We start from the raw sequence: 72089 nt of genomic DNA on the forward strand, positions 1-72089 counted from the left end.
TTTTGCATTTAAAATTGGATTTAATCACATTTCCCTAAATGCAAATTCAACTTCTTCATCCACCTTTTATTGCCCATTCCATAACTTCCAGTTTCCAACATGGAATAACTGCTCAGCATTTTACTGACGATCATTCAGTGGATTTCTAGGTGACCTGAGTGTGTTATTGCATGACATTTCATCACCTTCATTCTGCCTCTTTTCTTGACATGTATTTTTTGTAAACTGCAGATTGGTGTTTCCCATATCTTTTTGAATACTTTTTTCTTCCTACCAATGTTCTTTGCCCTCCCAGTTACTGGCTCTTCAAAGTTCTTATGGTAAGAGCTTAAACCCTTAGGACAAAAGTACTCATATTTATAATATTGGTGCAATTGCATTGGTATTCCCTCCTCTGAGGATAGCACAATACTCTGGGGCTACTTTGTCATTGTTTGGGTTTTGTTTTGTTTTGTTTTGTTTTTATGCCTTGGATTATGTTATAGATTTCACTGTATTTTCGAAGTATCACTTCGCTTTTACTTGTTAAGTTGCCTTACATCTGTATCCCCGACTACAGTCTTCACAAAGCACTAAAGTCACAAAATTTGGTCAGATTATGAAGTGCATCAGAAATAAATTCCAAGTGTGTCTTTTTGCTCTTTCCATTTCCCCTTAAATATCACTTCTTTAATATGATGTGCCCACAAAATGAGTATCAAACTTTTGTGTACTTAGGTGTAATCTGTCTTTTCCGTGTCAGTCATAGATAGAACTGGATATCAAATATCCAGATCTTTGAATTCAGAAACTCAGATGCACTGATGTATCCGAGTTTCTATAACTGATTACACTTAACACTGTCATACAGACTACAGTTTCCACTGTATTTCATTGACATGCAGCAGTATCAGTAATAATTCAACCTTTCTGCTGTTTCTCGTGCATTCTGAATACCCACTTGTACATAATCATTCTTTTCATAATCTTGTAGATCTTAGTGTTCTATTTTCGTTATTACTTTTACTGTTCCTGTTCAGGATCCTCAAAATTGAGTCCCCAGCCTTCTTCAGCTTCCACTCCAGCACTCTTCATTTTCCACTGCATTTCCTCCTATTACTTCCCCTACTTTTCATGAGATTTCCTTGTAGACGACAGTATAAAAGAATTTGAGGAGTTGCTGCATATCTGCATATTTTTCTCTCTCTCTCTTTTTTTTTTTTTCTTTTTTTTTCCCCTCCTTAAATTTCTCTGTATTCTCTTTCTGAGAAAAGTCACACAACTCTGAAGGAAGGAAAGGCAAAGCTCCCAAATTTCCAGGTGAGAAAGGTCAGCCCAGTCCAGGAGTTGTCTAAAAACTCACTGAATTCCTGCTATGTATTATATTGTATTTTAAAATTTCGAAACGCAAATATAACTGCCACCAAAAGAAATAACAAAAGCATAAGGCTCATTCATATAAAACTGATGTACAGAGTGGAAGTCAGAATCATAATTTTCAAATGCTTTGAGAAAGGAACATCAAATATTTGACAGAAATTGCTGAATTGCAGTCTTCAAATTGCGTAGCTATTTCTAATACTCACAACAATCTTTTGTGTAGTTCCTGCAATGGGAAACACTATTCTTCCCATGGAGTTCATTAATTTTAATTAAGAAATCAATTTGAGAAAGAAAACACCACTTCTTTGCCACTACGTTTTGAAATTCACATTCTTACTTCTTGTTTGGAGTGGGAAAAGAGACAAATTCAGTATCACAAACCTTAATTTGCCTAGTTGTAAAGATAGGGATATCGAATCATTCCAAATCAATATGGAGATGTTAGTTTATTATGTCCACGTATGCTTGCTCACACACAGCACCATCTGATGCTTATGTGTTGAACAGAAATACTGGCATTCAGCTAAAGTTGTCACATAATGCAACAAGGGTTGAAAATAAATATGGTTGAGCCAACTTGGATTTGATCCCAACCCTTAAGTTTGTCACTTACACAATATTCGTGAAAACGAAACTTTAAAAAAATAAAGTACATGCATTTAAAACTTTGGGTGGTTGCAGATAACACTATTTAATAACTTACTTAAAATGGTGAGGAGTGGAGAATTATGGGTAAATGCTTCAAAAGGAAGTCACCGTCCCTGGATGTGTTTAAAAACCATTTGGATGTGGTGCTCAGGGACATGATTTAGTGGAGGGCTGTTAGTTAGGGTAGTATGGTTAGGTTGTGGTTGGACTCCATGATCTTTTAAGGTCTTTTCCAACTTGAGCAATTTTATGTTTCTATGATTCTACAATTTATGTTTATTTTACCTGATGACTGTCAAACTAAATTTTGCAGTCTCGTAAATTTTCTGCTTTTTCCTATCTTTCTTGTGGCAGCCAGTGAAACTGGTTCCAGCCCTGCTCTCTGCCAGGGCACTGAAGTCATGTCTCATCTAAAGTATGTGAGTGCTTCTTGCAGGGTGGGAGTTGGTGCTATTAAGCACAAAAGAGGCTGACATGATCTTCTATTGTATTAGGATACCTTTATATACTTACACACTACCAGGACAATCTCGAGTGAATAACAGACTCATCTCGAGTGAGGTGTCTGTTCTCCTCAGACCCCAGACTTGTTCTGTCAACCTGTGTTCACGCAAAGGCCCCAGCATATGGCTCCCTAGCTTTCTCATGCTCCTTGTACACTTAAATTAAGTTGTATTCATTTATGAAACAGTTCTTTCATATTTCACACTGATGAGGCACTTTTAACAGCTGAATCTTACTGAAATCAGAAAGACAGTTCCTAAGCCACATTTTGGAGGTGGAAGGATGTGCAATGCAAGAGATCTGTAATGGTTCATCTCAAAATGAGCATCACATCGCAGACATCTGTTGTCATCGTGCCTCTGGATGCACTGCCTACAGCCAAGATTCAGCAGCAGAGCACAACCAGCAGCACTGGTGCCAGCAGTTGGCTGTCATCCCCCTGTCACACCAGAAAAATATTAAACTGTGGGGATTATACATACTGTTTCTGTAAGTGGTAAAGTAAAAGGGAAGATCTCAGTGTACTGAAAATTGAAAAGGAACTTGATTTTCATTTGTTTGTTTGTTTGTTTTTAAAAAAGCAATATCAACCACAAATGGTTGAAGCAGATGGGAAATGAAAGAATTACTGCAGAAAGTTATGGGCTATTTATTATCAGGGCTTGCTCTGTACCTAGTCTGCATTCCTAACATATTCATCAACTCAAATCAATAAGAGTTTGGGATATGTAAAGAATCTGGGGCTGGGTTTAATTTTCATGCTAGTCAGAGTGATTTTTCTTCAATCTATCATGTACTGTATTTGACATATGGCTTTTCTCTCAATCGATAATTGACTGGTACACGCTTTGTGCTCCAGTGAAGGTGGATTTAACCCACGAGACATCAGTGTGAGCTACTTTTGTCTTCTGAATGACATATTTATTTTTGTAATCTTTATTATACTACTGTTTCTGCTAATTTTGCATTCTTAATCAGCTCTTTGTTCTATGAATCCATAACTAATGTTTTCTTTCAAATGAACAAGTACCATCATACCTCTCAATAAGCCATGACAGCCTCCTTCACTGTCCACATTTCTCAGTGTGGAGGCAGACAGTGAAGGAAAAACACAAGACTGTGGTAAACATACAAGAAAATGGTTAATCACTGTTTTTTTTCCCAGCAATGTTACCAGTGGATTTTCATTGCTCAGATAAAGTGGAGTAGCAGTTTGAGCAATGTACCTAATCATCCAGTGGAGTGATCCACATATTGAAAGAAAGTGTCACCTCCTATGAGAATTTTCTTCTCACCTAAGCTCAATATTCTAGTCTCAAAGTTGTTTGGAAACTTGGTTTTGTTTATATTGTTACTTTATGAAAATGAAGGACCTTGATGAACGAAACTCCTAAACATAAGCCCTAATTAGCATACATGATTTTCTCAGTCTTCCAGAAACATATCCAATTTGATTCTCTTTAGAATCTATTTTGAGTTTTTAAGATTGCTCATTGCAAGCCTTTCCTGGCTGTATTTCTGACTACAAGTTTCCATTTACTTTTATTTTTACAGCTTCTTGTATGACAGAGAAGCCAGATGAAAATCTTTTGCTGGCAGTCCTAATCTGAACAACATAGCACCACTTCTTGGCTAAAAACAAGTGGTGAGTGTACACTGTGGAGGAGGGAGTGGGAGGAAAGGGAGCTGCTAGGCCTCAAGCTTATTTTTTTTTTCCAAATGTTAAGCTTGCATGAAGTTGATCTGATAGAAGTGAAGATTACAAGAATAGGAAGAGGCTAAAACAGTTACTGAGGTTACTCAAAGTATCAAGAATAAATAAAAAAAGACATAAATAAGAATATAAAGTATAAATAAATAATGACAACGGAAAACTGTTTCTTTATTTAAGAGCAAGATCTGAACAGTTTACATGAAAGCGGTAGGGGAACTTGTGAGCATCCATAGTAGAGATGCTGTGTGGCTAAGGCCTTCTAGTTGGCCTTTGAGCTAAACAAAATATTCTATGTGTGCAGATGTAGCTCAGATCTTGACTTCTTGATGTGTTCTGTAAATTCCCACGTATCCCATTTTTAAATGCAGAGTTCTGCAGTTAATTTTGAGAGCTGCTAAGAAAGTGATGCCTCCTGTTTTATGATGTTGGCCCGTGACATCGTAGATGGAATTTGAGTGGTATGGCAGTAAAGGTTGAACCTTCCCACCAATACTCCATTAAATTTTGTTGCTGTGCAACAGATAGCAGCAGAAGGGCAGTCTGACACAATGGCATCTGACACAGAAGTGCATATGAATCAGGGAATCATAGAACTGTTTGAGTTGGAAGTCATCTAGTCCAACTCCTCTGCTATGAACACGGACACCTACAACTAGATTAGGTTGCTCAGAGCCCTGACCAGCCTGACCTTGAATATCTTCAGGGGCAGAACAACCACCAGCTCCCTGGGAAACCTGTGCCGGTCCCTCACTAACCTTATTGTAAAAAAATTCTTCTTTATATTCAATCTAAATCTCCCTCTCTTTAGTTTGAAGCAGTTCTCCCTTATCCTGTCATAAAAGATGCTACTGAAGAGTCTCTCCCCTTCTTTCTCACAGCCCCCTTCTAGATACTGTAATCTATCACTGTCTTCCCATAGACTTCTCTTCTCTGGGCTGAACAGCCCCATCTCTTTCTGCCTGTCCTTGCAGGAGAAGTAACAAAGTTGTGTCGTTGAGTTCCTCCATGTGGAAGAAATGGCACCCACTGACATTCACTGATGCTTGCTGAACGTTGATGGAGACTAAACAGTGAATGTAAGCACAGTGAAGCAGTGAGTGGTGCATTTCAGCCGTGGTGACAGCAATTGTGCAGAATTTATGAGTGGCATACAGGCTCTTGTCCAATCCTGGCAAAAAAGCATAGCTAATGGTGGCATCTATGTTGAAAAATAGTGCTTTGTAGCTGAGAATTTTCTCTATCAAATAGTGTTATTGTGCTCTTTATCTCTGTTGTAATTTTCATGGGAACAAATATGAAGCATTACTTCCAGAATGACCTAACATTCTCTGTAACACTGCAGTTAGAGACAATATCTTAAGACAGCAGAATAAAATGAACCAGCTTGCTCTCTCTAAATACCTTGCCATTTTGAGAAGAGTATGAAAAAATAAAAAAGTTAAAATCCTAAAAGCATGTCACGTTAGAAATGCAATGAAGAAACAGCAACATCAATCCAGCCAGTGAAAAATGCATTTCTGTTGATGCTTGAAGGCATATGAGATGTGTTAAAATATATGAATGAGGAAATGCACTCAGTCAGGAGTACAAATGACAACGATTAGGGGAAAGATTCAAAACATTGTGAAAGAAATTCCAATGGGCATCAACAGGCAGAACAAATGCACTTTCTCAGAGATGATGTCTGGGAGGTTTCACAGTAACTCATTTGACCAGATGAGGTGATGATATATCAAGAGATAAACATTTTTACAATCCCAGCCTCTGCAGAAACAAAAAGGATATTAAAATTTGAAGTGACTTTGCCCATCTGCTTACATTTGAGTAAATCATAAGCACTGAATTTTCTGTGTGTTACTACCTTACTCATCCATTTTCCCTTGGTAAATCTACTATTTGTTGCGAAGAGTTACTTCTCTTTTGTGTTTGGCATGTCATGCCACAATCTTCAAACAACATTTTGTTTTCCTGTATGAAAATAATGTTCTCCACTCCTACAAAGATATTGTTTCTGTATTTTTAAAGTTTCCCTCTGTTTTTGTTTGTTTGTTTTCTCACCAACTCTGTGCTCTTTGTGGCACAGCCAGTACTAAACCACTACCAAGAAACTAAAGGCTTTCTTCTGTTGCATAGTGCCAGGTTAACTGGGGTGACAGAATATGAAGTAGCTCTTGCATGGTAATGTACTTCCCATTTTTGGCAAAATTTAGCTTTAGAATCTAACTTAAAACCAAACATGCTGGCAGCAGTGATCTCAGCCCATGCATAATTCAGACCCTAACCCCATTCAGGGAAAGAAAACTGAACTGCTGCCTCAGTACTACTGCCATTATCACAGGGTCTAGTCCTAAGACACTGTGCAATGGAAGAAGCCCCACAGACATCAGCATCTTATTTCACAGATGATTTTCTTAGTGGTAGCAAGGCTAGAACCTACTCGGGTGCCCTTCACCACATTGCTCTTCCTCTGCAAATTATTGAGAGTAGAGGTAAAAGGTGGCTCAGTTCTTGAGACATGGACTAGCCAATGCACTGTAAGGCAGGGCTAGGGTTCAGGAAGGACCTGGGCAGTATGGAGTCTAGGGTCTGATTAGAACCTCATAAAAGTCAAGAATGCAAATGAAGATAACCCCATGCACAAGGACAAGCTGGGGGCTGGACCATCTCTGTGCAAAACCATCTCAGTGGTGAAGGACCTTGAAGTTCTGGTAGACAGCAAGCTAATCGTGAGCCAGCAGTGTGCCCTTGCTGCCATGAAAGTTAGTGGTATCTTGGGGAACATTAAAAAGAGTATGGTAAGGGGAGGTGATTCTCCTCCTCTTCTCTGCCCTGATGATGACACATCTGAAGAGCTGTGTCCAGTTCTGGGCTCCTCAGTTCAAGAAAGAGAGGGAACTGCTGGAGAGAGTCCAGAGAAAGGCCACCTTTAGGGGTCTGAAGCACCTGCCATTTGAGGAAAGACCAAGACCTGGGACTGTTCAGGCTGGAGAAGAGCGAGCGGGGAATCTTATCAGTGTGTGCAAATACGTTAAAGGAGTGTGTCAAGAGGACACAGCCAGGCTCTTCTCAGTAGTTCCCAGAAAAGGGATAAAAAGTAATGTGCACAAACTGAAACACAGGTAGTTCTCTCTGAATTTGAGAAAAAACTTTACTGTGAAGTGACAGAGTACTAGAACGGGTTGCCCAGAGAGGTTTTAGAGTCTCCTTCTATGGAGATATTCAAAACCTGCCTGGATGCTTTCCTATGGAACCTGCTCTGGGTATCCTTTCCTGAGGAGAGATAAATTAGGTGATCTCTAGAGATCCCTTCCTACCTCAGCCATTCTGTATGACTCTGTGTGACTGGTGAGGCTGTATCTGGAATGATCTGCCCAGAATTTTGTCTCTCCAGTACGAGAAAGATATTGACATACTGGTGTTAGTCCTGCACAGGTCAGTGCACTTGGTGCACAAGAAGAACCTGAGAGCTGGGCTTGTTCAGCTCAGAGAAAAGAGGGTTTTGGAGAACTTATTGCTTCCTGACACAAAATGGTGGTCCCAGACTCTTCACTGTGAAGAAGAGAAGCATGGTGATAGGACAAAAATCAAAAGCAAAAGGATTTAACATGGGAAATTATGATTAGATACTTGTAAAAGCTTTTTACTAGTAGGGTGTTGAAACATCACTGCACTATGTCTTGGGGAGGTTGTGGCATCTCCATCCTTGGAGATGCTTATACCTCAACAGGACTTGGCCCTAGGCAGATTGATCTGATCACACCTGTACTGAGGTTGGGCTGGATGACCTCTGAAGGTCTGGTTCCAGCCTACATTATTGAGTCTGCAAGAGATTAAAAAAAAAAAAAAAAAAAAAAAAAAAAAAAAAAGCACCCAAAGAAAAATAGGAAGTAGGAAAGAAAATAAGAGAAAATAGTCAAAGGACAAACTGGAGGGGGGAAAACAAAAACAAAAACAAGAGAGAAAAACAAGATATAATCTAAAACTAAGCTGCTACAGTGTTTACTTTTATGACATTTTAAAGTATCTTAAAGAAATAGTACGTTGGAAATGCTATTAATTGGAATTATTCTATTTTCAATTACAAATAAAAAATTACAAATATAACAGCATACTGTATCAAAAATACATATGTTCCAAAGTATATCTTTTAGAAATGACAAAGTTTAGCTGGCTTTAATTCATCTGTTTCTAGATAGGTACTGCATAAAGGTTAATGTTGACATACTAAATTAGTATATAGCATGCACTGTGTTTATAGAGGATCCTTGCCTCTCCAAAGCAGTAAAGCAGTTAGTCAATACCTATTAGAAACTTTGTGAGTTTTTTATTGCATTTAGCTCCGTACTAACTTTTTTTTTTGCTGATAAAGCACTATTAATTCTGCTACTATGGTCTTTGTAAGAAGAGCACACAAGTTCTCCTCATAAACTATAATAAACATCTCCAAAAGATTTTGAGATGGATTTATATGAGGAATTCCATGTACAGAACAATTGAGTATTATCTGAATGGTTCACTGGTGGTAAGAGAAACTTGGATGCTATGAAATTCATATCTGGTAATAGTCAATAAGTTCATTATATTGTACATGTTTAAAACATGCTTGTAACCTATTTCATTTATCGGTAGGAGCTTCAGGTCTCAATCCAGGTACATCATTCTGATGCTTCAGAAATGGGTAATTTCTGCAGTGCACGCTGTGTGAAATTACACTGACCCAGAACTTAGCCTTCAGCAAAGGTTAGGCCATCATAGTGATACACAAGAGACCTTTGTCACTTGAAATAATAGTTTCAGTGGTTGCTTCTTCTGTAGGCCAACCACCCAGGGAGGCAGGGCAGAGATTTTCTAGTTGATTTCATACACATTAACCAAAGGAAAAAAGATAGTCACAGTACTCGGAAATTCAAAGACAAATTTCTGAGGCAATGGTGCTTGTTATTTTGTTACTAACTGTGCTATTTCAGTTTCTCCATGCTGCCTTTTCCTATTTTGCCTCTTTTCTCTTAATCTTTGCCCACAGTCTCAGGCTACCTCTGCCTCCTTCTTTCCAGCCTTCTGTGAAGCCCTGGCTGCCCTCTCACCAACGGGGCCTCGATAACAGATTGTGCCTTAAGACCAAGCAGTCCAACCATTTGGGCTGTATCTCCTATGCTCCTCAAGCAGAACATCTACAAGGTGAGGACATCTCCCTGCTCTTTCTCATATTCCAAGTGGGCTCTCCTGGGTCTTTCCAGGACAAACAGGTGGCCAGAATCATAGAATACAATCAAAGAATCATTAAGATTGGGAAAGACCTCTAAGACCACCTAGCCCAACCAGCAGTCCATCCCCACCATTCCCACTGCCCATGTTCCTCAGTGCCACATCCACACGGCTCTTGAACATCTCCAGGGATGATGACCACCAGTGGCAACCTGTGCCACTGCCTCACTGCTCTTCTGAGAAGAAATTGTTCCTAATATCCAACCTGAACCTCTCCTGGCACAGTTTGAAGCCTTTTACTCTCATCTTTTTGCTGCTACCTGGAAGAAGCAGCAAAACCCCACCTTACCACATCCTCCTTTCAGGTGGTTGTAGGGAGCAATAAGGTCTCCCCGAGCCTCCTCTTGTCCAGACTGAACAATCCCGGCTCCTTCAGCTGCTCTCCATAAGACTTGTGCTCCAGACCCTTCACAACTTTGAAGGCCCAGGCTGGAGCACGCCACAGCATTCAATTGCTGATACATGCATGGTTCATTCAGACACAGCCGCTTTCATCAGAGGCAGCCTGCTCACTACAGATTAAATCTTTGGAAGATTTTCTGCAAACATGTCTCTCTGGAGTGTGGCAAACTGCAGTGTACATGGCATGTGGGTTGTGGTTAGTGTTGTGTTTCAGGGTGGTATGTTAGCTTTCTTCTTCTCAGTCAGACATTTATTGAAGTCTTTTATTTTAATAATTATTATTATTTATTCTTCTTCATACATAGTGAGTACATATATTTGTCAGCCTCCCTATGCCTGAAGTTCATCTAGAACTTGAAAACAAAATCAACCTGAGGCAGATATCTTGCAGAGGCAACTCCAGCCCTAGCAGCAAGGGTTTAATTAAGTAAAAACAAATTGAGTCTTGTACAGAAAGTGCTGGGAACATTAACTATAGATACCAGTGCTATTTCTGTTTCCATATTTCAGCTGTTGGTATTTTCTTTTTTTTTTTTTTTTTTCTTTTTTTTTTTTTTTAAATGAAGCACCAGGACTGAACCATGATTCTACATTTCAGATGGCTTTGAGATGGTGTGCTTAGTTTGGCACAACTCTCCTTTTTATCATTTTTAAACCCTTTATTTTAATTATATTTGCTAAGTTCTCCAAATACTTAACATTCTGTAATTGAGAGGTAATAGAAACATGACTTAAACTAACTGGCTAACATGTTACTGTCTGCTATGTATTTACTCAACCTATTTCAGAAAATAAAAACACCGTTTTCATTTCCTTTCAAATCTTAGCAGTAGCAGGTCAGGGAAAAGCATTTCTCCTTCAGGATTAGTGATGGAATAGCTGCTTCACAAATACTTATGGCGTAGAGCCTCAGACACACACCAAACTGCTGCTTGTCCATGCACCCCAGTGCACCTACTCTGGAATCAAGGCACTGAGATTTGGCGGCTGTTTTTAATAGAGGAGTTATCTAAACAAAAAGGAGAAATTATTGCATAGTCTGCGTTACCGGCGTCCCCCGACTCTTCAGTCCTCACTCGGTCCTCTCGCCCACAGCCGGCAGAGAGGGCAAAAAGTTCTCCACCCCGAGGCCTGACCCGTAGCGGGCCGGGCATGGTGCCATCCCACCGTAGGGGGCGGGCAAGGGGCGGAGCGAGGCAGGAGGGCTCGGCCCGGTGGAATCGAGCCGGGCCGGGCAGCGTGGAGCTGGGGCCGCCTAGGGGGAGCTGCTGCACCTGATACACCGGGGCGGGAACTCAGCGAAGAGGGAGGGAGTGGCGCCGGCTACCGCCTGCCAAAGCCGCTCCCCGCCGTTAGTCAGCGCTCCTCCCGCTTCTCTTGCCGGCTGCCGGGGCTGTGGCTCTTGTTCCCCTCGGGGCCGGCGGCAGCGCGTCCTCCCGCTCCTCCTCCCTCCTTCCCCCCTGGCCCCATGGCTTCGTCCGGTAGCGGTATGGAAGAGGTGCGCGTCTCGGTGCTGACCCCGCTGAAGCTGGTGGGACTGGTGTGCATCTTCTTGGCGCTGTGCCTGGACCTGGGCGCCGTGCTGAGCCCAGCTTGGGTGACAGCGGACCATCAGTATTACCTGTCCCTGTGGGAGTCCTGCCGCAAGCCCGGCAACTTGGAGAGCTGGCTCTGCGAGTCCACGCTGCACAGCGGTAAGTGTGAGAGAGACTCGCGGATGTCCCCGGCCGCCTCCCGGTGCTCCGGCCCCACCCCGGCCGTGGGGACCTCGTCCGAGCCCGGGTGCCCCGCTTGTGTCCCCCGCGGCACCCCCTGGCGCTCCGTTCTCGGCCGCTCGCCTTTGTTGCCTCTCTTCTCCGGCCGCCGCCTTTTGTCCCTCTGTCCTCCTCTCCGGTCCCTACCGCCCTCCCCCGCCCGGCTCCAGCCCGTTTCTCTGTCCTGCGAGTGAAGGTGAGGGCAGTGGAAACGGGCTTTGGATGTAATATACGCTGGTGAGGGCTCCGAGAGTCCATGCTCTGCTGTTTCTCTTCCCTGCGTGATGGTCTGGGGGTCAGCGGAGGTGTGAGGTTCACTCTGTGAGTGGCAGAGGTGACCGATTCTCTGTTTGCTCTCGGTGGCTTGCACAAAAGGTCCCGAGTTTGAGCCAGTTTGGGTTATTTTTCTGTGTGCCCGTTGTTCTGAGAAGCTCCGGGGGATCAGGGGTCCTTACCATTCTCTCCCCATCTCCCAGAGTCACTGGTCTTGGCTAGCTGGGGCTTTCCCAAATCTAAAACAAAAAATCGCTGTTATTTTGTCCCGAGTGAAGACATCTGGGTTCTGGCTCTCCCTCCTGCCCTCTTGATGTGCTCAAGTCCTTTACTAACATATATTACTTGATGTTGTTCCCATCATCTTCTGTACTCCTTTTTCCTCTAACCACATTCTCTTACTTCTTGATGTTGGGCTTTTTTTTGTGTCTGGTCATATATATATATATATATATATATATATATGTATGTATGTATGTATATATATGCCATTTTACTGTTACATGAGGTACTTGGAAAAAAGAAACACAAGAAGAAATTAGTGTGTGATATAAACAAGCTGCCTGTTGAATATCTTTCAGTGAATTCTTTTGTAGTTTGATAATTGTTTCCATTTTCATGCCTTTTTTAATCTACTTTATGCCGATGGCAACTTCTGGAGTCCCAATAGAAGCACCCACAAAGGCAGTCAGCCTCTCCCCACCCCATCCTCCCTACACACACACTCACATCTCTAAATCATCCCTTTGCGTCACTGAGCTCTGCAACTTCTGGTACGTTGCCCAGGGACGAGATGCTTACTTTGAGAAGGGGCAGCAGGCTGCTTTTACCCTGACTTCTCTGAAATCCTGTTGTGGAATTGCAGTTCTCTACCATGGTAGGAATAGTATGGGTTCATTCGCTCCTGCTCTTATTTTTTTTCTGCCATTGTGTAGAGTAATGATTGTTGATTGGGTTTTTTGTTTTATATCACGTAATACCAAAACGAATTGTAAAGAAACGTCTGTTTCAATCAGTTACCCGGGCTTCTTCACAAACTTTGGAGAGCTTTCTTTTCTTCTCCAACATAAATGGAAATTTATGTAGGAATGTCGGCTTCTGCACGTCTCCTTAGCAACGTGAATCCTTTACCCCTTCTTTCTGTCTCCTGAAATAGTATCCCCTTGATTGCAGAAGGACTTTTCAGATGGTGTGAATGAGAACCTGCTTCCACTCTGACCCCCCTGCACACATTCCCTTTGTCGGGCCCCCCCCGCCCAGTCCATCCCCCACCGCTCGTGCGTACACACAGACACAAAGTGGGACATGAAGAAAAGCAGGGCAGCTTATGGCACAGCGTATACGGCAGTTGATCTCTCTGGTTGCTTTGTTAGTTGCCTGTGTGCTTAGGGAAAGGTGGAAGATGAATCGGTGCAGACAGATGGAAATAAAAGGTAGTTTTGTAGGACGCAGTGTGGTGAACATTTGCTGCCTCCTAGTACTTTCTTCTACCCTGTGCAAAAATTCCTGCCTTATTGAGTTGTGCTTATTTTGCTTAGATACTTTCCAGTGTAGTGGAGACAGCTTTCACAAGCTGCCGGGGAAGAAGTGAGGGATTGTTTTATTTGAGGTGCCTGGAATAATGCCTTCTTTTTTTTTTTTTTTTTTTTTTTTTTTCACATTTGGCACACAGTTCTATGCTCTAAGGAGACCTGAAATATGAGAAACCACACTGTATGCCTTTGCTTTCTGCTGGTGTGTTGTAATTCCCATTAGAGTCAATGAAAAGGCTCCCAGTAAGTTCACTGAGTTGGCTTGGGCTCGCGTTTGAGACCATTTTGTGTCCTCACTTAATATTTTAAGTGCACTTTCCTCCTACATCAAAAATATAGCGAGTGGTATATTTTGGAGAGAGTGGAGAGCTCCCGCTGGGAAAGCTCTTTTAGCTTGATACTAACGCAAGCAGCTTTGTAGCTCGCTAGCTGTGAAAAGCAGTAGCGTACACAGGCAAAAGGCATCTTTTCCCCATGGTTCTCAGAGATTTACTTCATCATCCCTTGAAGGAGAGCACCTCAAGTGGCACCATCAAGGGCGAGCTCATGCTAGAAGCTGTTAAAGCACATTCAAGGTTTAATTAAAAATCTTTGTAATTAGATGTAGGACCCCTGACTGCTATCAAAAGGGCAGCCTGGTAGCACTGAGCAGAAGGGAAGGCACAATGTGATTACATTGGCTGTTATAGCTAGCAGGAAGTGTTAATTCTCAGTTTTCCTTGAGCAGTGCTGGTGCTTGGAGTATTTTCTTGCATTCACTCATTCACCGTTTTCAGGCCTTTTTTTTCTGTAGCTTACAAGCAATCCTTTGCTCTCATACAGCTTATAAAGCTGTGTGGGTGCTGTTCAGGGTTGCTGGTTCAAGTGTGTGACATGGTGAGTCAGATTAATTTTTAAGATCTTAAAATTATAAAAGAGCTCATCCTCATTTGCCTTCTTCAAGTCTATGTGAAATACCAAACACTTATTGTTTCTTTCTTTCTTTCTTTCTTGTAATTACAATGACTGGAAAGGTGTTCATGCATATGCCTCTCTCCATTATGAAATTCTAAAATACTCCTTAATAGCAGTTTCAGGAGCTGAAGGTTTGACAGAGTTGCTGGTGTGGAGGGCTTTGTGATAAAATCTAGAGATCCAGTGTTGCTGCTTTGCAGTTTTGCCAGCTGTCTCTGGGCATAAAATTATTTTCTCTGATTAACGCTTAAATTGGCTCATGCAGAAGTTGCCTTTAATCCTGCTGTGTTTTAAACCCACATGCTAAACTGGAAAACTTACAGTGTCATTAAACGAAATTTGCTTTAGACCTAATTTGAAGTGTATTAAGCCTGATTTGCAATGGTTCATTTACAGATTTATCAGGAGCTAAGAGTTATGTAGGAAAGTTCATGTCTATATTGGCATTTGTTTAAAATTAAATACATCATTGCTTAACTGCTTGGCAAATCTATGCCTGTGCAGTTGCCCTATACTTGCAAAATAATGGGTACAGTGAATCAAATCTATTATAATTTTCTAAATCTAAGATTTATCAGCATGATGTAGATTCCATAGAGTCTGATCTGTCAGGTAAATGTTGTGTATTTTGGCTGAATTACATTGATATTCATAAAAAAGAACGGCTCCTTATGAAGCATTTCAGTTTATTGTGGAAAGAGCACATATAAAATATGTTTGACTGAATGCCAGTAGCCAGTATGAAACCCCTCGTGATTTATGGGGGACCTATGACTTTGTTAGTTAAGAATCTATGTTTTGGTTTATGTAGCACTTAGTTTTCTTTAAGAGTATTACATTATTTAAAAAACTACCCATCCATGGCTATTTGAAAATCAAAACACTCTCAAGGAAATAAGTGTAGTCAGGTCCCTGTGCATATTTGACCTTCCCGGTGTAATGCATGGGCTGTACATGTAAGCTTAACTTACAGCGTAGAGCTGTAAGACAAGTCAAGCTTTGTGCTTGTAATTCTGTTCTAATTTGTTCTTAAACATATACAAAAGTCAGAGGCTGCTCCTTTGGTAGCACTTGAAGAGGTTTAATCTTAATTATACCTTAGATGCAGATATTGGAATTAACATGGCTCAATGGTCCTAGATGGTATCTTCTTGTTTTGAATCTAAGCAGTTGTTCCAAGGGGAAACTGCTAGCTTAAAAGCAGATTCCTCGTTAGAAGATACGGATCATTGCTTAGAGTTCATGTTGACACATATTTGTAAAAATCTTAGCAAGTCTGATAGTTTGCTATAAAATAACATAAGAAGAACAGATGTAATTTTACTAAGTCTGAAGAGAGCAGCTCATACAATATAAAGAGGAATTAATAAAATATTCATTTTAGTTTTGAAAACTGTGATCAGTCATTTTTCTATGTTACTCTTATTAATCATCCCCAACACTTTATCTGATGGTAGGTATAAAATCAAAACCCATAATACCTCCAGCTCTTCACTTAAGACCCTGAGCAAGCTGATCTGGCTTTGAAGTTGAGTCTGGCATGGAGTTTGGCTATGCTTTCCATGGGGAGATGGATTAGGCGACCTACAGAGGTCCTTTCTAACCTAATTCATTCTGTGACTCTGCGATGACTGATAACTTTGTTTATGCCTCGTGTTTATCTGACTGTTTAAATGTGTTCAGAACACCTTGAGTTTGTTAGTTACTTCTTGATTAGCCCAAATAGAGTACTTTAAAGTATGCTTCCTCTTCCATAAATGGACTGCTTATTTTAGACTACCCAAAACTTGGGTAATCTCAAACCACCCAAGGCCACGCTGTGTGCGAGTAAGAGATCTAAGACTTCCTTACAGTAGTCCAGACCTTTCAGTATGTGTTTGGGATCTACTGAGTCATGGCCTGAACCACTGATTGATCACCTGAGGCAAGGACTGGGTCAATGGTGGCAGCACAGATGAAGGCAATTCCAGCCAGGCTCCACCTCTTAGACCCCATTTAAGGGCTGACTACCACTGGGGAAGGGTCTCTTTTTGGAGATCCCTCCAAACCTTTTTTGGAGTTTTACACCGTGAGCCTAGATTGTCAGATACTCGTAAGCATATCTTCCTTAATTGTTTCTTTTCCACCATGATAATCTTTCCTAACACCTGTAAATCACCATTCCTAACCGTGCTTCTCTTCCAACTGTACATCTTCCAACTGTGTAAGTATGCCAGCATCTGCCACTTCAGGTGCCCTGCTCCAGCCAGTGAGGAAACGTGATAATAACATCTTCATGTTCACTGACTGAAGTCTGTGCAAGTTTATCTGATTGCATAGAGAGTACCACACTCCTGATGACTCCTTAGAAAAAATTAAGGAAGACTTCTCATCTTAGTGTGTTATTGTCACTGATGTTGCTCATCACAATTTCAAAATTGCTAATGAATTCTGTAGCTGTAAGTTGTCTTTATTAAAAACTCTTGCACCAGTACGTTAAGAGATGTTTCTTATATTAGGGAGATTACAATTGGTGTAAATATTTGAGGAGACTTTATATTTAGAGTCGAGTGTAGAGCAACCTTCTGTTACTGATTTCTGGACAGAAATGACTGCATAAGATTCGAGGTAGCAAGCTGTAATGGGTAAAGTCTCTCCAGCTGCCTTGCTTTGTGTGTTTTGACTTGTTCCAGTTCTACAGTGCAGAGACTGTCATTTTGATGGGATGTACTCTGAACTGTTTTAAATGCTAATTGTTTTTGGTTTTCATAAGGAACAGTGGAATGAGTTTTGAAAATTGCAACAGATTGCTAGTTGGTTTGAGGAACATTGGTGACTGTGGGAGATAGTTATGGTTCTGTTCCAACACAGAGTGTAATTCTTCTTTCCTCAGATTACTAAAATGTAGTAGTGTATATGGATAAGGTCAGAAAAGGTGAGCTTTACTTCAAAAGCTTGTATAACGCGTCTCCCACACATCTCTCCTAATGACACCGTTCTAAGACTTCCAAGGTTTTGTGTTGTTCTTGGAGTTGTGGGTGTGTGTGTGTTTTGTGTTATTTTTTCCCTCCTTGAATGGATGAATATCCAGTAATTCAAATGACATAGTAGCAAGCTGATTTCAGTGAAATGCTATGTATCCAAGGGAAGGAATACCCAAGTACATGTTGTGTTATTCAGTGTATGAATTATAGAGTATGGTTTTCTGTAATGCTGCACTAGTCCGGAGTCATCTGCTGGCAAAAGTGATGCACAATATGTGTTGCCTTTAAATAATAAAATTAAGATCTATATAATGGCAACACTTAACTCTATTTGAAGACATACTTCATTTAAAGAGTTTTACTTGGTGATTTTAGAATTGCAGGCAGGCTGTGACTCAGAAAGAGAGGAGCTATTCCTAAAACCTCCCGAAGTGTGTATTTTGTATAAATAAGCAAAGTAATCCTTAATCTTCAGGAGATATGTCTGTCAGTGAGCAGAAGAGCAAGCACCTGCTATGTTTTAAGTCTCTCATACATCTGTAACCCCTCAGGCTTTAGGCCATCTTGTATTGAAAATCTGTCTCCTTTGCACAGCAGCAGAGATGGTTACCATATTTTTATTGCTTTTGTTGTTCGGTTTGCTCTCATGCAGGGCCTAAGGATAAAGCTTGCAGTGGTGTCAAAGCTTGCAAAGTTTGAGTCCAGTAGTCTCAGGACCACACACAGACTGTGTAACACAGCAGCTGAACAGAACCATCAGATGAATGCTATGTATATCTCATACAAGTCTTCTGTAGAGACCATCCTGAGAAACTGCAGCTATATCTGCTTTGTGTGCTGCTGACTTCCCTGGGAACCCAAATGTCCCCTGCCCACTCAGCAGCATCCTGAGGTAGAAGACATGGAGTTCTGCTGGGCATGGGAATGTAGATGGAGAGTTACCTGGTCTGCCACCATCATTCCCCAACATATCTACGTGGGAAGTAGTGTAGTTTAAAATGCTTCCGTAGCATGTTATGTATCTGCACAATGGATCAGGTTCATGACCCTGATCTAGCAAGTGCTTCACAGGCTGAGGAAGCTAGATACTGAAGCACCGTTCCTCCCTCTTGGAAGGGTCATTCCAACAGGAATGCTTCCTAACCTGGACCAGAGCCAGCCTCTCCCTCTGATCAGTTACCTTGCTCTGGCAAAGAGTAGAATGAGAAACAGCATTATGTCCATCTCACTCAAGTGATTGGTGATTGTTGAGGATTTTCCTCTCAAAGCAGGGAGAATCTGGGCTTCCTTGCGGTAAGGTCAGGACAGAGCAGTTAATGTAAGATTGACTTCAAAGCAAGGCATAAATTCACCTTCCCTCGCATCTGTTTGCTTACACATCTTGTAGATCTGGTTTACAGTTTTCTAGCTTGGTTCTAGAAGATGGAAGAAGAGAGTGGTTTCAGCCAAATGTAGTAATTAAAGAATTCTGAGAAGCGGGAACAGAAATTCAAGTCTGGAGATGAGGGGAAGGTTTGTTGTTTCTGAGAATTCCTCTAGCTCCTAGCGTGTGGTTGATGCCACATCCCTGAAGACTTTAAAGGTGAGGATGGATCAGGCCCTGGGCAGCCTGATCCATCTGTAATGTCCTTATTCATTGCAGGGGAGTTGGTCTTGGATGATATTCAGAGTTCCCTTCCAACTCTAAGGATTGCAATTAAGGAGACACTTGCTGTTCTTTCATTAGTATCCCATGTGTCAGGAAGATATGGGTATGCATGGATACCTCAACTTCTGATTTACAGGACACATACTTTTAACTTGGGTGCTGTAATACAGTTTATGGGAATGTGTATTAACCAAGAGTCAATAAGTGTTAAGAGTCAGTAAAGCTTCCCTAAGTGGGGACTTTGCAATGAGTCAGAAAACTGACTTTAGAGTGTGTTTTATGGTTTTATGTTGTTTGTTTTGTTTTCTCACAAAGGTTTAGTTTAGTGTTATAAGAAGGTCTTCCATTACTTCCAATATGTAACAAATGTGTATACTTTCTTTCTTCAGCCCCTGGGAAGAGAGGACTGTGGAGAACCTCTCTTGAAAGAATGGTGTACTTAATTGCTTTTTAAGAGATGCATTCCTATAACTTGTATTTCCTGGAAGAACCATAAGTACAAAATACATCTCATGTTCCAGCAACGTTTTTACTTCTACAACCTCTTACCATGGGATACCATATACAGGGAATATTTAACTTCTTGAGAATTCACCAATAAGCATGATAACTGTGACTATTTGCCCTGCTCTTTCTCATGTTAACAAATGGTCTATTTTTTATTTTTTCTTTATTTTTTTATTTTAATAAACAATCTAGAATTCAGAGGGTTTTTTTTCTATCCTTTTATAACTTTTTCTGATTTTAATGTGGTACCAAATTAATATTTTGCCCAAAAAATAGAACGTATAGAACTGCTTCTAATTAAAAGTGAATATACCATCAGAGATTTAGGTCATTTCATTTGGAGGGACAAAGAGAGGAAAGGTCCCGTCCTTCAGTGTGAAGATTAGTGTGGTTTCCATATTACTGAAGAACAGGAAGAGTTTCCAAAGAGAAGTGTAAGCAGTCTGTCTTTATAAAATGGTGCTTAGTTATGTTTGAACAATTAACTGAAATGTAATGATATATAAGAATATTTTTTACTCAAGGTAGTAGTTTTTATGAATTTTATACTGTATGTGTTTAGATGTATGAAGTACCTGGGTTCAAATTTACATATGTGTGTGAATACAGAGATTCATATCCTTAAACTAACAGGCAGTCTATTATAATAACAATTATGCAGATGTTATCATCACCATCAGAACTGAAGTATATATTTCCTATGGTATTGTGGTATTCACATTGTAATGCTTTGTGCAGTGCAAAGCAATTGTTACATATCAAGGTGATTCTGCTCCTCTACTCTGCTCTTGTGAGAACCCACTTTGAAGTACTGCATCCAGTTCTGGGTCCCCCAGTACAAGAAAGACATGGAAGAGTTGGAGCAGGTCCAGAAAAGGGCCACAAATATGATCAGAGGGCTGGAGCACCTCCTTTGTGAGGACAACTTGAGGGAGCTGGGGCTCTTCAGCCTGGAGAAGAGAAGGCTGTGGGGGGGACCTTGTAGTGGCCTTCCAGTACCTGAGCCTATGGAAAAGCTGGGGAATGACTTTTTACAAGGGTATGTAGCAACAGAAAAAGGGGAAAAGGTTTTAAATTGACAGAGGATGGATTTAGACTAGATTTTTTTTTTTATTTATTTTATTTTTTTCTTTTACTGTGAGGGTGGTCAGACAGTAGAACAGGTTGCCCAGTGAGGTGGATAACCCCCTCTCTGGAAGCATTCAAGGCCAGGTGGATGGGACTTACTTTGAGCAACCTGGTTTGTGGGAGGTGTCCCTTCCAACCTAAAACATTCTATGAGTCTTTAAATTAAATAAGGCCTTTCTTAAGAAATTTATCTTGAATCCTTTTACATCTTAAAAGATGTTAAAAAAAAAAAAAACAAAACAGAAAACCAACAACATTCTGGCTGTTCAGATTACTTAAATCCTGCAGATCATAATAATTCAATTTAGACCTATTCTATTGTCTTTGCAGGTGTAAAATAACAAGGCAATTTAATTTTGGAATGTCTGCATCTTTTAACATCTAAAAGTTTTTTGTAAACACTTGTAGCAGTGAAATTTTACTGGTTACTGTAACACACACAGTGGAAAATGTTTATAGTTCTTGAAGTGTTAAAATATTGTGTGCTTTGAATACAGAAGACTGATAATGGTCATCTCTAAAGTCCCATTTTGCTCACTGTCACGCATCTTTAATTTCTGCATGAAATGAACTGCTGAGTCTTCAGGAGTACAGTAAGTTTGCAAGGTTTTTTCTTGCTCGGAAATGGTGCAAGCATATTTTGGATGCCTCTAAAGTAGGCTGATGATGGTTGTGTTACATGTACTGGTAACACCATGTAAAGAAGAAATCTGCTGTTCTCATTTTTGATGGTGGGCAGACTAAGGAAACTACTGATATTTATTGTAGGAAAGTGTGATTGCTGTTTTTGTTTTGTTATAGATATCTTAGAGTGTTTTTCCTTCAGAGGTACTGATTCAGTTATCTTTGAATGTTTTTCTTTTTTTAATGCAAGAGAAAAGAAAAATAAATGCTGTTAAGTAGGAAGTCCTTGCAGAAAGAAGGTGTTACTTAATACAACATGAGTTTTTTTTTTTCACCAGCTCTGATGGCTTTCAGAATTGAAAGTTAATGTGTTTCTGAGACAACAAGGAGATTGAAACATACAGTTTCATGGTAGGCAATATAGGAAAACTCAGTCCAGTATTATTTATGCAGTAAGGTTTGACTAGAATAACTTCCATGGTGTTCTTTAAACAGAATCCCTCTGTTACAGCTGTACATGAAGGCTGGCAGCACTGTATGCTCCCATGAATGGAAGTTGGAACTACAGGGAAAAAAAGAAGTAGCCAATTCCAGACGTTTTGGCCCAGAACACAATGTTAAATACCTAATTCTCAGTAGAGTGGAACATAACCTCATATTGGTCCTCCTGCCAACATCGATGATGAGGTTCTCTTATTCTAGAAACTAATTTTGTTTGACTAAGTCATTTCTCTTTTAGTTGAGCACGTGGGTGTTTTTGACACTAGTTTGTGCTTTTACCTCCCACATCAGAACTATAGTAAGGTAGCTTATTTTTTAACCTTTCTGAAATCCATTAATAGGTCTGTTTTGGGAACTAAATTATATTCTAATCTCTTGCTTCCACCATCTTTGTTTTAGTTATTTTTACTTGTTAGGCGGTTTTGCTTTGGGAAGCAGTAGCAAGCTCAAAGGTTTTCCCATTTATTTACTGCTCTCATCTTGCACACATTTTATTTGCATTAGACTTGGCATGTGGTCAATGTGAGGATAACATTTAACATGTTATTATTTGTTGTGGCTTTCAAAAATATTGGACTTCTAGTTTTCCTGTCTGGCACTTTGACTTATCACTTTTCAATGGCTTTTAACTTTGGGACGAGATGGATTTGTCTAGTCTTTATATCTGTGCAGTTCTTGAGTGCAAGGATTTATTTCATGGTGTTCCAAAATGGTCTGTTCTGTTTATTTCTGTATTTTCTGTCCATAATACGCTTGGATATTGGAGGAATACAGTCTAAATCATCGCTGAACTGCTTAGTGTTTTTGAAGTATCACATCAATGTTAGAAACCACTTTGCATAGCATTCCAATCTGTAACTAAAATTATATTTCCATCCACCAAGAATAAAGCAGCAGGACATGTTTTTAAAGTAAAAGAGGAGAGATTTAGATTAGATGCAAAGAAGAAATTCCTAACCCAGAGGGTGGTGAGACCCTGGCACAGGCTACCCCGAGAAGCTGTGGCTACTTCCACCTTGGAGGTGCACAAAGTCAGGTTGGATTGGGCCCTAAACAGTCTGAGTTGGTGGGTTGGGACTAGAAGGGCTTTAAGGTCCTTCCCAGGCCTGAATACTTAGTAATAATAGTATTAATCAACAACATGTCTAGAAAAAATAGATAAGGAAAAAGAAAGTAAGTGTGTACTTAAATGCATTTAAAATACTGTCTCTTTTAGAAATGCTTTTCTATCTCTTTAATTCAGTTTCTTCATTTTTCTCTTTTATCCTTTTTCATATAGCGTGCAGTGGCTTTTTGTGATTATAGCTGCAAATCTTCCATTCCCAAAGCCCACAGCTGCACTGTAGGTATCTTCAGCAGATTAGATCCCTGTTGAAACCAGCTGTATTCTTTATTGATTGTGGGGGTTTTTTAGTTGTTTTTATTTTTAAACACAGAATTTTGATCTTCTCAAAAAAAAAAAAAAAAAAAGAACGTGGATTTTTATTGCTGCTGTTCTTGGTAACCTTAAAATCTCTTCATTTATTCTGGGAATAATTAATCTTGTTACTTTCTTTGAACTGTGTAACGTGTTTAGCTGTTTCATTTTGAACACTGTATGCATGCTAGTACATTCAAAGTAATGAGATGTATTGAATCCATAGGTTCTTTTCTCATAAGCTGATTATGAATCTTCTTCCTTAATGTTAAAAGTTGTAATGGTAAATAGAAATTGGATTCCTTTTCTCAAAGCCTACGATTTCAGGGAAACAGGGTCTTGAGAGAGCTGCAAAGGGAGGCAGCACAAAGCGTGTGCTTCTTTAAGGCCTTACAGAAGCTTTTTATCTTGATGTTCTGTAGATCCTTGGTGGCCATCTGCTTACAAATTGATTTTGTTTTCATATTATCTGAGACTTCAAGGACGTTGTTTATAACTGCATCCATAATGCATGAAAATAGCTAGCAAATACACGTGGTCAGATCAAGAAGCTGCTTTTGGGGGAAGAAAAGTAAAGCTGACACTTAAGGATATCTAACGCTTCAGAATGGATTTCAGATTTGACTTGGTGCGTCTAATGAACATTACTGCCTTTATATGGCTTAACATCCATTTTTATGAGTATTGAAAATGATTTATTTTCCCTTCCTTTTAGCATCTTGTTCCTTTAGTTTTGTTACTCCTGTTGCTCAACCTTACTACCTCTGTGGTGTCATGTGTCCATGATTCACCTCTGTACGTCCCTTCCTTTGCCACCCCAATATGCTCAAGCAGGGGTTTGACTTTATTCTCTGAGAAAGTTACAGCACTTAGCTGGGGTCAGCTAACACATGCTAACTGATCCTGGCCCAGCTTCAATTTCTCATTCTAAATTGGGCAAAACCAAGCTACCAAATTATTCAGTCTTCCTTGAGCTAAAATCCCAGTGAGGCCAACTAAGCCTTGAAAATGTAGGGGGGTTGTGGCACTTTGCTCTTGAATCACATCTGTTGTATGAAGGTGTTTTGCTAATTAGGAAGAAAGAAACCTAAAGTGTAGCTATGTATTTCCCCAAGTATTGGTGCAGGCTCTGTGTTCTTTGTATTCTGATGTTTATCTCAAGCCCGTGGGCTTGTTTTGCTGCAACTGATCTATGTTTTTCTTTCTCTCTTTTCCACACAGACTGGCAGATAGCTACTCTCGCTCTGCTGTTGGGTGGTGCTGCCATCATTCTCATAGCTTTCCTGGTTGGCCTGATCTCTATCTGTGTGGGGTCTCGGAGACGATTCTACAGACCAGTTGCAGTCATGCTCTTTGCTGCAGGTAAGCAGTTTACCAGCTCTATGATGAAAATTTCATGATGGCCGTTTACTTTTGCAAAAGATGATGCTTCTGGTTCTGCATACTGATTCAGAGGCACCTAGTTTACTTATTAAAATCCTGTGGGGTTTTTGAGGATACCAGTTCTGCAAGGTATTAATCAGTTGTGTAACTGGACTATCACATAGTTCAGAAACATTTATTGGCTTTATATTTTATGTATGGTGAAGTACAAGCAGTGGGGGAAACTACAGAGAATAAACCCATTTAAATACCATTTTTAATCTATGACTTTGTGCAGCTGGATGGCCCCAGTCTTATTCTTCATGCAAAGCCTTTTCTGGTATTTTAGCATTCTTCCTTTTACAATTTTAAAGTGGAAAAACGTATGCTTGGGTGTGAACCCTTGAATCCCTATATGTGAAAATAAATATGTTGCAAGGTGTTTATAAATGCCCCTGTACCACTAGAGGAATTTTTTTCATTGTGCCATTTTGTTTCCTTAGTTGTTAACTTTACAAACTGTCACCCTATGTTCCCTGTTTGGCTTTTAAGAACCTCAGGATGGAACAGTTTATCTAGACCGTTGCAAAATCTCCAGGGAGACTTAAACATCGGAATTGTCTGTGGCACTGATCCAGTGAGGTATAATTACAATATCAAATCATCTCTGTTCATAGATTCTGGTCTTCTAGGGCTTAGGCAGCATGGATGTTTCTATTTCTCCCGAGATTCACCAGGAAAGGTGTCTTCATCCTGTTGCTCCTGTTGCTCATATCCGCATTGGAGCTAGCAGCTTAAGCTCCTTTTGATAGTTCATAATGAAGGGATTGACGAAACCTAGTTTTCAGGACCTATTTGAAAAGGCCACTTACAAAGATATGAAAAAATAAAAACTTGGCATATGAAGGGCATTCAGGAATGAAAGGAAGCTCTAGGGAAGGCCCCTGCTGCCCCCTGCTGTTTTTCTTACTTTGATGGAACCACAGCATTTTAAGATGCACTTCTGTTTGCTCAAGGAGTGTAAGTAGGTTATATTTTATTCACTTGGAGAAAAAGATCACAAACTAGGATCAGATTCTCTAAACAGAAATTGTGGTGTTTTTTTTTTTTTGTTCTGTTTGTTGCATTGCTGAGCTGATTGAATAAATAAAGGCACTAGTGCTGTTGCTATAAAAAAAAAAACACATTAATTTTGACATTATAAAAGCATGTTGGTTGTTTAACATTCAAGGAAATTGGATTGTTGAATTTATGTAGGTGTTGGTTTTTTTTTAAATTTATCTTAGCATTGTATAGTAATTTAGTAGTGGTTCAGGTATACACTGATCTTGCCATATGGCTCAGTTAGTGAGTACTTGGTACTGGGGAGGGAGGTGCTGAGGGGTAAGAGCAAAGAAAAAAATCTTACTATTTGGCTTATAGCTTAATTTTTCGTCCTGTGCATAAAATATTTCTGGTCTATTAAAGTTATGGAAGAGGCAGAGATTTAGAGTCCTAGAATATTCCATGTTAGAAGGAACCCACTAGGACCATTAAGTGCAACTCCTGGTACTGTAAAGGACCACCCAAAATCCAAACCCTGTGTTTAGAGTGTTGTTTGGATGGTCCTTGAACTCCAACATTTGGGGCTGTGATCACTGCCCTGGTAGCCTGTTGCAGGGCCTGATGATCTGGTAAAGAACCTTTTCCTAATCTCCAATCTGACCCTCCCCGATACAGCTCCAACCTCTGGTCATCAGGGTAATCAGATTTAGTGCTTGCTTGCATTAGAAAAGAAAATGTATAATGCTGTAGCTCACGAGTTGTGTTCACTTCTTTCTTTGCCTTTTGTATATGTACATGTGTGCATGCATTTTAAACTGCTATGTCCCAAAGTCTGTTAGAGGAGGAGAGATGATGAGGTTAATATAGCCTGTCTCATTCTTCTTCATTATTTGGCAAATCTAAGGAGAATTAATTGGCAGTTTGGTGCTGGAATTGTTGCTGTTCATTTTCTATGGATTTTTGTCTTTGTTTTCAGATACTTGTAGAGATGAATGTGGACTGGCGTGGAATCAGGAGGATAGTCCACTGCTAAAGTTAAGGGGAAAGTCAAGGTTGCAGCACAGTAGTTGTCTTATGCACAACTACTGTAGGTTCAAACCCGTACCAAGTTTTTTACAGAACATCTGAGAAGCTAGGAAACTATGTTCTGTGAACTTAACGACAACACAAAATATTTTGGTATGCCTGATTAGGAAATCATCTCCTTGCATACTTCAGCTGGTGCCTGCTAGGAGGACACTGTCTGGAGGTATTAATGGCATTTGTGGGAAAGAACAAAAGTGGCCTCCAGTCCCTTAAGAACCCAAGCAGTTCACTCTAGACGTTTTTCTTGTTTTAGTGTATCTTTTTAAAGTTTTGTTTCTATCTTGATTTCAGGTTTTAGTTAGTGACTTTGTAGGGGAGGAAGATGAATGAGTTACCAGGACTGGAAGAGGTGATAAAGCCAAGATACTGGGTAAAAGTCAGCAAATAATCAACAGAAGTGTGTGATAAAACTATCAGCTCTCTATAACTGGGAGAGGAACAGAAGTACCTCAAGTAATGGAAAAATATGGAGCACACAGAGGCAGAGTTGCAGGACACTTACGCATGGAGCTACCTTGGGTCCAGTGGGCTTTGTAGACATTATCTCAGTGCTAGCTGTTATTATCACGTTGACTGATGTCAGTGTGTTGTGTGAAGAACAAAAATCAGTCTTAATTGAGCTTGGTAGGCTGCATGTCCTCATATAGCTCTTCTCTCTACATTTTTGTTTAGCTGGGGCCAATAGATTACATACTTGCTAGGTTACCAAAGTGCTCCTGATTCAAACTGTCCCTGAAAACTACATTCTCCGAGCACTTGTGTCCAATTTCTTAAACATGTCAGTGTAGGGAGTCTCATGATATGGTCACCAAATTAATGCTAACAGAGTCAAAGTCTAGGAATAGAAAGAAAACATGATTGTTATGAGTCCTTAAGAGCAACTAAAAAAGGAAATTTAAAAGGTGTTTGTGTTCATGGGCTATATTTTAATGGTGCTTCTTGAGAAGCTTCAGAGCTTGTGTTCTCTGTCTTAAGAATTTCCTTCCTTCTCAGCCCAGTATGACCCAACTTTGACTGACTGTGAGGTAATGAAATTTCATACGGGTGATTTGTGTCAAAACAATTTCATTACCTTTTATGATTAGGTCTTAGAAGAAGAACCTTTGGGGTCAGTAAGCTTTTAACACATTTCACAGGGTGTTCTTACATGTAAGCTGGAGAAATGGTGGATAGGTGAAAGTGTGGATGAGGGAGTAAAAGAATGACAAGCAGATAATATTTGGATGCTTAAAGAATGCAGCTTTTCATTCTGACAGGAAATGAGAGCACAATTCTGCTCGATTAACTCTTGAGTTCTGTGCTGTTATTTATATTACTATGAAACACTGAATAAAAGTATACCTGCCAAGCTTACTCTGAAGCTACAAAAACTGCAGATATGTAGGAGGGCAGAGTTTGGTTGTGAAGAAACAGAGTGCTCCGAACAGTTAAGATGAAGGAAGTAGTGTAAGTTGCTACAAGAAGGCAGAAAGAATGACAATGTACTTGATGACAACATCAAGTAAATTAGTTGGCAGGATACTCTAGGTCATCTGGCCCAACCTCACTATTGAAGCAGAACAATTGCTAACGTTTGATCTGTTAACTTTGCTTTATCTTGACCAGTTCTGAAAAACTCAAAGAATAACATTGTGTAACCCATTAAAGTAGGCTGTCCTAAAGTCACGCTTGTCTCCATTTTGGTTTTTATTTTATTTTTTCTGATATCCATCCTGAATGTCTGAAACTGAGTTCTGTGTCCTTTGCCAATATCTTGGGTTTCCTGGCACTACAAAACCCTTTTGTTCCTACATCTTTGCAGATGCATTTCAAGGTGTAGGTGTAGGTTGCTGTGAAATTGTTCAGTTGCCTCCTCTTTGTGTATCTAAATAAAGCTAGCACCCTCATCCCCCTCTTAAGGATGATTTGCTGTAGGCTTCAATCATTTTGGCAGGTTTCTGAACCTTTGTCCTTTGCTGGTGAATTTGTGCTGACTACAGATTGCCTCTTTGTTCTGCTGGTGCTTGGAGGTACACTCCATGTTTCCAAGGACTGAGGTGAGCCTGACCAGCCTCTAATTTGGTGGTTTTTTGGTTTGGTTTTTTGTTTTTTCCTTTTAACTTTTAATCATTTTGAAATGCAGGCACAACTGTAGCCTTTTTTTTTTTTTTTTCCCCAGTCATTGGGAATATCTCCCAATTGATGTTGAATTTTTTTATAGATGAGAGAAGCTTCACAATTGCATTGACCACCTCTTTCATCACATTTGCATTTGTCCCATCCATTCCCATAGACATAGAGAGGGAACTACTGAGTGTCTTAATTCTTCCCAAGTCTTCCAAGACCTTTGGATATCTTGGATAAGGTTTCATGTTTTTACTTTCTGCCATTAGAGTGGCTTTTCTTCTCATTATTGGACCAATGTGTTCTATACTTCATTTTGAAATTAATGCACCTGTGGAAATTGTCTTTTTTTTGCCACTTCCCAGCTTTATGTTGAGCTCCAGCTGGGCTTCAACCTTCCTGGTTTTGTATCTTTGCATCAAAATAGTGCTTTTATATTTCCCACTCATTGTCAATCTTTGTTTCCTGCTCTTGTATGCTGCTTTCTTATATGTTCATTGAAAAGCTCCCTGCTTGGTCAGCTGGGACTCCTGCTGAAATTCCTCATCTTCCTGTGTAGTAGGGTGGCCTGTTCTAAGCTATCACTATTTTAAAGATCAGCATGAATCACCCCCCACCCTTTCTCTTCATGCTCCTTCCCAATTAATTGCACAGGATTGTATTAAGTACAAAAACTTCCTATACAGCAGTTTCATGTCTGTAGCACCCATTGGGTTTTTCAATAAAGCATATGTGAATGAAAGAATGATTGAGAGTAGTGGAGAAATGCCAAAGTTTCTTACCAATACCACAATTTTTGTAAAAAGAAACTAATTGAAAAGCCACATTATAAGCAAATCTGTTGGAGTTTTAAAAAAGGAAAAGAAAAAGATGACCAAAATCATACTTTCCTCGTTTTAAATGATTTGTTGTGATTTTTTGAACATGTTTAATATAATGTGTGTGTATACTTCATGTAAACAGAGTAAAACTATTATTCTTGTTCCTGTGCAATTCTCTAGTGAGTATTACTCTGGCCGTGAAAATGGGTCTAAGCTTGAATAGTCTGTTTAAAAAAAGAACAGTCTTCTTAAGCTAGAGTTTTAAAGTGGACTTTATGGATTTCTTTCGCAGTCTCTTTTCTACAGGAAAAAAACAGTATTTCTCAAGAAGTGCGTAATACCTATACTTTCCATAGGAAACAGGTCAACATAGCACAGAGTCCATTTAAATTCACTGAAAGTAGATCAGTAGTTGCAAACATTGAATTTAACATCTTTTGGGATCATACTGACCATTTTTCATGTCTTCATTAGCTTGTTGTGGTCTTTTTCCACTTTATAGGGAGCATTAGTGATAGGATACTAAATTAGTGCAAATCGACAGCAGGGTTTATACCTGTTGTTACCAGCCCTTCTTTAAATTTTTTTCAGGAGTGTGTCTGAACTAATAGTAGCAAAAGCAGGAAACCTCACCAAAAATGTCAAAACTACCTGTCGTAGCTGTTGCTACTTAAGTCACATGTTATTGTTTCAGTGGAACCACTCCTTTGCTTTGTTTTGATGAGTCCAGTCCATAGAATAAAATTCCATATGCTTCCTGTATTAGATTGAGGAAAAGTGGAGAGCTTCCGTGATTGAAACTTGATACAGAGAGACACATTCATGCTGAGGACATTTTCTATATTGACCTAGCAGAGATGCTGCAGCCTCAGTTCAAGGAGTCACTGATGAACTTATTCATCTCAGGAAATCCTCTTTGACTTTGAGTGGTCTTAAAGTTTTGTCTAAAAGTGAACATATGTTGAGGTGTTTTTGGGTGTGATGATGCTTTCATTATACACAATTAGAATATGTAATCTTTTTGTAAGAGCAGGAGCTTTCTCTTGTATGCACTGTCAAATGTTCTCCAGTGTTGCACAATATTTTGTGAGCTGGCAGGCAAAAATTATATTAAAATGAAATACCACAAAGTAACACTTAAAATAATCCTGTAGATTTTTTTGGTACCCATATCAGAAAATCTTCTATCCAAAGACCATTCTGTTTGTCAGTCCCAAGGAAGAGTTCAAAGACTAGTCTGTAAGCTAACTGGCTGATAGGCAGGGATGAATTTCCAGTGGGTATTCTATACAGTGTTATCAGTGTATGTAATGAGTACTAAAAGTCCTCCCCCCTTGCAGTCCGCATCCTGAAGATAGGAGAGCATTAGTCTCCAGGTGCCTAACGGGTGGTGACAGTTTGACAGCACTAAATAGGGCATGTGGGAATTAAAAGAAGAATGATGGTTTTCAGGTGTGCAAAATGTTCAACTAGGAGAATGTAATTAACCTTATTTTCCTGCATTTTCTCTGTTTAATTTCAAAAGGACTTTTGTAGGCCCAAGAGGTCTTATTATTTGTTTTTTTCACTGGCTTTATACAAATTCAATAAAGTGTTTGTTCTTTTTAAAATACATTGAATGTATATATACCCAATCGATGTTAATGTCGTCATTCTGGCATTACATTACATGCTATTGAACTTTCATTAGAATATATCTCAGACCTGCGAATACTTAAGCGTGTGCTCTGCTTTGTGGGTGTGCTCACCGAGTACATCAGAGGGATGGCGGTCTGTAGGGGAAGTCTTGCGCTCAAGTCTTTATAATTTGGTTGTGCTAAATGCTGGAAGGAAGCCGTATCTTGTACTTGAAGGTTGAGTTTTTATGTGTTCCCATGATGGTCAGGCATTTGTAGATGGGTGAATTAGAAGCTTGGAGAATCGCTAAATCGTGCATCTTGTTCTTATACTTCAAACTAAGTATAATTTTCAGCTGCTTACTCTGGAGACTGCTGTTCCAATTATGCTGTCAGCAGTATGCCTGACTTTAAAAGAGAATGGACATTGATGAAACTGAATTACTTGCATGAAAATCAGAGTTCTTCATCTGCGTTTTCCTTTTCAGGTTACTTTGTGCTATTTTGATGTAATGCAATAGCCAGGTGTGCTGAATTTCTCTGCAGTCATGTGGATCTGACTGCATGAGATCTGGCACTTTCAGAGACAGTGCTGTAGAAACTAATGGTTTTAAGCTTTGAAACATGCCTTAGATTTTATGTTTTGTTAGCTTTTTTCAGCATGAAACATCTCTGACCCTCCCTCTAAATTCATAATTCAAGGAAATGTTTTGCCAGTGGGAAGTTTAGTGATTGATCAAACTTTATGGATTCCTTGGTATTCTGTGCAGTAATATCATTAATTCTGATTACGCCGCACAGTAATGCATGTGAAATAGGTAATTTGGTGAGCCTCCACTGAACATAAATATGGATCACCTACTGCAATTAATTACTGTTAGGCTAAGTAAATGATTTGAATCCAAGCTTTATTTCTTAATATTCATTTATTCTTGCTTCTCATTGTTTTGACTTGGTTTTAATAGGCATGGAACAAGTGATCTTAGGTTTGTTGCTACAGAAGGAATAATGTCTCCAGACCAGAATTGCATTCACTATTTATTTACCAGACACCTGATGGATTGTTTCTATACCATAACAATAACATTTTTCATCATCAGAGGAATATGCAAGAACTGCTCTGTCCTTTGGTTGAAGTAAAGGTTGTATATATTATGTATATGAATATTTATGTATAAGCATATGTGTGTATGCATATATATAACTCAAAAAGGGCGGTACTTACTAGACAAAATTGCAACAGGAGCATTTGGAAATGCAAATTTTGGTTTTGTGGAAATGTAGAAGGCCTCTTCTGACATCTGGTTTGTTTCTCTTTCAGTTGTTCTTCAGGTCTGCAGCTTAGTCCTCTACCCAATCAAGTTCATCGAAACAGTCAGCTTGAAAATATACCATGAGTTCAACTGGGGCTATGGCCTGGCTTGGGGTGCAACTATATTTTCATTTGGGGGTGCCATTCTTTATTGTCTGAACCCTAAGAACTACGAAGACTATTACTAGAATCATTTAATGAAAAAGAAAAATACCAGAAGGATTACCCCCATCTTTTCTAACTCACCATTTTTTTTAGAACACTTGTGGAGCACCAGCTCTGTTGATAAAATAGCCTTTGCCTTTTGGGTGTGAACACAGTTACCAGCTTTTACAACCATTTAGAAGAACTGCAAACACTAGGATTGCTGATTTTACGTAGGCAGATGCTGCAAGCTGCTGATACATAAGCTTTGTTTTTCCTGACAACAAGCAAAGGATCTACATGACAGCAATCATTGTGAGAAATTTAGTTGGAATGCGAATGCAAGGCCAGCGTCTGCTATTGCCTTCAGGGGTGCAGCTGGTGTAGGCTCCATTTAGAAGTTTCCCTGTATCATAGAGGATTCAAATGTCTGATAAGCAGGCGATGGCGTCTCGTACAATAGGCTCTGTTGGCCTCTTGTTACTTGCTCAGAAAAGCTCTTAAGGAATTAGTTGCGAGTGACTGTGTCGGGGGCAGTGAATGTAACTGGTTAATGGCTTGTCTAATATCTGCATTCAGCAGTCTTCTGGGAGAAGGAAAACAACTACACAGACAGAGGATTTCATGAATCGGCAGCACCATGCCAGCAGTAGCAGATTGTTGAAGGAAGTCCAAACCCAGAGACATGTGTTTCTGACTGTGTAGTTGGAAGTTGTCTCAACCCTGAGTATTTTGTTGGGGGGAGGAGACAAGGGGGAGAACACAAAGACCATATATGTCCCTAAAGGCAAATGAAATGTATGAATGAATTGCAGTTTTCCTAAGTACTCATTTAACTTCTGAAAAGCATTATGAAAAAATGCATACGGGACAAGTTTGATTATATTTTTGGAAGGTATTAGTATAAGTGAGTATATATAATACATATATAAATGCAGAGGAAGAAAGAGAATTATCTTTAAATTGTAATAGGAGCTGTGGTGCAGTGGTTAAAATACTAACTTTGTACACATTCTTGGGGGTTTTAGACTAGTACCCACAGTCACAATTGGTGTTACACAATGAGCCTAAAATGATTTGTCTTCTGTATATGCCCTTGTACAGACTCTGTGTTGTGGGAAATGCATAAAAGTTCACATCGTTCTAAGGTAGAAGTGGATGAAATAACTACTTTCTATTCCATCTGTAATTCTGTACTTAATAAAAATTGTATTTTAAACAATAAAGGTGTTACAAGGAAGGAAAGCTACCATTAAAAAAGAAATCTAGTTAGATTGCAAGTGTTTCTGATAATCAAGGATATAGCCAAGGCCCAATCAAGTCCATATTAAAATATTAGCGCTGCAGGAGCTAATCTCATGTTTTTAAAGGCCAGGTTTCTAATGGACTGACTGATGATTATGTGTGTCTAATTACTCCTTGCTTGGTATGCTTCCCACTTAAACATCCAGAGGCTGTACCCACAAAATGGAACCCAAGTTAAAATAGAGAGAACTTCTATGTGAATTTAATCTGCATCGCTTTTATTTTTGTTTACAATTTCCTTCTTTTGGTATTTTCAATTAATTATGAACATATTTTTATACAATTCTGATCTTTAGAAATGACTATTTTTTAATGGAGAAATTTGAAGTATATTCTATGTGGGCCTCTGCACAAGCCTATATGCTGCTGTTGCTTGTCCACCTCTGCACAAATGGTTTTGCAGGCTCCAGGGAAAAGGCTGCTGAATGCCTCAATGTTAAGAATGCATTTGCAGTGTTAATGTTTGTGCCACAGTTCCCAGAGGATCTGTAGGGACCGTGCTATCCCAGGTCTGCCTCTTGGAAGCTGTTCTCAAAGTGCTGCTGCTGTGTGGAGGTGATTTTTAAGACGCAGTGCCTCTCAGGAGTTAAGTCTTTACTATCACAGCAGAATATTGCATATCAGCACTCCTTTGTGAACCAGTGGTGATTAATTAGATTAGTCAGAGCAAAATGATAGCTGCACTTAGGAGGGATTGTATGGCAATGCCTAAGGAGAAAAAAGGATGGGAGGGGAAAAAATATGTTCCACTTGTTTTGCAGGCACCAGAGAGCATTCGTAACTCTGGTCTTCTTGAGACTGACTTAAGGCAGATAATTGGTATACAGTAAACTCTATATCTTTCCGAACAGCTGTGTAGTTCTGCTGTTACTTAGCAGCACAGAGAATATTGTAGTTTGGCGTGGGAGTTAGGCTGACACAAAGAAGCCCACTGTGAGAAGATTGCTGTACCTTTCCAGGGGAACAGCGTTTTGGTGCCAGCCTAGCACGGTGCTGTGCCTATGCTGGCCAGAAGTTATTGAGCTGAACCTGTGTGGCATCTTCTAATTTATCAGATAATTTCTTTTAATGTGGAATTTGAGTGAAATCAAACATCAGCCTTAAGGCACACACAGGTTAATCGCCAGCACTCCTACAGTCACGCAGCTCTTAATTTGAATGATGTTCAGGCAAAAAAAAAAATGGATGCCTAATAACAAAGTTCTTCATTCATATGTGAGTTGGAGAAGCAATTTTTCAGTCTCAGCACCTGATTTTCCTCCAGAGCATAATGTTAGCTGTAAGGGCCCACCTCTCAAACTCCTCAGGTCCGTTAGCATTTGGGCATCCAGCATTCGGATTTAGGCACCTACCTTTATCAGCTTGGAAACCTCTTGTTAGCTTGTGTCGCTACTTCAGTTTCTTATTCTTTTCAGTAAATGCTGCTTTTCAGGACTGAGTGAGAAGTGACTACAACGCTACCCTATTTTTTTGTTCTAGCCACAAAATAAGCACACCACCACATATCTTTGTGTGTCTGTACAACAAATTATTCCTTTTGAATGTTATGCTTGTGTCATGCTATCATTATTTCAGTTGTTTGGCTTTGTCTCATTGCCAGGATGTTTGTTTCCTCCCCTCCACCCCCCTTGCAAATCCATGGTTTATCATCCAAATATATATGAATGAAGATATATATAAATATATATATATATATATATATATAGCAGACTTGCAAGCAGGGCTAGTTATTTGTATTTTTTAGGCTTAAAGTATACCGTCCGGTGCTGACAAGTACCTAGCACCTCTTCTGGACTTCTTGCACAACTTCGGTTAGTTTTTGTATATTTTAAAAACAAATATGGAGAGACCTATGTGTTTGAAATATAAATGATATATATGGATTAGCATGTACCTGTATATTATTAAACATGCGATGAACTGACTGGTAAGTGAAGTCTAATCTTATGGCTAGCAATGTAATTTATTCAGACTGTATTTTTGTACAGAGCAGTGCACACTAACCTATTGCCTCTGTGTCCTCTATAATGCCTAAAACTGTGCCTAGAAATTTAATTTGTCTTTAAGGGAAAAAAAAAGAAGGACAACTAAATGCTTCATGTTGTTGATGGTATTGATTTCTTTTTTTTTCTTTTTTTTTTTTCTGATATTGTTCTTTATTTATTTTTGGAAGTGTATGGTATGTTTATTAAATGAATCCATCAAAATATGGTTCATTTTAAATGGTTATTGTTAACAGGGAAAGACACATTTATTTTAGTTATCAAAGCTTTTAAGTTTGCAGTTTTAATATCATTTCTGCATTTCACACTTTTTGTAGCTTATATGAAGCTATATGTGAAGAAGTAAATGAAATAAAAAGAAATTACACTAATTGAATGTGCCTATTTCATTCTAAGTGCAATACTTGTGCAGCTGAAGCTCAGCTGGATTTCCTGTTGGGCTCACAGAATGGCCTAGCTTAGAAGGGACATCAAGGATCATGAAGCTCTAACCACCCTGCCAGGCACAAACCTCCCCATTTAATACTAGACCAGGCTGCCCAGGGCCCCATCCAACCTGGCCTTGAACACCTACAGGGATGGTGCACCCACAACTTCTCTGGGCAGCTGTGCCAGCACCTCACTGCTGTCATAGTAAAGAACTTTCCTGTGACATCCAACCTAAATCTTCCTTCCCTCAACTTAAAAATATTTCCTCTTATCCTGCTGTTATCTACCCTTTCACAGTTGGTTCTACTAAAGGATTTTGTCAAAATCTGCAGGGAAGGAGATGTCAGATCTTGCTTACGTCACCCTGCTACCTTCACAGGCTATAGAAGAGCCCAGGGAAGGCATCTGTGTGTCTCAGAGCACAATTATGCCTCTACAAATGTAATTATTCTAACATTAGGAAAAACAGAAAAAACATTGTTTTAAATGTTATGCACAGGTTTCCTTTTCACATTTCCAATAACGATTATAGTATTTTTCTGTTTTGATTCCAGAAGTTGGGCTACTTTTCACTCTGAAAAAATAGATGCTGGTTTTTGAACCATTGCAAAGATGGAAAAAGTGTGGTTTATATACAAAAGGAATGCCGTGGTGTTATTTCTGCTGTTCAGAAAAAAACTGTCGACCTTGCATTGCTGTATTCTGATCATCTTAAGTGGGCAGCAGTAGAAAGAAGGAGCAGTCAGCAGAAAGCAATAGGAAAACTGGAGACAAAAGTCTGTGACTTCGGTAGTGATGGAGTACCTGCAGGAGGGTGGGGAGCACAAAGTGGAAATCAAGTAATGGCAAAGGAATTCAGAGCAGGGAGGGAGTGGGATGGGTGACAAGGGGTGGAGGATGGGGTTGTTTGAAGGCTTGTTTCCTTCTGAAATGCAAGTACAATAAGGGAGGAAGTTGTCAGGGAACAGGAGCGTGCAGCTGCTGGAGACTGAGAGCAGACCAGAGATGAAGGTGTATTTCTTAAAATCTGCGTTAAATGATGATCATTATAGTGAGTGTGGCTTTAAGGGAATGTTTTTTTGTTTTTTTCAGTAGTTTAACTGGTGCTTGGAGCCCAAATTCAAGGTCATCTACATGCCTACGTGTTGGTGAAAGATCAGTGAGGCACACTGGTTTACTAGGGTAAGAAATAAAGTACAAGGTGACGGTACCTGATGCTAGCCCTGCCTCTCCAAATGCCCTTAATGATAGGGTCACTGAACTGGTGTGCTCTTGGTCTACTAAAGTTGTCCCAGCTGTCTTGACAGTCTTGACCTGCATCTCAACATATGTTTGGTATCTGCCATAAAAGTAGACCTGCACTGTGCCACTGAACCAGATGAAGTGTGGCTGGATGTATGGCATGCAACACACAAAAGAAAATTAGTGGAGAACAGTGTACAAGCCCAAGTTTGCTCCTCCCAACATTCACCTTGAACATGAGTAAGTGATGCTGAAAACTCTAGTGTAGAAACTGAGGCAAAATCAGCAGAAGTAATGAAAATGCCCAATGAGTGTTGCTTAGTGGATGTTGCTTTACTCAAATAATGTGTTCTTAATTTATGGTTTTAAATTAATGTAAAACTCTTCAGAATGCTGCAAAAATCTTATTTTAAGTCACTGGTTTGGGTGTTTTCCTATGGGTTGTATGCCTTATTTATTTCTCTGCCTTTAAGGAGTATTTCCCAAGGAGATGTTTGTGTGGGAGTGATGGGATTTTGGAGATATAAAAGATTGTTCTACTGTCTTAATGACTTCCTGGCGCTCTTGATGAAAAGTACTCTAGCTTTTCAAACACAGTAGCTTCAAAGAAGCCTTTGAATCATTCAAGTATCCAAAAAAAGCCTGGTGTGTGTATGGAATCTGATATGACAAGCATTACATCCTACAGGAGAGCTAAGTTTCACGATTTTCTATTGTACAGTTAATGCTTTCATCATGACAGATTTACCTTGGTGGAAGCAGCATATCCTGGGACAGATGAAGGATGATTTTGCATTTCAAGAGTGGGTTTGATTCCTGACTGTACTGCTCATGCAGACACTGCATGACTGCCCTGCAGCCTGCCCAAGACAGATCATAAGCGTTCAGCACCTTTCAGTTGAAGATGCTGAAGAGTGATATGGCTGAAACACATCACGTATGAATATCAGGACAGACAGAAGAACTGTTTTGTGTATGTGAGCATGGTTACTGTAGTGGTACCTACCATATGTGTTACGTTGCGCTGAACAGGCTGTTTAACAGGGCAGCACCCAAGTTTGTGTTGTACTCTGAATGAGAGTTAATCTTTTTCTGCACAAAAAGGAGAGAGGGAGCCTGCTATCCCACTTCATGATGAGAGAAACCGTGGAGAAGGAAATGCCATTCCTGTCTACAGAAGAAACAGACCCACAGCCAAGTTTCAAGGGTGAAAAATGTGTCAAGGCTCCCAAAAGATCAGTTCAATTACTTCTGGCTCCCCGAGAGATGCCAGCCTACATAGCATTTTTGGAGGTGCTTTTGGCCACCGTTGTATCTTCTGAGCACCTCTGTGCTGTGCTATGGCACTGAGGAGCATGGTCAGTGGGTATCGTGGGTGATTGGACTAGGTGATCTTAGTGGACTTTTCCAAGCTTTACAGTCCTATGGTAACTAAAACCCTGTCTTGTAGGGAGTGAAATGAAAATTAATCTGGGTCGGGCATACTGGGATTTGGGATGATCCTCAGTAATGCTACAGTTCAGTATTAGATGCCAAGGTGGCTTCATCTCTTGGTGAATATGAAACTCTGTAACTAAATAAATCATAACAATGCAGTGGAGTACAAAAGAATTTCTGTGGTGGCAGAGAAGTATATAACAGCAATGAGTGGATTCATAAATAGTTTCCTAAATGAGAAGATTTTCTGAGCGACTCAGAGTTTCTGTGGGTCTAAATACTCGCTTTCAGCTGCAAATTTCTGTTATAAGAGCTATCTCAGGAGATGAAACCAGCCATTATCTTAATTCTTTTAATTGAGAACAAGTAATGTTTGGCTTTTTACTAGGATTTTTACAATATTAGCAACATTTAAAGTACTTAAATGTATTCAGGTTGTAAAGCTTTAACTTTTTTGAATAATTTCTTCTAAGCCACTTGGAAGGTAAGAAAATAGGAAAGCAATGATGAACATTACGCTTAGCTTGGAATAATAGGACTGGGGGTGATATTTTTCAGCAGATAGCTCAGGAATGAAAATGTCTGAGAAAAATTGAAATGAATAGCAACTGAAAAATATGTTCTTTCCTACTAGGGCTGTTTTTTTATTCTCCATTCCCATTTATTTTCTTTAATCTACAAGAAAAGAACCATTTATTCCAGGATCTGTTGGTTACCATCTTTAGAAATAAGAAATAAGCCTGCAGTAAAGATGTTTAACAACTAGTTAGACTAATATCAAGAATTTCTAATGGAAATATTCGGAATCCCTCATTTCCAAGGCCCTAATTGGAAGCAACTAACAGGATTGCATCAGTAAAATTTGCTTGAGGGGAAGCTAAAGGGGATTCATGTAATGAATTAAGCCCTATCTGGAGAAAATTATTTTCACTGTGAAACATTTGAGAAGCTTTGCAGCTGTTGAATTAAAAGAAAAACTACTTAATAATTCTGATTTTTTAAACGCGTTTTTACATAAAACATCATGCAGACTGTTCTGCAGCAACTTATTGGAGGAGCTGGCAAAGCTGTTCTGAGACGCTTAAGTGTGAACAGATTGTGCTCCATTTGTTTGAAAACAACTTTTACCTGACTGAAGTGCTGTGCCATTATACCTCTACCAAACACCTTGTAATTTTCACACGCTTCTTTTTATTCCTGCTTTTAAAGCCACCAGTATGACAACATGGTGGCTTAGACCTCAGGTTTAAAAATGGCCTGTTCTCTTGGGAACCATAGGTGCAAGTTCAGACTGCCCTCAGCTCAAGTCATTCTCTTGGAAAAGTGCCCCCTATTAATTGGGTTTGGTGCTATTTGCAGCTTGCAATTCTTGATTCTATTGACAAAAGCTAACCCCTTCAAGACATTGACTGCTCTGTGGCTGTACAAAAGATGGCTTTTCAGCAGATGTGGGAAAAGTGGCTGGACAGAATTCTCCCTCTCTACACGCAGTTACACTCAAATATGTGTTTGTCTGTGGGCTCTCCAAGTCAGAGAGGTGTTTAATTCACCACTGCTGCTATCATAGGACTTAGTCCAACTGTTCTCACGCTGTCAAAACAGCTAGAAAGTAATGAATTTCTCATTTTTTCCCCATGGTGACTCTATCCAGATTTATGTGTGTGAAATGTGAGAGGGTAAGGTGTAACCAACCATCTTGGTGGCAGCTGAGCAAGTTCCAGCCTCTTTACAAAAATGTTGGAATTGGTGAGTGGGCAGCGCTTTGGTGTGCATGTGTGTGTGAATGTGTATCAGTCAAAAGTGCGGGGAGGTCATTCAGGAGCTAACAGCAGAGAAACCAGATGACAGTCTTAGAAAGGAATTCAGAATACAGAGGAAAAAAAATAGAACCTTCAAAAATGAAGGTAAAAATAAAAATCAAGCATGAAAAATTATTTGTTCATAGGGTACACATCTGTAATGTGTACAGATGTAATGTAATGTTTCCCAAATTTTGCTTTTCATGAGGACGTTTCCTTGTTCATCATGAAAAATTAAACACTTGTGCTGCTTTGCAAGCCTTATTTTCTGAGAGACCTGAATAGCTACAGGTTAATTACTTGCATACAATGGAGTTCTTCAAACTTCTGTTTCAATTTTGCCAGTTTCTAGCAGATGAAGCTCCTGAGAATAGTTGCATTAATTCTTTTAAAGGTCCCATTTTTATTATTGCAGCAAAAGTTTACAAAAAAGTCAGATCAGCAGCCTCTGCTTCCCTATGTAGTCATGGATCTGTGGAATTCAAAGCACTGTTCTCTCGAAGCTGCTAATTGCCTGTCAATCATCTGGCACACTAGCAGCTCACACATTTTTGCTATCGACCTAGCAGATTAATAGTATAACACAAACAAAGGAACAAAGCCTAAACTGTTCAGTTGGGAAGGGTTATGTGTGGTCTTTTCAGGCCAAGATTAACAGAGAAATAGAAAAACAGTGTTCTTTGTAAAACTAAAGCTGCAGTGACCTTAACTCTGGCAAACAGACCGAATGAGTTCAGCAGTATTTGCCAGAAAAGCCTGCAACAGCAAGTGCTTTAGAAATAACACCAAAAAAAACCACAAAGAACGCAAAAGCAAACAAACAAACAAAAAAAGAAAAGCGCACTTACAGTGAAAAATCTTAACAAGCAAATGCTGTGAAATTAAAATGAATTTGCTCTGGCTTTTAGCAGTCGGCAGTCTGGCTAACATGATTCACAGAACACTGTTAGAGACTGTTGAGAACTATGCCGCAATCCAGAGCTGAAAGTATTTTAGTATCCATGTAAGACTATTCTCAATTCAGCACTGTTTAAAAAGATTCAATTTTCTCCTGAAATCTTTGGGTCTTGTATTCTTGGACTGAGAACTATCAGAAGTAGGGCACTGTAGTTATTGATGATAATAATATTGTAGTTACTTACGTGTTCATCATAGCTGAGAATTCCAGTCCAGTTCAGGAGTCCGGTATGTTAGCACTGAGCCATCAGCAAAACCATTTCCATTCTCTCTGTAGAATGTAGTTTCCAGTAAGGGCTTTGTAATCAATACTGCAGTGAGATTTGCTCTCTAAGTAGAACAGTGTTGGATGGAGAAGAAAGGATGATTTGTGTCTGGATTGATGCTCCAAAGAGTACTTTAGCGACTTGTATAGACATTTACATGGTATTAATTAGTTAGAATCCAGAGAGAAAAGCTGCTTGCAGACTAAAGGAGAAAATATATCCATAAATAAAATGGGCATCTTGTGTTCCTCAATTTTTTTTAGATAGGTTTTCTTCCAGGGATGTGATTTGCTTCTTCCTTTTACTTCCCTCTGGCTTCTTGTTTCTAGTCACCATAGCTGAGTCCACAACTTCATTATTCTAATAACAATGTTTTGTATCATGGACTGTGTGATAATTTGAGCCTCTGACATGACCCATGACAAAATATGACTATGGGAGTGTTCTTTTTCAGAGTAGGTCATTTCAGCAATGAGGCAGCTGGAAAAAACACCAACAAGTAGGCAGAGGAGAACTTGTACCATCTGGTGCTGCAGTCAGTGCATCGTGTCATCACAACCTGTATCTGTATTGCAAGCACTTACTGAAGAGAGCACTTTGCAGCTGCTGCCACTCCCAAATAATACATACCCTTAAGATCAGTCTTGGAAAATGTCAAAAGGCACAAACCAGGCAGCCTGAAGCAAGAATGAGTTATTCTGATATAGTTTGACCTCTTAACTGGTCCAGGAATCTTTCCCGATATTTTCTGCAGCAATTGCTTAAATTCTGTTTAAGTAGCATCTCCTGTCTCTGCAGGTGCTTCCAGCGGCTTTGGATCAACCTTTCTTTCTTGTTTGTCCTTTTTTTTTTTTTTTTTTTTTTTTTTTTTTTTCCCTTCCCCAGTAGATAATGTCATGATCAGCTTAAATCCTCATTTGCTTCCAAAACATCAGTTCCCACCTAGCAGTGATCGTATGTTCAGGCGAGGCTTTATTGCTCTCTACAACTACCTGGAAGGAGTTTGTAGCGAGGTGGGCATCTTCTCCTGTGTAACTAGCAGTGGGGTGAGAGGTAATGGACTCGTGTTGTGCCAGTGGAGGTTGGGTATTAGGAAACATTTCTCCTCAGGAAGAGCAGTGAGGCAGTGGCAAAGTCTGCCCAGGGAGGTGGTTCAGTCACCATCCCTGGAGGTGTTCAAGAGCCATGTGGATGTGGCACTGATGGACATGGGCAGTGGGCATGGTGGGGATGTGCTGGTGGCTGGACTGGATGGTCTTAAAGGTCTTTTCCAATGCTTATGATTCTATGATTCTACAATGCTATGATTTTAGCACCCATGCCACTGTGGATTTGAGATGTCACAGCAACACTAATTTCAGAGAGCACAAAACCAACAGCCAACAGATTTCAGCAGGGTTCCTACACATTAAGGCATCAAGTCATCATGAAACCAGATCCTCCACATTGCACTGATTTGAGCTTAGTCACATTCAAGTGGAAGCACAGAGCACCAGCTGAGTAAGGAGTCTGGTGTTTCACATGTGGTTCCTTCAAGAGAGCTCTCATTACTTTGAGGAAGGAAAAGTGGAGAGTTTGTAAGATGTCTATTAAAAAATTCAGCTTGAGGTAGGAATGGATGTGTGGACCACACGTTTGGTCATGACTGTCTTAACTAATCAGTCTACAGGCTACGGCACACCTTGTGAAAGTTTCAAACTTTCAAGTTTTCATATGGAAAACTACAGTTTTCTTTACTAATATCCACAAACTGGAGAGAGAATGAATATGTGAGAACTAGTTTGTCTTTCAAACTAAATAATTCTTGTGACTAAATGTTGGTCTGTGAAGTGTCAGATGGCCATTCTGAATGTTTACTTTTGAAATTTAAATACAATTTAAAGAATCTATGTGGGTCTTGTAGTACTGACATTTTCATTCTTTCATTCAATGCACATAATTCATAAAAAGAGATTTCTGAAACAAAGAACTAAGATTGAATTCAAGCTATGTTTTCTGTACATATTATGTAATGTTCATTTGAAAATTCTCATTGCTACAGATATTCAATTCAGTAAAATCATTCATTGGCCTATAAACTGCTGATGAGTTTTAAGGCATTCACCTTCAGATACCCTTCCTCACCCTTCTTTATTGAAGGCTGCAAATAGCACTATTTCATCTTGGAGTCATAAAAATACAAGGAATTTTCAACCTGGAATCAAAGCCAGGAATGGCAGTCAAAGAAACTGAAGTAAGGGCATGTAGTAAAGACAGGTAGAAGAATATTTCAGACCTTAGAAAATCAATTGAGAAGTAATGAACATTGATGTACATATAAAACTTGCAGTAAGTCTCATTTATTCATTGCAAGGTTTGATAAAGGGCATCACATTTGCCTGCTACAGAGTTGGAGCAGGACAGATTACACTACATAGTGAATATATTCTTTGGTGTCTTATTGATCTGAAGGGGAAATACAGGTTGTTCTGAGAGTACGAACTGGATTGAAAGCCACTAAAGTCAGTGGGAAGATTTCTTTTGACTTTAGGGGTTTTAGAGCAGCTTCCATTTTTGAAGCATAGGTTATGTGATCAATGTAAATTGATTACAATTCTGGGCCAGAGGAAAGAATACTATTTGCCTGCTCCAGATGATCTGTAGCTACTTCTTAGCATTTTAGTTTGTGAACATAGTTGCAGGGAAGAAAACTGTCTTCAACAAATCATCTGAGAGAAAAAGGTCTACATTCTTGCATGCATTCTCCATCCCTGACATCTGTAGGACAAGCAACCCTCAAACTACTGTAAGCAAAAATGCTAATCTGAATTGAACCCAATGCATTGTGCTTTGAAGTAGTAGAGTTCACTTGAAAAAACAACAACAAAAGAAAACAAACAACCCAGCCATCCTCCTCAGGAGACCAAGCACCAGATGCTAAGAAGGAGATATGGAACATCAGAAGGGATATCCTTTGTCCTTACCACCAAGCCTAGTTGAGCATCTCCATGAAGTAATATTTTCATCTTCTCAGTCTCATGATGTGTTTGAAGAATCCAATTATAATTCTAAAACTGGAAAAAAATAAAAAAATAAAAAAAATAAAAAAATGATGGAGAATAGACTCCATCCATTTCAAGGTATACACAATGGTGAATGGATGCGGACACTTAAGATAAGCATTTATAGTACTTGTGCTGTACCACTTTTGTCTCCATTGACAATTTAAAGTAGTTTTGTTTCTTCTTTAAAAGAGAAAAGTAGATAACATTTGGAGGGCTACTGAACTTTCCTTCTAGGTACCTCTGATTCTAACTGGCACTATCTCTAATCAAAATTGTAAATTCTTCTTTGCAATATGTACACAAGTACCATGAGACAGCTCTTTTCCTCTTTCTCCTTTCTTCTCTTCATTTCAAGATACCATAGATTGGTATGCTAGAGTAGTGGGACTGATTTCTCCTGATACATGGAGGAATAGAAAAAATGGCACTGGAGCTCAGGTCCTGTATAGCACAGTTTGGTTTGGAATTTCAGAAAGATATGATAGATATAATATGTTGTGTGCTAGTGACAAGTCACAAACTATCAATATTTCACAAAGACTTTTTGTTCTCTGATTTTGACAGCTGCAATTTGCCTTTAGTTACTCAGAAAGAAACAGTAGAATAGGTTAATTAAAGCTATCTTGTCCTGTCTAGCTCAGGAGGAGCCAGAAATGTGTTTCTGGGAAAAACAGAAAATGTTGAATGGAATTGTAATGTTTGCTTAATGTCATGGAAAGACTGAAGGTTTGGAGTACTGTGGAGAAAAGGATGCTTTTGGCAAGTCAAGTAATTACATTTCAGGACTAGTTTTGAGAGGGACTGTGGGTGGTTCTGGTAAAGCTTTTCAAAGGACAATATTCTCTGTTCCAGTATTGTTACTGTTTCTCTTGACAGGACTTCCAAGAAATAAGAAATTAGATTTATACAGAGGAGTACATTTTATTAATTTCCTTCTAAACAGAAACCCTCTAGCTCTGTTAGCTTGTACCTTTCTTCCAGCATACTGCCATCAGTCGTGCAGATGGAAAGCTGAGCTATTGGTGTTTAAAATGCTGGACAATGCCTTCAGGTTCAAATATAAGTACTTGCAAACAGTATAAAAACAATCACAATTGCAACAACTACAGTCTGACCCTAAATTTACTTTTTCATTACTGTCCCTCACCAGTGTCAAAGAGTAGAGATCCTTTTACATTAAGTATCGGAAAAGTCATCCATAAATAGTTTTTGAGTATTTCATTATGTCGTAGATCTCATTTTTGCAAGTGTACCTACTTTTGAAATTTCCCATGGTACAGCACACAACAGATAATTGGGTTTCAAATGTTGAAACAAGCCAAATCTTATTTCTGTTTGAGATATTCTTTATTTTAAATTCCAGAGTAGAAGTAATCTACTATGGCTTAGCTACTTTTTGGTTATAGGTCCAATAGTTACACTTGAGAAGCGGGAAGGATTGTATTTGTTACCAGGTACGGTGAGTATCTATAGTAAAATCAAATACCAAAATGACTGCTAGAGTGGCTACTTGGTCCTTAGAACAAAACCACAAAACTTGTGTGGGGAGTTTTTTCTCAGCATATGGCAGTCACATCTCTCAGACAACGGGGACACTTGAGTGCAATCCATACATTCACATGCTAGAAATGGGATTAAATAGACCAGGTATAACATTAATTTCCAGGAATTCGCTACTTCATTTCTGTCGCAAACCACTGCAAGATCATCAAGTATGACGAAGAATAAGAAAAAAGTTGTCTTCCGCATTTTACATTCAGCAGCAGCCACAGTGCATTTATCTACAGTAAATTGCTTGTGCATCTGCTTACTTCCCAAGGCTTCAATGCATACTAATTATTTTCTCATGTATATTAACTAGGATTTTATAGCTTTTGCTGCTTTGTGCACAGTTTCATATCTTCATCCCATAGCTCTTCTGCTATCTTGCTTGCTTAGAGCTGAAAATATTTTTACAGAAGTCTGGAGCAAATTCCTATTTGTACATGGGCAGAATCTTATATAAGTTTAATGCTGAATAGTACAAAAAACAAAGTCTTAGACAAGTCTTAAATGTATACCTCTAAGATCATCCAGTACAACTGTCCACCTATCACCAGTATTTCCCACTAAACCATGTCTCTCAGTACAACATCTAAACATTCCTTGAACATCTCCAGGATCAGTGACTTCACCACATCCCTGGTCAGCCCATTCTAGCACCTCACCACTCTTTGGAGAATTATTTCCTGACATCCAAACAGAATCTTTCCCAGCACAATCTGAGGCCGTTTCCTCTAGTCCTACTGTTAGTTACATGGGAGAAAAAGCCAACTGCCACCTCCCCACAACTTCCCTTCAGGTAATTTTAGAGAGTGATAAGGTCATTCCTGAGCATCCTTTTCTCTAGACTAGGCAATCTCAGTGCTGCTCCCCATAAGACTTGTGCTCCAGACCCCTCACAGCTTTGTTGCCCGTCTATGGACATGCTCCATGGCCCCAAATACTGTAGTGAGGGGCCCAAGACTGAACACAGTACTCGAGTTGTGGCCTCACTAGGGCTGAGTACAGAGGGATGATCACTTCCCTGCCCCTTTTGGCAACACTATTTCTGATACAAGCCAGGATGCCATTGGCCTTCTTGGCCACCTGGGCACACTGCTGGCTCATGTTTAACCAAGCATCAAACAGCGCTCCCAGGCCCACTCCTTCCCATTTCATCACCACTGAATATATCCTTTTCTATATTACTTCTTGGCCTAAATAAAATGTAATTCAGCATTGATATTAATGCTGCATCAGGTCATTACACCTTGCTCTGCTTCAGTAATTCACTCCATGGTCTACAGGTTGCCTTTATTAACAGGTCAGCCTGAGAATTAAGCCTGTTGAAGGAGAACTGCAAATAGGATTCCCCATCCCCTCCTAACTGTTCTGACATATTACCTAATTTTCACAAGCCCATAAAACTTTTAGATGAGAAGTACCTACCCATTTAACTTTGCAATGCAGTCACGCCTTGCTGATTTAGAGCTTTCTCCCTACACACATATAATTTAAACAGATGCAGTGTTTAATTTATTGTGGGAATCAGAGTTTGGGGGCGACATATTCCAAGTAATGCACTCAAAAAATTTATCATTGCTAGTTAATAGCTGAAAGGTTATTGTATTAAATTTTAAAGAGTATTTTGCATTATCTTGTGTACTGGAATGGAACTAGCCTAAATTGGTGCTAAATGTTTCTCTGGTTTGGTCCACCTTAGCTTTTTGAAAGGTAGAATCAAAAAACACAAGTTTTGTTTTAAAGTAGTTACACTCGGTACCTGTCACGTTTGATTGGTATGTTGAATCAGCATATGATGTTTAAATTGGGGCTCAACTGTGGAAATAGACTATAAAAGTGTGATAGGCAGAAAATCCGCATTTGCAGTATCATATGACACTTCTTACGCTTTCCTTATGCATTACTTGTATTCCCTCTCTCCACTGTCTAACACTCTACCACAGGACTTGTTACACACTGTCACTTACAACCATCTGCCACCAAATTACTTCTGGGTAATTTGAGAGTGTTGTGGCTTTTTCAGAAGTACATACTAGAATTGCATCCCGGCGTCTTTACATTTGCTTTACCTTTGTAAAATTATGTCCACTTCCTACAGTACCAAAAGGAAAAAAGGTTCCAGGACAATATGTGGAATTCTCAGGTCTCCTACAAAGTTCTTGTGGTCTCCTGAGAGCACCTCTAAATCTTTTCTCATTAGATTCCCTCTTACAATTTGTTGATATTCTGGTACCTTCATACTTAATGCTGTGAGGAAACAGTAATGAGAAGGCAAACACCACATAATCAAGTAGTATGCTGAAGAAGATCTGATAATAATTCCAAAGTAAATTCCTAAGTTTAAAGTTGAAAAATGTTTTATAAATCAGTTCTGTAGATGGTTTAGGTGGAGATACCCAGATACATAGGGAAGTGCCAAAGACAAAGGCTCACTCTCCCATTTACATTTATCCTAACAAATTTCTGAATGCTCTTGGCCTTCAAGGGCACACTGTTAGCTCATGTTGAATCATAGAATCATAGAATCACTCAAGCTGGAAAATACCTTAAAGATCATTGAGTCCAACCACAACCTAACCATACTACCCTAACTCTGACAACCCTCTGCTAAATCATATTCCTGAGCACCACATCAAACTGTTTTTAAACATATCTAGGGATGGTGACTAAACCACCTCCATGATGAGCCTATTCCAGTGCTTAACAACCCTTTCTGTAAGAAGCTTTTCCTAATATCTAACCTAAACTTACCCTGGTGCAACTTGAGGCCACTTCCCTTTGTCCTGTCACCAGTGAGAAGAGGCCAACCCCACTTTCACTACAATCACATTTCAGATATTGGAAGAGAGCACCAAGGTCTATCCTCAGCCTCCTTTACTCCAGACTAAACAGCCCCAGTTCCTTCAGTCTCTCCTCGTAGGGCATATTCTCCAGGCCCTCACAAGCCCTGTTGCCCTTCTTTGGATCTGAAGCTTATCTAAAGATCTTTTTTAGTAGAGCTGCTCCCTAGCCAGTCATTCTCTATGTGGTAAGCCCTTGCAGTGAGCTACCCCATTCTCAATGCAGGGCTCTGCATTTTTGTTGAACTTTATTAGGTTTCATTCAGACAATTTCTGCAGCCTACTGAGGTGCCTTAGTATCTCAGCCCTGTGTATTTTACTCTTCCTTCCAGTTTGATGTAATTTTCAGACTTGCTGAGAGTGCTTTCTATCCCGTCATGCAGGGCATTGATAAAAACACTAAATAGTATCGGTCCTAGTGTTGCTCCCTGAGGAATGGCACTAGTTAGTAGCCACTAGCTGCACTTTGTGCAACTAACTTAGAGCCAGGATGTCCAGCCAGTTATCAACACTACAGCTTTTACAGTTTGTATCTCTCTAAGTTGGCCATAAGACTGGTATAAGAAAACACATCAAAGACCTTGCAAAAGACAAGAAAAAACACCAACAGCTTTCCCCTCATTCATGCTACCTGTCATATACTACACATACTACAATTAGTAGATGTCTGGTGAAAGGCAGTGAGGTTGCTCAGAAATTATTTTCTCTTGATAACTCCATCTGGTTGTTCCCAACCATCTTCTTGATCTTGATGTTCTCGGAAATTAATAATAAATGGAAACTCTACAGCTTAACTTCAGTTGACATCACCTAAATACCTCTGAGAAACTAGTACTGAAGTGACCCAATGTCACTGAATACCAGTGGAGCAAATCTACTAAACTATTATAGAGGAGAACCATACCTTGCTTCAGCATTATTGATACATACTCTGCTGGTGTTTTAAAAAAAGGTTCTGCATGCTATGTTATAGTGGAAACAATCACACACTAAAGATGCTGCTGAAGGCTTTGGCAACAACACCAGTAATAATAAGTTCAAAATTGTTATTTGCAGGTATTGTCAGCCTATCAACTCATCTAAACTGTTTCCTTAGCTGAGATCTGATATCCTGAGTTCAAATTTTACTATTTATTATGTCTGTGTAGCTATTGAGCCTTTTGAAGTGTAGAGGTTGCAAATAATTTCGTCTAGAACTTCAATCCATTCTTACTCTTAACTGCTTTCCTAGGATGCTATATTTAAATTCATATTCAGGAACCTCCTGTTCCTTGTATGAATGTTTCTTTTAATTAAATAGGATAAGTGCTTGCTACTGTGAGTGAAATTCTGAACCAAACAGAAATTGGATAGTATTATCTCTATGTGAATGTCTTTTGAGATAATTCCTGTTTGCACTGCCTCATTAAAATTGTCTAGCACATATTTAGCTCTTAAAAAAAAAAAAAAAAAAAGAAGAAGAAGAAGAAGAAGACCATAAAAGTATTCCACTTGAACCCATTTGCTTGGTAAGTTTTGTTCACCTTGTTTATAATTATCTCTACTTTTAAAATGTCAGTGTTATAAGGTTAACAAGTCCCATTTTCTGCAGCATGTATATTTGAAAGAGTCTGAGCTGAAGAAAAAAAAACCTTTTTCCTTTAACTTGCTAAGGTGGTACAGGCTGCTGTCAGCTTCACCTTATCAAGTTCTAAGAAAACCTTATTAATTCCTTCAGTTTTCACCCTCCAGTTTTACTCCTGCATCACTTATCCTAATGATTTCACTTGTGCTCAAACTATTTTTTAAGGCTATTTCCCAAGAATTCAGAAGGATTTGTTTCTGTTTATGTAATTGTTGCCTAGCAAATAGAAATGAGCAGACTCACTGCTTCTTCATAACAAAAGCTCATGAAGTTAAAGAGAAATTGCTTGCTATCATTGCTGGAAAGTAACTTTAAAAAAAAAAATAAAAAATCTTTTTTCTTTTTTTTTTTTTCCTGATGTGTTTTTACTTTTACTCAGTGACTTCCTCCCTAAACATATACAGACAGAAAATCTTTAATCTTCTGTGTAACCTCTGTTACCACAGAAAAGTGCCACTGTGAATGCAGATGCTCACAGTAAGGAATTACCTCTAAATGAAAGGAAATGCAGGCATATGGTGTCTGTCTTTCAGAAGTTTGTTAATATAAAGCAGAGTCATTCTATTCTAGGTCACCCAGCTATCCTAGACCCCAGTCAGCAATGATAAAAAAACCAAAAAACCCACCTTGAAGCTCAAATAGCTGAACACTGACCTCTCCTCTCCTCCCCCTCCCCTTCGACTTCCCCTTCCCCTTTTTTCCCTTTCCCAGCAGCATGCACACACATTCCTTTGGCCTTCTGGAAGGTGTCCTTGATGGCCATCATGAAATGTATGGTGTCTTCCAAGGGGAAGTTTGTGCACACAATCTGCAGAGAAATGAGAAGCAGGAGAGATCCCATCACTGCTCTGCAGCAGCTCTTCAAAACATACAGCAGTCTTCTTAGTTCAGTGGCTTCCCGGTCATTCAGGGGGCCATCAAAACACTCTGGCTGTCTGAGAGACAGTTCTGCAGTCATTCAGCCCCTCACACAGGCTCCTGATGTCTGCTGTTTTGATGACTTTGTTGGTTGCCTTGTCTGGAAAGAGCACAGGGAGAAAAGGTAAGTCATGCTTCTGGAAACAGAATCACTTTTCATGGGGGGACAGACAGAGGACAGAGTGGGGAGAAGGCAGCTGCACATGGTGCCTCTCCCTCCTGTAAAGTGGGCCCAGCCCGTGGGGCTCTGGTAGTGCTGTGGAGGAGAGCAGAGAACTGACGCAGCCACTCTACTCACCTTGGATTCAGAGAAGGGAGTTCAGACAGGTGACAGCAAACTGGCGGTATGTGAGCATGGGGTCACACATCAGAAGGGCCAGCAATCCTACCAAGGAGCCAAAGTGCTTGCGGGCATCTCCTCTCTGCAGAACCAAGAGGCAGGAGAAAAGCTGTAGGCAGCCCCAGCTCTCCCTAGCTTCTCCTGCCTGTGCCTTCTCCACGCATGCACAGCTGGAAGAAACCACAGGTGGTTTCTGTCTCAAGCAGGACCATCATGAGCCAGACCAGAGCTTTCAGCAATGTTTGCAGAAGCTGAAAGCAGAAGAGAAGACTGAGAGGTGGCATCACAGCTGCTGCCAGAGCATGGGTTGTGTGTACTGAGGAAGGGCTCTGACTGAGAGGTGTCTGGGAAAGTCATGGCAGGTTACCTGCAGGTACTGAGCTGCTTGCTGTGACTTCCTGATCTTCAGCATCATCTCTGCCGAAGGGCATGTCACAATGTTCTTGCTGCACAGAACCAATATGTCATGCATGTCCTTGCTTCCTAAAGAGTGCTTTGGCTTGTTGACAGGAGGAAAAAAGGAAGAGAAAGCAGAAAGGGCCTTTACCAGTGTTGTCCAGGCTGGTTCAGATGACATCTGAGTTTCTCCTAATGTACAGCTACAAAGCCAACACCCCCAGCCCATGCTGCTGAGCTCTGTCTTTAGTTCTAGCAGTGCCTGCCTCCTCCCCAGAAGCAGTGAACCACGTCCTGCTCTGAATGGAAGGAGCACCATGTCTCCCTTCTCTTCCCTGCCAGGGGACAGGAGCACCAGGGCCTTTTTGCCTGTCCAGAATCTCAACTTTGCTGGGCACAACAGCCCAGCCATCTCTCCTGTAGAAGTGACTCCCCACCCCCTCTCCCCTCCAGGCCTTTGGGAGCTACCCAAAATGGGGACCACCATCCTGCCTTGTAACCCCAGAGGCTCCCACCCTTACCTCAACTGCTCCAGGGCCAGAATCCCCCCAGGATCTCCAGCAGCTTGCCCTTCAAGGAGGGGTTAAAGCAGGTAAAGGCAAGAGAGGTTATGGCCAGAAAACCACCAGGTAGATTGGCCACGAGCCAGCACTGAAGTCTGACACATTCCTGAAACATCAGAACTATGCTCGCATATATTTAATTAAGTGATCTTAAAAGTTTTTTTCCAATCCAGACCATTCTACTACATATGTAATATAAGTTTTGCTAGATGAATGTGGGCTGTCTGAACAATCAGATTAAAACTGGAAGTGTAACTGCTCATAAGACAATTTGATGAAGTACTTTATGTAAATTTGTTTAAATAATACAGCTCTTTTAATTCTGTTTTTGTTTTAAAATTAATGTAGTAGCATATGTGTAGAGCAAAGTTTGCTAGTTAATGTAAATTTTCACCGTGACCATACATACTTTTCTCTCTCACATACCCTGCCTGTGCTTCCCTCCACTGTAATCCTTACAATCCTTCAAGTAAGCTCTGTAGCAACTCAGTCACAGAAAACATGAATGTGATCTTCCAAGGCACTCAGAGTGTTCCCAGAGTCCTGATTTTATGTCACAAGGCAGGCCTGCTTCTGGTTTCCTTAAAGTAAGTGATAAAATTTCCCTTGTCTCAAACAAGATCCATAGGCAGAGCTTCTCTAAGTGAACACTTTTCTCTTGCAGTGGCTGGCTGTTTTCCCTTAGATACAGGCTTGTAGGAATAAAATGTCTTTCTTAAACAACGATTTTCAGAAATTGGATTCTCTTTGCTGCAGTCTTTCTGTCCACATGCTGAACAATCATCACTTGCCTGAAAGAAATGTGCTTGCTTATGTTTCACTCGTTTTAATCTTAGAACAGAGGAGATAATGTAGAAATGCTTCAGCTAGTAGCTGTGGTACGCAATACAGTGAACTTGTGAACAGTGAACTAGTGAGCTAGTCCAGATTCCTTTCTGTTTCAGTGTTCTTTTTAAAAGAGTAGCTCCCATCTATCTGTCTTTTATTATTATTATTATTATTTCAAATTTAAATTTTTTGCATTTTCTTGTTCTCTGCAGGCTTGATTTTTTATTTTTTAAACTCACTGTCATCCTGCAATACCTGTGCATAACTTACTTGACAAGTTTTAAGAGAGAATGTGGAAATGCAGTCCAAAATGATGGGTTAGGCTTTTTGTAGCTTGCCAGATAAAGTTACTTGTTCCTATTGAATGCTTGTTCCTTAATTATGCTGGTTATGATTTGTTATAAATTACTGTCTCAAAAAGACTATTTGAAACTCAAAAAGGCTATATATGTTTTTTACTATTCAGGTTTTCTGGTTTATGAGTGCTGTGATATCTTCTCAGATATTTTGTTACAAAATAAATTCCATTTAAATGGGAGCCTTTAAAATCTCACATATGGAAATATGTCTGGTACAATGCAGTCTGGTGCCTCTGGTAGCTAAATGGCATTTTAGTAGGTAAAAAATCAATTGAAACCTAAAACTGGCATTGTCTGCAAGTTTGAGTAATCTATAGGTACAAAACATATTGTAAATTGAAATTCTGGTTGTATGGTCCTCCATTTGTTGACTCATTCTTTTTTTCCTGCTCTGTTGTAGTCATTAAACAGATCAATCCTAGCTCACTGTAGCTCCTAAAGCACTTTGTGTCTCATAAAACAAAAGGTAGTATACAGAATATAGACACAATCTTGTCCTTCAAGTCTGTGATTATTATCATGACCACCAAATAGGCAATATTTTCTTTTTACTGATATGCGTGTCAACAAAACAAAACAAAACAAAACAAAACAAAACAAAAAGAAAAAGAAAAACAGAAAAAAAAACCTGCTATTTACTCTGGAGATCTTGGTCACCATTGATTGCCTTAATTTGATTTTATCCAGCAATTCTTGCAAAATTCACCGTGTTAAATTAGTAACCTTGTATTTCACCTAGCAAAGCTCAATTGGGTCTTAATTAGCAAACTGCTCAATTATAGAATCACAGAATCACAGAACTCTAGGGCTTTGAAGGGACTTCTAGAGATCATTGAGTCCAACCCCCCTGCCAAAGGAGTCTCCTTATAACAGGCTACACAGGTAGGCATTTGGGTGGATCTTGAACATCTCCAGAGAAGGAGACTCCACAACCTCTGGGGGCAGCCTGTTCCAGAGCATTATTAATTACTGATGGTAACTAACTGAAGAAATTTCTTGATGAGTCATGTTAAAAAAAAAAAAAAGAAAGAAAAAAAAAAAAAAAGACAGAGGAACTCAGTGGACAGAAGCCAATGAATCATAAGAACCTGTTGTTATAACTACCTCTCAGCATGCATCTTGCAACAGAAGTCATGGATATCTGTTCATCTTGTGTTCCTTGCCAACTTTAACCAAAGTACTACTTAAATGTGTGATTTCCCTCCATAGTTCTCATTCTTCTTCAAGATGTGTAAAGGGAGATTTAGGTTGGATGTTAGGCAGAATTTCCTTATCTAGGAGGTGTCGAGGCGCTGGAGAGAAGCTGTGGTGCTCCATCCCTGAAGGCACTCAAGACCAGATTGGATGGGGCTCTGAGCAGCCTGAGCTGGTGGGGTGGTCTTAATGTTCCTTCCAACTCAAGCCATTCTGTGATTCTATGATTCTTTAGTCTGGTGATACTTTGATCTACTGTTGCACATCATACTTTCTGTCTGGATGGTTCAAAGTTACACTGTAATTTAGGGGTTTGATATACTTTTGCTTGAAACATCCCTCATAATCTCACTATAAAGTTTCCTGTATGCTGCTGTATCCTGTTTATCAGGACACTACCTGGTCTTTTTCAACACTCCAGATTTTTGTGATATGATTTAGAGCCTCTGAAAGGCCTCCAGTTTTCACAGCACTTTACTGAACACCTTCTGCAGTCAAGCTTGCCTCAAATTACCTCTCTGAAGCAATGACAGCAGTACAAGTAGATATAGGTAAGCTAGCTTTAAACTAGGTTTTCAGATGCTGGTGGCTCTATTCTGGGAGATCAAGGAGCATATTTTACTCTAAAACCCACATGAGAGTCTGAGTAAATACTAAGGAGATTAACTTATGTTGAGTTCTATACTACTGGTTACAATGCCTGTGAGTGCCCAGACTTTCTCATTTAAAGCATGCCTACACAATCTCTGTCACTACAGTAGCTGCAGGAGTGCCATATCACATGTTAATAAAATAAAACCCAGCCTGGAAGTAGATGTAATCATTACTTTTAGCATGTGCTATCAATGTGTTTGCTTTTCACAAGTGAGCTGAACTCTGCTTTCTCTTCTGTCCATAGCATACTCCCATTTACTTTGGGCAGTTCTAGGTTTATAATTCACTGCAGTTTGTATATTAAGACCTGTAAATGACCCCTGCCCCTACACTCAGAATATCTTGGAAGGTTAGGTTTGTTTTCCAAAAAAGTTCCAAGTCCCAGAATAACTTCATTCCCTGGTAATATCTCTCCAGGGTCTTAATAGGCACTTGATTCACGTGGGAAGCTGTGGATATGGTGCTTGTAAGCAAAAAAATATTTTCTATTCCCACCTAACCTTACTTGAAGTTATGCACATACAACTCTCCAGTCTAAAACAGAAATAGCAAGTCTAAAGTGTATAGGGAACAAAACTGTTGCTACTTCCTTGTGCACATCACTTCACTTCTCTCTGCATTTTTTATTCTCCCTGTCTTATCTTAGCTTTCTAGGTGAAAAGCTTTTCAGGAAAAAGATGTGTTGTTTTCCCAAATGTTTGTGTAATATGTCACAAGAAAGAGCTCTTCTCAAATGGTGACAGAGAATGTGAGACCTCCCTATGCTACATTTTTCTCTTTGCCATTTTCTTCCATGTGAACAGGAGCTTGTTTTACATGTCTGCAGCTGGTTTGAGAAGTTGAGTGGAAATATGGAATACCTGAGTGTTATTCAGAGCATCGACCATCATTAGACTTCTCTAGGTGAATTGTCTGTCTGTCTGTCCTGATCAAGCTGTCATGGTGGGCTGAGATCAAAGTGAGTTATGAGAAGCAATGGTGGAAGTTTCTTGCTCCTCGCAGCTTGTTTTGTTTTGTTTTAAATTCATCATAAATGAAACCTCCTGATATAAAAAAGCATGGGCTTACATACTTAACCAGATAACTGTTGCTTGAGTACTGCAGGACAAGACTACCATAGTTCAAGCTAGTGTGAAACTAAGCAAATTCTTTACCTATTATCCTGTAACAAAAAACCCTATTTAGTATTCATTTAAGCATTCTGTACTGTACTTGTGCCACATGATTTAAAAATGAAAAAGCAAGACCCTAAGGTTCCTTTCTCAGCTCTTAGACAAAATGAGAAGTTTTGCTAACTTTTAAGAAAACATCCCATCAGTTCTATGCCTGGAAGACCAAGCACTTGGGGAACAATTTAATGTGGTCATAGAAAATAAAAGCATGTAGGATCTGTGGTTAAAGGCCTCCATAATTCTTAACAGTAAGACTTACTTTCAATTTTAGCATAGGAAAGGAATGACTTGGATTGGAATATCTATAGCTCTCTATGCTGTGTGTTGTTCAAACAACACCAGTGTTACGAGGAAAAAAAAGCAAAATTTGCATTAATGTTTTGCTATTACTTATGTTATTCTTGCGGCATACAGCGCATTTACATGGGTATTGCTATCCTGTCCCACTCTTACTGGGAAATACAAATAAGATACCAGGAAACTTAAGAGAAACTAATACTACTAACCCTTTAATATTGTTGGCTGCAGTATAACATATTTCAGATTAAATGATATAGGATAAGATATCTAAAAATATCTTCAAGGTGATTTTCATTTGCAGGCATTATTTATGACTTTAAGAGGCAAGCAGTAAGTTTTTCTTGCTTATTTATCTCAATTGGGTATTTTTTTCCTGGGTACAAAAATAGGCCAGTAGCCATTATAATTTCTTTAATATTCTTTCTCATAGTAGAGGCATGCTGCATCACTGGGAAATAATTCAGTTAGGCCTGAAACCATGCTACAAGCCAGCTTTTAACTGCTACATATGTTTCGCTCTGTTGTTCATCTGCCCTTCTTAGGTCACACAGGGCACAAAACAAGATGAAATCCGGCAATCCAAATTACTGGATATGAAGGAAAATAGAAGAAACAACTTCTTTTTTATGTTTTAGCTCTGTCATAGCACTGACTTGCTCATATAATACTGTGTTAAGTTACCTAACATAAAGGAACATTTCAGTTTTACCCTACCGAAACAACTACATCTGTTTTATAAACAATTGCTCTTATCTATTGTCGGTAAAGATATTCGGAAGGTAACCAAAAATCAGTAGTTAATTTTGGAATTCCAGCTATCACAATTTAGATACTGATATGAACATGTATTAGCCACAAATTTCTGAGATTACTTTGAAGCAAGGAGCCTGTTTAATGGGCTTTGTATCTGAGTTGCACTCAGAACAAAACTTGTTTCTCCTCTGCAAAATACACGTGCTCATTCCAGCCATGCCCAGGTAACAACAGCAATAATGTTGACTGGACGTAGTATGATTAAATACTGCAAAGAGAAATGAAAGAACCAGATGATGACATTGCATGGTTGGCCTGAGACAGCCAGCATCTCCAAGAAAATCAGCAACCATTGTTGTGAAATGCTGAAACCTGGACCTGCTGTTCATTTCCCTGGCATTTCCCTCTCTCATTTGCTGTTGTTTATCCACAGATTATCTTGCTTGACGTTATACACAGGCAAAAAGTTAAACCTGTTGCACTTCATATCCTTCCTTTCTGGCAGATGACCTGTTTCCTGTGGGAGTATGGACATTTTGGGGTAACTTTATCCAACTGGGGAAAAATGCATCTGTTTTTGTTGGTGTTTCTCATCCTAAAATGTGCAAAATCAATAAAGCAATTCCCTCTGTAATCTTTCCCCCTTTGCCTTATCACTTGCATGTCCTTGCATGTCTGTCAGTTCCTAGACAGCAGATATTCTTTTGTCCATCTTTCTGTTGAACCAAATACCAGCTACTTACAACCCTGGCAACTTTGGTTCTGTAATATGCATGCTCTAAATATGGCACGGAATCTGACTTAGCACTCATAGTTTGTTTTTTTCCTTCAAGAGAATACTAAAAAGGTGATTCCCGCATGCATATAGGGGGGAAAAAAAGAAAAAAAAAAAAAAAAGAAGAAGAAAAAAAAAAGAAAAAGAAAAAAAGGAGGAAAAAACAAACTATACTTCTTTGTTTTTCTCTCACTGTATCTGTTACTTACCTGCTTCTTTGGATGTGATACTTTGCTCTTTCTTCTATGACAAGCCCAGAAAGTTATGTATTTGTGGAGGAGGAAGGATGTGAGCACCTCTGCTTCTATACAAAATTTGTTTGATATTTATTATAGCCCCAGTGCTAACAAAGTTTTGAGGGGAATCAGCATGGTCCAGTCTTTTTCATCAGGAAATCATCAGGCCTTAGGTAGAGAAGGCAGCAGCACCTTCAAAAGATGTTTATTTCAAAGTCTTAAGGCTCTGGTAGAAATCATCTGTCTTTTTGTCACAAGGAATACATATGGAGTTCATGTTGAAGAAAGAAAATTTACTTTGATAACTATTGATTAACTATTTTTCTCCCCAGATATGTTCTCCTGATAGTGCTTACCAGGATTTTTTTTTCTCATTTATTGAAAATACCCATTTATTTGAAAAATCAACCACTACATTGAGAAAGATGTAAGGAATTAGTATGAAATTTATTCATTCCAATGGGAGTAGCTGAGCAGAAGTCATACATTACCAAATTAATTCAGCTTTTAATGAAGAAAGGTTCTCCTGGGCTTAATGCAAATATGGGGTGAATGTTTCTCAGGTGGTCCATTCTCCTCCCATACCTATTAAAAGTGAATTTGATACATTGTGTGAAGATTTTTAGCTCCAGAATCTTTTTATAATGATATTTCGGTAAACATAAAATGCTATATGGGATTATTTGCTTAATTAACTGACTGAAATCTATTGTCTTTGCTGCAGGATGCCCATTTTCCCATAATACAAACAAAATCATATCCTCACAACTTGGCCTATAATTTGGCATAGGCAGAAATCTTTAATTGCTCCATCAATTTTAGTGTTTGCTTTAGGCTGTCTTAGGCTTTGCAATTTTTTAACTTCTCATTCTTCAAATGATTTAGGAATCTCTATTCTGATGTAAAAACTTCTTCAAATCAATGTAGAAATAATAACTTTGGCTCTATACAACTAGACTCTTTTAGCTCCTCGGTACATTACTGAAAGTTTTCTTGTTTTCTGTGGCTATTTTTATTCTTTCCCATGTCCCCACATCTCATGCAAAATTATAATAATATCACATTTGGCTATAATTTGATTCTAAAAGAATTTCACTTTGTGGCCAGTGAGTCCATAATTACATATTTTTCAACAATCTACATAAAATCCTTCTTAACTCAGAAATCAGAGGTTATCTGAGGTGGTATGTGCTGGACATATATTCACCTGGTTAAGTGTATGCCTTAAGGTATCAAATTCACATGACTATTTCTTTTCAAATAAGAACTTAAAACTGCTGTGAGTTCTTTTGAGAATATAAAATTAGAAATAAATAGGTTGCTCTGAAAGTAAGGCCTCTTATTTATTTCCATGGAAACTACAATACATACAAAGAGCACAATAACAGTTTCAAAGTGCAAATTTTCAGATACAAAGCACTATTTTTCAACACAGTCACCTCCATGAGCTTTCACCAGCGTTTGTACTCATAAAAGTTTGCACTGGAGGTGAAGGTGACCCACTGTTGTCAGTAGGTGATATTTTTCCTGCATGAAGGAACTCAGTGACATACTTTTGCTTCATACACACTGCCATGTCAGTACCCCTTTACTACCATTTGTCACACAGCAACAACATGTAAAGGGATACTGGTGGGAAGATTCTACCTCCACTGCTTGCCATCCCACCAACATCCACCTCTGACATTGTAGACCAACACAATAGAGTAGGAGGCATTATTTTCAGAGCAGCTTACCTTCAGAGGAAATGGTTACCTTAAAGCACCTATGTTTAATTTAACAAAACACTGATTAAGAAAAGACTTGGTCCAAAAGAATTAACCAAAGATCTGTTCTATTAGTGATAGGAACTATGCACAGAAACTAAAAGAAAAAGACCGTAGAACTATTTTGCAGGAAATTGTAGAATCATAGAATCACAGGATGACCTGGGTTGAAAAGGACCACAGTGATCATCCAGTTTAAACACCCCTGCTATGTGCAGGGTTGCCAACCAACAGACCAGGCTGCACAGAGCCATATTCAGCCGGGCTTTGAATGCCTCCATGGATGGGGCATCCACAACCTCCTTGGGCAACCTGTTCCAGTGCATCACCACCCTCTGTGTGAAAAACCTCCTCGTAAAAAAAGTATTTTGAAAATTCCAACTTCAAATGATGATCTCTAGAGGTCCCTTCCTGCACCTACAGTTCTGTTATTCAGTAATACTCGCCCACTTCTGATGAGAAAGATGACTTCTATTGTATACCAATAGTTTCTCAAACTGCATTGTGCTTCAACTTAACCCTTATATTAGTATTTGAAGGACTACCCAAAACTCACTCTGATTCTTTCCAAGTCCTGAGTCACCATGACACCAGAGGGGTTAGAAATAGTATTCCTTCCATAATATTATTGAGGACAGGTACTGAAGCTGCAAAAAAACTTGTAATTCACAAATGTCTATCAAGACATCATGAAGAGAATACCTCAAGTACTCTGCAATTACTGTGGCGCTTTTTTATCATCAGAGACATACAGAAGAGCCTTTTACCACTGTCATAATGTTCACACTAGATGTTAATAGAAATTTGCCAATATTTTGACATTTGGCTAAAAGCAATTATTTCTTCTGTCCACTCATTTCAAGTAACTATATTAAAGTTGAATATACTATTTTGACAGTAACTGGGAAGATTTAAAATGGCTCCAGGACAACATTTCTGAAATTCTTGTTTGCCCAAGAGTTTCTAAAAGAGACGCTGCACTTGCTAGAGGCTACATTTGTACTTTTGCTTTTGAACCACCTGGGATAATTATTGCTGGAGGAGAACAAGGCCAGTGAAGGTACTCTGTCTCCAGTACTCAGAGGTATCCAGAAGTAGCTAGGCAGCACACTCAAGTCAACATCAGGTAAAAGACAAGTGTAGGTGATAAAAGGTTATGAAAGGAAATTCAAAAAGTAAAAATATCTTTATGCAATCAGTCAAGATTCATCCCATTTTTTTTAGATGTTTACAAAGTTTTCTTTCTGGTCAGAGGAAAGAAATGTCACTACAGGGGACCATTTGCTCTCAAGTATTTTAGTCATTTACTTGATGACCTAAAAGGTCAACTGCACAGAACTACATTTAATCTGCTGTAACCTACCTATGACATTTAAGTGCAGTGAGTCACCCATCACTGTATAACTTCTAAGGCAGCTCTTTAATGACAAATGTAATAGCCCTGCTTACTTCTGTCCAAAAAGTTTCTGCTCCAAGCCCAGAAAACAGCTGTAAGTGCACAGAAATCTTTCATGTGCACACGATAAGGTTTGCTTTTTTTTTTTCCTTGAAACCTAGAAAAAAATGTTTGTGTTTAGAAGTACGACTTAGTGATGCTCTCTGCCATCTGTTTTGAATGAAAATGAAGCTACTCTACAACATTAATATGTTACAGTCACTGGGCAGAAGGCTTTTGAAAGATTTGTGCTCAACACACAGAAAAGGCCTCGTATGTGTGCAAATGTGTTACAGTAAGTTATTTGCTGTCTGGGGCAGGAAGGAAAACATTTCACGTGCAATTGGACTAAACAATTTTGTGAGGTATGCTGCATAATTTAGAGAATTACTGTATGACTCATTGGTGCCTATATAGATGTGAATAGACAGATGGGTGGAGGAGATGAGCTTTTCTCTGTAGAATTGCTTTTTTTTTTTTTTTTTTTAAATATAGATGAGTGAACATTTACTTAACTTCTCAAGCATGTTTGAGCTCTTGAATCAGGAATCTGCAGAACAGATTACTCTGTTTCTTGAGTGCATGCTCATGTACAGAGGAAGTTACTGGGGGCTGCTCAGTTTGAAAAAGTGGTGGTAGATTTAGTTCACATACCTACTTTTTCTCTTTTGGAATGTCATAAAGCCACACATGAATCATTAGAGAAGATCTCTGCTAAGGACTTCCAGCTGGCTGTAGGGAAGGTGGTAACTAGCAATCCTACCAAGCTGCATATGATGTGACATGGTACAAATCATTCAAGACCAGGTTGGATAAAGCCCCGGGCAACCTGGTCTAGTACCAGATCTGGAGGTTGTTGGCCCTGCCTGTCACAGGGGGACTGGAACTTGATAATCACTGAGGTCCTTTCCAACACAAGCCATTCTGTTTTTCTGTGATTCTAGCATTATAGTTCTTCATAAATCACCTGGGATTAGGGACCTGGCAGATTTTCCTAAAGGGAAAAGTTTACTGGTCCTAGTTTAAATAGTGTTTTCAAGGAGAACTACAAAACTTGATCATCCACTATTCTCCTACATGGAAAACATATTTTAATAAAATAAGATATATATATATATAGGTAGATAGATAGATAGATAGATATAGATACAGATACAGAGAGTTGCACTGCACTTAGATATCCTTAGGTGGGAGTATCAATAAATGTACAGCTCACCTTCAAGGACATAAACAGGAATGATAATTGTCATTAATTGCAAAATCAACTGTGAGTGAAGATTTGTGTGATCAGAGAGCTGTGGTATTGCATCTTAGCTTGTTTATCTTTTGTGTGTACTGCAACTTCACCTCTGACTTTTGATGAGAACAGAAGTTGACAGATCAGTGGTCTTGAAGCCAAGGTTTTTAATTATTAACACTGACTTGTTTATCTTTCTATAGCAGTATATGTTAACTTCTTCTAACATACAAAATATAAATTTATCTCTACCCTGAAGAAGAAATGCAGGGAATCCCAACAGCAGCAAGGAATTGTATGTTTCTATTCTGCTTTCTCCCCACACCCCCAGCTCCCTTCCCCCAGTCTGTTGTAAGTTCATTTGGAGCCACTATAAGTAATAAATTTTAGCAAAGGAAAATTTTCCTTACCATTTTTTTTGTAGTGCTTTGGCAGATTTTCTCTTACTCAAAAAACAGAAACGATGGTGCACCATGTGGTCCCTTCCCTTTAACTTACAACATGAAGAATATTCTTAAGAATATGAAAAAACCCATTCGGGATTTTCTTAATGAGAAAAATGCCTTGGGAAACATGCTGATTGCATACAGAATAAACTGATGGATCACACACCTGAGCTACAGATTTTTATTCCTCTTTTTTTCCTCTTTTGTTTGCACTGATGTGAGAGTGCACATCAGGCTGGATCTAGTGAAACGAGCTGAAACCTGTGGTGTTTGCTGTTTCCAGAAACTATTTTTACACATGAGCTTTCTTGGAAGGCTCCTTCAATTTATCTGTAGAGCTTTCTTTTCTTCCCTTGATATATATTTTTTTCTATCATCTGATAAAATCATCTTACAAGGAAGAAGGAAACTGGTTTTCTTCTCACAATACAGATCAGATATATAAATTAATAGACTGTGGTGATAATATTTCCATTGAACAGATCAAAATGGGATGCAGCTTTATTTTTAAATATCAAGCACTCCTCTGTGAGCCAGAAAGCACCAGTTTTCAAGGTGTTTTTAATTGAAGATGAAATGAAATGTGGCAATACCCTGATTGCAGTTTTTCTTCCAAGGTCATGCTGTAATCCTTTAACTTCATTTTCTTTCAGGTCTTATGGAGCTTTTCTCCCTTGGGAAACACGGAGTTATTCATTCGCAGAGGGAAACAAGGAGGATGTTGTTTAATATTTCGTTTTGTTTATACAATGCCATTCGAAACATCTCAGGGCTCTGATTAAACTAGAGGAAATGACTTTGTAACTTGTGTTTCTAAAGGCAATATATTCTGGGATGTGTACTCCAGACTGTAACTGCCTCCAACAATTTTGTAAATAACTTTAATATGCCTGTGAATGCCATAGCTGCGTATCAGCAATGTCTAGAGCATTGTTCAGGGGAAAGAAACGGAAGAGTGAGAACATTGTGAACATGTTCCTGACAGAAAGAAAATAAGAATATAACCTTTTAACTGACAGCTTCTGTTTCTTCAAGGTAAATAAACAATAGGCAAGAAATCTACTATTGTTATATCTCATATTGTAAAATTCCTTCTAAAGTAGAAATCTGTGCAGATGCACGAATCTCGGATCACTCACTTAATCTTATTTAAATGAGAACCATATCTGATTCTTAAATGAATTACTCTCACACTGAAATTTTAGCACAGCTCAGATTAAGACATATTAAGAAACTCTCACTTCATTAAGAAGTTATTATTAGATCTGCTGTAACCAGTCATCTTGAAGAAGCATACTGTAAAATATTATCACCAAAATGTGAGTATTTTAAAAATAACATTTAATCTGAAATGAAAAGCACTTAGAAATAACATAATTTACAATTAAATACAAAGACTGATAAATTAATAAGGCTGGGTGGTATCATTCTTCTAGATGTTCTTCTCATTGAAAAATAAATAATGAGGTTGATGTTGCTCCAAAGGATGCAGCAAGGAACGCTTCTGACCTTCCTTCTTCCCAAGTGGTAGGAACATGAATGTTGGCAGCAGGCACACAAGCACAGGTTTCTGAGGAGCTTACAGCGAGATCTGGGATGCTGGTAGTACTGCTTCACTGATGTTACATGGGTGACAGACCTTTGCAACAGCTTGTGAGCCTTGAGTGCTGCCAATAGCTGCACTGCCTGCGACAGACCAGGCCACCAGGGCAGGGGCCTACCTGCCTGTGCTGGCTGCACCTTTCCAACAGCAGGCCAGCCATGGAACTTGGAGCATGTCTGTAGGAGAGGGAGGGGAGATGAAAGGGAGGAGGATGAGAGGGAATGGAAGCAGATAAGTGTATTCAAGACTGCTTTAAACCAAATCTGGTTGGCACAATAAGGACTGCCTGTGCTGACTTTATCTGGGAATGTCTGGGAGTGTTCCTGCAGTTTGCATCAATGTGGTTTTGCTAGTTTTAAATTCTCTTGAATGTTACACTTCTCAGTTAGACAGCCTAGACAAACTTGTTGAAGCTGCATCTGGAACCTTTGTGTTTCAGTGGTGTGGGAGAGAAGAGAGAATTGTTAATGGTGCGTTAATAACACAAAGAGATTTTTTATGCAACAAAAGTGCTGAAATGTGATGCAGAGATAAATGACAAAGTCTGAAATTTGATCAGTAGTGAATCTACCTGTTTTTCTAAGAGGCATCTGAACTGGCCAGGACAATTCAGTAAGAAGAAAAATGAACTTGGAGCTGTCTGTTTCTTCTTCATACTTGATTTTATGCTTGAGATCTATAAAACAAGCAAAGTTTAAATTTTTTGATTCTGCATAAAACATTTAATGAAAATACACCACACATATGAGGTTGATATGTACAGGTCAGGTACAGATATGTACACATTATCAGTGTTTTCAATAAAAAACAGAGCTTAGGGTCACTAGGTTAGCTGCTATGTAAATAACTGAAATTAAATCAGCTACTGGACATATCCCAAACATTCAACCCAATGAAATAGTTACTGGATATGATCAGAAAATGAAAGAGAAAACTAACATTTCAGTATTAAAACACAGCTGTTGCTACAGAAACCTCTGTAATGGACAGGTTTCATCCTAAAATTCAGCTTTGTGCTTGAACTGATTTCAACAGTAAACAGGACATCAGTGCTTGCAAGCCATTTGTCTAGCTGAGAAGAGTTTAGCCTTCCTAGCTGAGATGAAAGGTCTTTATGTACAACTGGTGATGAAGGATACTTATTACTTTGATGCCGTATAAATTTTCTTTTGAGATATTTATTGGATTTCATAAGCCTGGCAAAGATAAGCACAGCATAAATGATGTTCCGAGGAGGATACTGGGCTGAGGTAGATAGTTCTGGAGAATGTCAATTTTTTACAAGTTCGTGCACTAGATGGTGGTTTAACATACCTCTATTTACCAGCCTTTCCAGCGTGTCACAAGATAACTGATCTGTCTCTGGTTTGAGCCCTGAGTCACATCTGTTCTACTTAAGATTTTTCTTCTGTTCATTTTAATCCTCTGTCTGCTTCTACGAGAATGGAAAAATGAGATGACACCCTGCCAGTTTTTAGGACGACTAAGAACTGTACTATTTCTGAGGGCAGCACGTCTTGCTGTAGATTCATTATTCTTTCTAGATGATGACTTAAAGCATAAATCTTTTTCTTTCTGTTCCCTGTCATGAATCAGACCATGAACTGTATTTTACAGAGTCTGAAATTTGTTTCTTTTTGGGTCCTGCTATGATTTGGAAGAGGTAGAGAATTTTTTAAGACGGGTAATGTAGTGACTGAATTATTTTATTTGCAGTACATATTTCACACATCCACTCTTTTAAATGATGCTCTTTATGCTTCAATAATGCAAAGACAAGATGGTTTAACACTTTCCTAAAAAAATTTCCTGAGAAGCATCTGCTCTACAGATCCACAAAACATAGTTGTAGCTGAAGGCCCTTACTTTGGAGCCCCCAGAATGTGAAAAGGATTAAAATAATACAGGCATTGGTTTACACTGTGACTGTTTGTTCGAAGAACTAATCTCTTTTTCTGTTTTGTGGGCTAGAACTGTACACCAGCAGGATTCACTTAATCAGGGCATAACCATTCCATCTTGCTACACAGTGGCAGTGTAAGATAAGATCTACTTCAATACTACCCTGCTGGTTGGACCCCAGCTTGACTCCCTTTGCCTAGTACTGGCACCTGGCACATCCTATATTTTCTCAATGTTAAAACTTCTACTTTAATTCAATACCTTAAAGGATAAGTATGCACACCTTTTCAGGATAGTTGTCTTGACTACTAGTGGTAGTCATTCTTGATAGCAGTGATCTTAAGAAAAGGTTCCTCACTGAAAGCATGATCAGACACTGGAACAGGCTCCCCAGAGCAGTGGTCATGGAATGTTCGAGAAACATTTGGACAATGCTCTTAGAAATACTGCTTGATCTTCTGGGTGGTCCTGGTGGCCCTGCCAGGCAGGGGGGTTGGAGCTTCATGACCCTTGAGGTCCCTTCCAAGCTGAGCCATTCTGTGATTCTGTGTGAAGCCAGGAGTTGGACACAGTGATCATTGTGGATGCCTTCCAGCTAAGGATATGCTATGATTCTATAAACAACTTTTTATGCCTTGGAGCATAGTGAAAAGTCTGCAAAGACAAGTTTTCTAAAGAGGCAATGAGATAATAAGTAAATTGAACTAAAATGAACTTGAGATGTGAAAGAGCTAAAGGAAGAATCTGAAATATGCAGATTAGAGGCTTGCCAGTGTGACTGCAATCTACAAGAAGAATTATAAGGAGGATCCAGGGAACTTCACATCTGTCAGCTTGACCTCAGGGCCAGGTTAGGTTATGGAACAGATCATCTTGAGTGAGATCACATGGCATTTGCAGGATAAGTGGTTGATCAGACCTAGCCAGCATGGGTTCATGAAAGGCAGGACCTGCTTGACCAACCTGATCTCTTTCTATTTGAGAGATCTGCCTGGTGGATGATGGAAAGGTTGTTGATGTAGTCTACCTATACTTCATTAAAGCCTTTGATAATGGCTCCCACAGTACTCTCCTGGGGAAGCTGTCAGCCCATGGCTTGGATTGGTGCACTGTTTGCTGGGTGAAGAACTAGCTGGACATCCAGGCCCAGAGAGTGCTGGTGAATGGAGTTAAATCAGGGGTTGGTACAGGGCCTGTCCTGTACAATATATTTATTGAGAACCTGGACAAGTGGTTTTAGTGCACCCTCAGTAAGTTTGCAAGTGACACCAAACTGGTGGGAAGTAAGTGTTGATCTGCCTGTGGATAGAAAGGACCTACGCAATGTGAACCATGAAAAGTATGAATCTTTTGAATCTTTTACCCTTCCTTTACTTCCTGTTTTTATCTGGTGGTACTTGTCTTTTTTTTTTTTCTTGTCTTTTTCTTTTATTATTATTATTAAATTATTATTGTTATTATTATTAAATTATCTGTGAAAACACACGATGTTGCTTTTGACACAAGGCTGGCTTGGCTGGAAGCAGAGTGGGGATGTGAGGTGCGATGGCACATTGCCTCCATGTCTGACTGCCCTGTTACCTTGGTGGGCTGGGGCTAATTTCAACTGATCTGCCTTGTGCACCCATCTTCCTCACTGCCAGAGGGCAGTATGTGCAGGCCAGAGTTCCTGGCATTGACCTCAGTGGGAAGGAGCATGAATGAAAGTCCTCTGGAAACTCTGAGGAGCAGTGGTGATGTGTCCAATGTACTGCCAGCTGGTCCTCCAGCTAAAAAGTCACCTCCAGCAAAAAGTGGTAAGGTAACCTGGGATATTTTATCTAAAAAGCTTTGTTAAGGCCTCAGCACATGAGCTGTCTATGGTAATGTTATAATCATATTAGTATCTTCTCTCACCTTTTATTTAGCAGTCAATAATCTTTATTACAGGGAACTGCCAAAAATGGAGTCTAGTAGCAATTGAAGATGCCCCTGCCAAAAATGTACTGGAGATTTCCTTTTATTTACACAATTTTAATATCCCAGTACTCACCCTTTTCTCCAACATGTGAGTATCTTGGTCATGTCTCTCTTCCTTGTAGCACCCCTTCCCTTGTAGATAGACTTTAAGAGGAAAATGAGTCAGATGTTTGAATCGATATTTCATTTTTAATCTATTTAAGTTACAGTTCCATTTTTTTCCTTTTCAACTTTTTTGTTTGTTTGTTTTTCTAAATGCTCTTGAACTCAGGCATGACTGTCCTTTGTTTATCTGCAAAAATCTCAAGCAGTCCCTCTTGGGTTGAATTCTTCTCAGTGCTGAAAATTATAGCAGTGCTCAAATTGCTTTACAATAGATGTTTACTACATTTAAGACATGCTGGTTAAGTTCACATTTTTGCATTGATGCATTTGCAAAACCAAACCAAACCAAAACAACTGTGAAGGTTGAATGTGAATTACCAGCACCTTGACAGAAGTAGTAGTAATAAAAAGTGTTCATGAGGTACCAAGAATGGTAGTATTTTATGCTTTAGAAGGTTGTTTTTTTTCAGGTGAGCCTCAGTTATTGCAAGCTTGCTGAACAATTAGTTGTGTGAGTATGTAATAAAATAGTAAAAAGGAAGAGATAGCTATGGATTTGACAGTGATATCATCTAGCATCCAACATGTTTTGTTTGTTTTGTTTTTTCTTAAAGTATTTAGAAATAGGACATTAAATATATGTAAAAAGGTAACCATAATTATATCTTCAGTCTAATAGTTCCCATAATGGTCTGCCATTATATCCAGTCTTGTTCTGTGTCCATTTTCAGCAAAAACAACTAAGAATTTAAGTCTCAATCAGTAACAACTTCTATAGTTACTATACATCGAACTTAAAATAGTCAATATTTTATCTAAAGAGTATTGTGATTTATCAAAACAGAGTTTTTTAGAATGAAGTCTGGGAATTACAAACACCGCATTTTGCTATTCATTTAGTCTTTGAATTTTTTTGTCAATTGAATATACAATATCCTCAAATCTCTTCCACTCACTGAGGTCTCCTAGTAACACAAAATTATTTTACATTTCTTACCTTTTATTCATTCATCCCTTTAAATTTGAAAGCTATTTAAATAGTAAATACGTAGGCCAATATCCCTTCTACTGAATTAGTTCCATTACTTTGCCTAGGCAGCATAAAATAGTCAGCTTCTGGCAGCATCTGTCCAGCTGGGAATATCTTTGATGAAGGGGAAATTTCAGCTGGCGTGTAGCTTGTTTACCCAACTTCTTTACCAATCAGTCACACCAAAGCAGGCATGAGAAGCATGGAGGGCCAGAAGAGCACAGCTGCACAATGCTCGTTTGCATTTGTTCTATTGTACCTTGGGGAAAACTTTACCAGTGGAAGCAGGGAGAAGTGACAATATTCAGGCCAGAAAACTATTACTACACAATTTGTTTGTTTTCTTGGTTTGTTGTTTTTTTGTTTGTTTGGTTGGTTGGTTTCTTAGTTTTGAAAAGGTACCCTCTGAGGATACAAGTGATCCCAAGGGTCTTCATCCCTCTAGACAGGCCCCTTATAAGTCAGACCTGGCTGCTTATTGCAACCCAGCTCCCTTCTCAGGAGCCTGGGATCTGGTGACCCTGCATGAGGGGAGATCTGAGAGGGGATGGCCCCATGCAGAAGACCTCAAAGCCCCTGCTGTCCATTGTAGATGAGTGGGGGGCTCTGCTGATGAGTAAGGCAGCCTGTGCTCCTCACATGCATTTTGGGATTCAGCGTGGAGACAATTCTATTGTCCTGCCTGAGGGGGGAGGAGAAAAAATAAAGAGGAAAAAGGCTTTTGGAGTGAGAATTTCCTCACAGGGAGATGATGGCTACACCAGACTTTTCCAGCTTTGCAGGGTGATCCAGTGAGGACAGCAACCTGCAGCTTCACAACCAGAGCTGCTCCCTCTGCTCTGCAGCTGCCAGCATATCAAGCTGTTCCTCCTACCTTCTGTATTATCTAGGTGCTGCCTAGTACAAAATGCCATCTGTTACTGCATATGATCCATCACATTCA

At 39.3% G+C, this 72089-nt stretch overlaps 1 protein-coding gene across 2 annotated transcripts; it reads left to right on the forward strand.

The window, feature by feature from the left end:
• The first annotated feature begins 11256 nt into the window (after window positions 1-11256).
• TMEM47 (transmembrane protein 47) lies at window positions 11257-36363 on the forward strand. 2 transcript variants are annotated; one of them, XM_015884378.2, is made up of 3 exons: window positions 11257-11589; window positions 24418-24558; window positions 32550-36363. In XM_015884378.2, the coding sequence occupies exons 1-3, from the start codon at window positions 11364-11366 to the stop codon at window positions 32726-32728; spliced, it is 546 nt and encodes a 181-aa protein (XP_015739864.1). In that variant the 5' UTR covers window positions 11257-11363; the 3' UTR covers window positions 32729-36363. The 2 variants fall into 2 exon arrangements, with proteins under 2 accessions (XP_015739864.1, XP_032305277.2); XM_032449386.2 differs by lacking the exon at window positions 11257-11589 and adding an exon at window positions 12033-12799.
• Window positions 36364-72089: the final 35726 nt, after the last annotated feature.

Source organism: Coturnix japonica, chromosome 1 (genome assembly GCF_054131305.1).
Source record: "Coturnix japonica strain WE chromosome 1, WE-NBRP24, whole genome shotgun sequence".
Taxonomy (NCBI): Eukaryota; Metazoa; Chordata; class Aves; order Galliformes; family Phasianidae; genus Coturnix; species Coturnix japonica.

What these genes read in the sequence shown, in the direction of transcription:
- TMEM47 (XM_032449386.2), top strand. Translation starts at nt 12,541, where the DNA reads ATGCCTTTTTTAATCTACTTTATGCCGATGGCAACTTCTGGAGTCCCA. An exon ending in AATTGCAGTTCTCTACCATG is followed by an intron (nt 12,800 to 24,417) that starts GTAGGAATAGTA and finishes TTTTCCACACAG; the next exon opens with ACTGGCAGATAGCTACTCTC. An exon ending in AGTCATGCTCTTTGCTGCAG is followed by an intron (nt 24,559 to 32,549) that starts GTAAGCAGTTTA and finishes TTTCTCTTTCAG; the next exon opens with TTGTTCTTCAGGTCTGCAGC.